Source organism: Bison bison, unplaced genomic scaffold (genome assembly GCF_000754665.1).
Source record: "Bison bison bison isolate TAMUID 2011002044 unplaced genomic scaffold, Bison_UMD1.0 scf7180017864166, whole genome shotgun sequence".
Taxonomy (NCBI): domain Eukaryota; kingdom Metazoa; phylum Chordata; class Mammalia; order Artiodactyla; family Bovidae; genus Bison; species Bison bison.
Window position 1 is genome coordinate 3,437,958 of NW_011494738.1, and position 72,089 is coordinate 3,510,046.

The window sequence follows — 72,089 nt, forward strand, 5'->3', positions numbered from 1 at the left end:
GCTGAGCACCGAAGAATTGATGCTTTTGAACTGTGGTGTTGGAGAAGACTCTTGAGAGTCCCTTGGACTGCAAGGAGATCCAACCAGTCCATTACGAAGGAGATCAGCCCTAGGATTTCTTTGGAAGGAATGATGCTAAAGCTGAAACTTCAGTACTTTGGCCACCTCATGCGAAGAGTTGACTCATTGGAAAAGACTCTGATGCTGGGAGGGATTGGGGGCAGGAGGAGAAGGGGACGACAGAGGATGAGATGGCTGGATGGCATCACTGACTCAATGGACATGAGTCTGGGTGAACTCCGGGAGTTGGTGATGGATAGGGAGGCCTGGCGTGCTGTGATTCATGGGGTTGCAAAGAGTTGGACATGACTGAGCGACTGAACTGAACTGAACTGATACATAAGAAACAATCTATTAAAATATAATAGTAACAACAGCAGCAGCAACAACAACAAATATATTTGATGAAAGTAGAAAAAACATTGGAAAACCTGGCTAAGGATCTACAAATAAAGAATGTGAAGAGCTAATCCTAACTGTAAGTATAAAAGACTTGAAGGAAAAAGTCATAACTAAAAAGATACATCTTGAAATTTGAGGCTTAATATGTCCATTCTCTCCAAATCAATCTATGATTACAACTAATGCATAATAAAAATTCAAGTGGATGAATTTGTTTGTAAATTTTTATCTTGAATGAATAAGAACATGATATAAAGAAACATCGTCTTAAATGCCAATGAGGAGCCATGTTTTATCAATAGTAACATATTATAAAGTCATAACATTGCTAATATAGGAATAAGTACCTGGAAAATCCCATGGATAGAGGATCCTGGTGGGCTACAGTCTATGGGGTCATAAAGAGTCAGACACAACTGAAGTGACTCAGCACAGCATAGCACAGACATTGATTATGATCTTTGTAGCCAAAGATGGAGAAGCTCTATACAGTCAGTAAAAACAAGACCTGGAGCTGACTGGATCAGGTTCAGAACCACTGTGGACAGTGAATGCAGTCATGAAATTAAAAGACCCTTGCTCCCTGGAAGAAAAGCTATGACAAACCTAGTGTTCTGTGTGTGCTTAGTCGCTGAGTCATGTCCAACTCTTTGCGACTCCATGGACTGTAGCCTGTCAGTCTCCTCTGTCCATGGGGATTCTCCAAGCAAAAATACTGGAGTGGGTTGTTATGCCCTCCTCCAGGGGATCTTCCCAACCTAGGGATAGAACCCAGGTCTCCCACATTAACAGGCAGATTCTTTCTTTACCATCTGAGCCATCAGGGAAGTCCATGACAAACCTAGACAGTGTATTAAAAAGCAAAGACGTCACTTTGCCAAATAAGGTCCATTTAGTCAAAGCTATGGTTTTTCTACTAGTTCAGTATAGATATGAGAGTTGGACTACAAAGAAGGCTGAGCAGTGAAGAACTGATACTTTTCAACTGTGGTGTTGGACTCTTGAGAGTTCATTGGATAGCAAGGAGATCAAATCAGTCAATTCTAGAGGAAATCAACCCTGAATATCCACTGGAAGAACTGATGCTGAAGCTCTAATACTTTGGCCACCTGTTGCAAAGAGCCAACTCATTGGAAAAGACCCTGATGCTGGGAAAGATTGAGAGCATGTTTAGAAGGAGTTGGCAAGAGGATGAGATGGTTGAATGAGTCACTGACTCAATGGACACACACTTGAGCACACTCTAGGAGATAGTGAAGGACAGGGAACCTCGTGTGCTGCAGTCCATGGGTTCACAAAGAGTTGGCTATGGATTAGTGACTGAACAACAACGAGTCTGAGCTCCTTATTGCAAAACTCAGGCTTAAATTGGAGAAAGTAGGGAAAACCATGAGGCCATTCAGGTTTGACCTAAATCAAATCCCCTATGATTATACAGTGGAGGTGATGAATTCAAGGGATTAGCTCTGGTAGACAGAGTGCTTGAAAAACTGTGGACAGAGGTTTTTAACACTGTACAGGAGACAGTGACCAAAACCATACCAAAGAAAAAGAATGCAAGAAAACAAAGTGGTTGTCTGAGGAGGCTTTACAATTAGCTGAGGAAAGAAGAGAAGTGAAAGACAAGAGAGATAGGGAAAGGTATACTGAACTGAATGCAGATTTCTAGAGAATAGCAAGGAGAGGTAAGAAGGCCTTACATGAACAATACAAAGAAATATAGGGAAACAATAGAATGGGAAAGACTAGTGATCTCTTTAAGAACACTGGAGATATTAAGGGGACATTTAATGCAAGGATGGCATGATAAAGGATAGAAACAATAAGGACCTAAGCCAAAGAGATTAAGAAGAGTTGGCAAGAATATACAGAAAAACAATACAAAAAAGGTCTTAATGACTTAGATAACCATGATGGTGTGGTCTCTCACCTAAGCCAGACATCCCGGAGTGTGAAGTCAAATGGGCCTTAGGAAGCAAGCAAAGCTAGTGGAGATGATGGAATTCCAGCTGAGGTATTTAAAATACTAAAGGATGATGATATTAAAGTGCTGCACTCAATATGTCAGCACATTTGGAAGACCCAGCAGTGGCTGTAGAACTGGAAAAGGCAGTTTTCATTCCAATCCCAAAGAAGGGCAATGCCAAAAAGTATTCAGACTACTGTACTGCTAAGTAGCTGCTAAGTAGCTTCAGTCATGTCCGACTCCGTGCAACCCTAGAGACGGCAGCCCAGCAGGCTCCCCCGTCCCTGGGATTCTCCAGGCAAGAACACTGGAGTGGGTTGCCATTTCCTTCTCCAGATGCACTCATTTCACATGCTAACAAGGTTATGCTCAAAATCTTCCAATCTAGGTTTCAGTAGTACATGAACTGAGAACTTCTAGATGTATAAGCTGGGTTCAGAGAGGCAGAGGATTCAGAGATCAAATTGCCAAATTCATTGGTTCATGGAGAAAACAAAGGAGTTCCAGAAAACCATTTACTACTGCTTCATTGACTATGCTAAAGCCTTTGATTGTGTGGAACACAACAGACTGGAAAATTCTTCAAGAGATGGGACTACCAGACCACCTTACCTGTCTCCTGAGAAACTTGTATGCAGTTCAAGAAGCAGCAGTTAGAACTGAACATGAAACAACTGGTTCAGATTTGAGAAAGGAATACGACAAGGTGTATACTGTCACCTTGCTTTTTCAACTTATATTCAGAGTACATCATGTGAAATGCCAGGCTAATAGATTAGATAGTAGATTAGAAGGACATGAGCTCACGGCTTCGTACAAAAAACATCAAAATCTCAACTTACTGCTGAACAACCATCAGCAACAACAACAAAATTCTGGAACCTACCATAAAAGATACCCTACATCCAATGAAAAAGAAGCCACAATGAGACAGTAGGAGAGGCACAATCACAATAAAATCTTTTCCAACCACAGTGCATGAGATTAGAAATCGATGATTAAAAAAAACACAAACAACGGGGAAGATAAACAGTATGCTACTAAATAATGCATGGATCACTGAAGAAATCAAAGTTAAAAAGTACCTGGAGACAAATGAAATTAAAATATAATGATACAAAACCTATAGGATGCAATAAAAGTACCTAGAGACAGATGAAAATTAAAGTATAATGATACAAAACCTATAGGATGCAATAAAAGTACCCAGAGACAAATGAAAATTAAAGTATAATGATACAAAACCTTTAGGATGCAATAAACTTCCCACCATAAAAGGGAAGTTTATAGTGATACAATCTTATTTCAAGAAACAAGAAAAATCTCAAACAACCTTATCCTTATACCTAAAGCTACTAAAGAAAGAAGAAGAAGAACAACAAAAAAAAAAACCCTAAAGTTAGTAGAAGGGGAAAAGGCAGAAATAAATGAAATAGAAATAAAATAATGACAAACAATGAAAATAAAAACTAGCTCTTTGAAAGATAAACAAAATAGATAAACCTTTACTCAGATTCATCGAGAAAGAGGAGGAGGAGTCAGATCAACAAAATTAGAGATGAAAAAGGACATGTTACAACTGACACCACAGAAATGCAGAGGATTTCAGCATATAAGAGACTACTGCAAGTAAGCACAAGCCAAAAAAATGGACAACCTAGAAGAAATAGACAAATTCTTAGAAAGATACAATCTCCCATGACTGAACTAGGAAAAAATAAATAGGGATAGACCAATCACAAGCACTGAAATTGCAAGTGTGATTAAAAAGCTTTCTACATACAGGAGTCTAGGACAAGATGGCTACACAGATGAATTGTATCAGAACAACATCACCCTGGTACCAAAACCAGACAAAAATACCAGAAAAGAAGATTAAAATATCGATGAACACAGATGCAAAAACACTCAATAAAGTATCAGCAAACTGAAGCCAATAACATATTAAAAAGATTGCACACCATGATCAAGTGCGACTTATTCCAGGGATGAAGAATTTTTCAGTATCTGTAAATCAATCATTGTGAAACACTATATCCAGTTGAAGAATAAAAACTATGATCACCACAATAGATGCAGAAAATGCTTTTGAGAAAATTCTACACCCATTATGATAAAAACCTTTTACATAGTGGGGAAAGAGGGAACTTACCTCAACATAATAAAGGACTTGTATGATAAACCTTATACATAACATCATACTCAGTGGTGAAAAACTAAAAGCATTTTCTCTAAGATCAGGAACAAGACAAGGACATCCACTCACATCACTTTTATTCAAAATAGTTTTGGAAGTCCTAGCCATGACAATCAGAGAAGAAAAAGATGTAAAAGGAATCCAAATTGTAAAAGAAGAAATACATTTGTTGCTATTTAAAGATGCTACCAGAAAACTACTAGAGCTCATCAAAGAATTCAGTAAAGTTGCAGGAGACAATATTAATACACAGAAATCTGTTGTTTTTCTATATACTAACAATAAAAGATCCAAAAGAGACGTCAAATAAACAATCCCATTTACCATCACATCAAAATGAATAAAATACCTAGGGATAGTCCTACCTAAGCAGGCAAAAGATCTGTACTCTTAAAACTATAAGATGTATCAGCAAAGAAATCAAAGATGACACAAAGAGTTGAAAAGATATACCAAGTTCTTGGATTGGAAAAATCCATATTGTCAAAATTACTATATTACCCAAGGCAATCTACAGATTCAGTGCAATTCCTATCAAATTACCATTGGTCAATTAATCTATGACAAGGGAGGCAAAACTATACAATGGAGAAAAGATAGTCTCTTCAATAAATGGTGCTTGGTAAACTGGACAGCTACATATAAAAAATGAAATTAAAATATTCTTTAACACCATACACATAAATAAATGCAAAATGGATTCATGACCTAATTTAAGACTGGATACCATAAAGCTCTTATGGCTGAGCCCCTTTGCTGACCACCTAAAACTATTACAACATTGTTATTTGGTGATATTCCAATACAAAACAAAGTTTAAAAAGGTTAAATAGAACTACAATGAGACATCACCTCATGTTATTCTGACTCTGTGGGAGAGGGAGAGGGTGGGGAGATTTGGGAGAATGGCATTGAAACATGTATAATACCATGTATGAAAGGAGTCGCCAGTCCAGGTTCGATGCACGATACTGGATGCTTGGGGCTGGTGCACTGGGACGACCCAGAGGGAGGGTATGGGGAGGGAGGAGGGAGGAGGGTTCAGGATGGGGAACACAGGTATACCTGTGGCGGATTCATTTCGAAATTTGGCAAAACTAATACAATATTGTAAAGTTAAAAAAAAAAAAAAAAGGTCTACAAACAGAAATGCTGGCGATAGTGTGGCAAAAAAGGAACCCTCCTGTAGTGCCGGTAGGAATGTAAATTGCTACAGCCATTATGGAGATCATATGGAGGTTCCTTAAACTGAAACTAGAGCTACCATATGATACAACAACCCCACTCCTGGGCTTATATCCAGAAAAAATATGGTCAGAAAGGATATTTCCCGCAATGTTCTTTTCAACCCTGTTTACAATAGCCAAGATGTGGAAGCAAACTAAATGCCCATCAAAAAATGAATGGATAAAGAAGATATGATACATATATACAATAGAATATTCCTCAGCCATAAAAAAGAATGAAGTAATGCCTTCTGCAGCAACATGGATGGACTTGAAGATTATACTAAGTGAAGTAAGTCAAAGAGAAACATATGATATTGTTTATATGCAGAAAAATCTTAAAAACATATAATACAAATGAACTAATTTACAAAACAGAAGCAAACTCAGAGAACACACTTATGGATATCAGAGAAGGGTGTGGGGGAGGGATAGATGGGAAGTTTGGGATTGACACATACACACTGCTATATTTAAAACAGATAACCAACAAAGACCTACTATATAGCACAGGGAACTGTGCTGAAAAATTTTTAAAAAGAATAGATATGTGTATGTACAACTGAACCACTTTGCTGTACACCTGAAACTAACACAACATTGCTAATCAACTATACTCCAAAATAAAATAAAAATTACAAAAAATATTTAATGAACTAAAATATTTGAAATAAAATACAGTAAAATGATATTTATGAATTTAAAATAAAATCAATAATTCATAAAAACTTGATGGCCAATGGCTAAATATAGCTACTATATAATCTCAATTTATAAATTCATTATGGAGCATGCCTGTACACTTATACATGGCAGAAAGATTCTTTTCCATCTGAGCCACCAGGGAAGGCCATCAGAAAAGCATATGACCTGCTAATTTGTAAAATACCAAATTCAATTCACAAAGAGATATAGGACAAGATTTTTTCCTCAGTGGTAAGAGGGGAAATACAAGAGACAAGGATTAGGCCACTTGAAAGAGCGAGTAGGATAATTTAGACAAAACCCAAAAAGAAGAGCAAGGAAAATGAGCAAGATAAGATGTGTGCCTATTTGAATTTCTTTTTATTATCAACTTTTCACTCCGTTGGTGAAATGCACTTTCCTGCCACAATAAAGTTAAGTTGGGCTTTATAATTTTCTTTGGCTAGAGATGTCTCTTTCAGGCAAGAGTTTTTAAGAACCACTTTGTTTTTTATAAGATTTTATTTTATTGTCTAACATAATGGAGAATATACATATAGACACTGCTCACCTGGATCTAGAGGGAAAAGCGCTCACAGCAGCCCCCCCCCCCCCCCAACTCATGCCCCAAACCACAATGGAAATGTTGTCTGGGGAAAAATAGACCTTTGCTGTTGTAAGCCACTGAAATGATAGGATTATTTATTATTTCAGCATAACCTAGTTGTCTGGTACATCTGGTCAACTTTATTTTTTGCCCTCCTGTGGGAAAGTTGTTTGAAAGAAATGCCAAACAAAAGAGATTATCTGCCCAAGAATGTATATAAAGAAGAGAAGGTTTAGTGGGAGAGGAATGTTAACAGATTTACTTGTCATGAGTGAAGAGATTTAGGTAGAAAGTGATGGGATATAAATGTAGTGTAAAGGGAAAAGATAATAGAAGGTAGATGGTCAAATGTCTGGACAAGAAGTTTATATTTAGTTGAGGACTTGAGTGACACAGAGCTTCAGTTTGAAGACATTATGTTTTTCTTCCTTTTCTTATGATTTTTATTAACTATTACTTTGCCTAAAGTATTTCTATGGGAAAAGAAAAAGGATGGAGGAGCAGCATGCCAAATTATCAGTGAATAAATGTCCCATTCTATCTCTGCTTCAACTATATTATCATAAAACTCCTAAGACCCTTAAACTAGAGTTTTTACCAGGAGAATCCTAATAATCCATCTTGTCATCTGTCCATTTTATAGGGTGTCTAAAGAATGGAAAGAAATCCACAGAGACTGCAGGTAGCATAGAAGTTATGGGTTAATATAAAGCTTTTTGTATCATAAACAAGACTGCAATGCAGGTGCACACAATTCTAGTCTACTGCAGGACCTAATAAAGTACCCTGGCTCAGCAGTTGAAAAGCTAGGAGTTGCTATTTTTGTGCAAAGATTTCAGACCCATGGCAGGATACTGAGCCATGTTTGCCTCTTTGGATGGTAAATGACCTGCTATTCTGCAGTGTGTTCACTGTGGGAACATTCTGAGGACATGAGCAGGTCACAATTATCCTTTGTGGCTTATCAACTTTGAGATATCCTCAATGTGAGTTCAACTGCTTCCGTGGTTTCCTTTCACACTATTTAAACTTCCTTTCTTCTCTTAAATCCCATATCTAACCTTGGCTGAATCCCCTTTCTCTTCTGATTTCTATAATATCTATGGACTCCATATTTCAGTCTTAGTTCTCATTTCATTCTCTGCATAATCTTTTTGGTTGTTCCTTCCAGAGTTCAGTGTTAGATACTTGATACTACCTACCTCTGTGTCTCTGAATCAAAACTTTACCACTGAGATCTAGAATTATATCTTGTTTCCTTGATACCTCAATTTTAAATTGTCCTAAATGAGTTTCTAATTGTACTTCTAATGTACAACTAATGGTACCATCATTTACTGAAACACAAACTCAATAGCCTAGGTGAAGCCCATAATTTCCTTTTCTTTTATTCTCTGAATCTTTTTAGTCTTAAGTCCTATCAGTCAAATTTCTTGACTCTTCCTTAATTTGTCTCCTCTTCATCTCCAACTTAATTGAATGTTGTCACCTCTTACACAAACTATTGTAATAACACTTCAGAAAATCTCCTTGGCTCCTGCCTTCTCTTCATCCAGTTTACCCACCATGATGTCTTACCATCTACACTGAGAATTATGATTCTAAAACACAAATTAGGTCCTATTACTCCACTTCTTAAACGTTCCAGTGTTTCTCCATTGCCTAATCTGTATCATTCATCTTTGTGTACACACAAGACTCTTTGTACCTAGAATCTTGTCCACTTTTCTATTTCCACTCATATCACCTGGTGTCCCTAGAAGTGACCTCATTGTGTTCCTTCATGCCTCTTAGCTGTACACATACTCCTCAATCTGAAATAGCCCTCTACTGCTTGTCTACTGGTCAAATGTTGGGCAAACTCCTACTATGCATTCAGGAATTAGTCTAAGCACTCCCTGCGCAAAACACTGGGTGAAAAGTGCTTGTATATCAGGCTGTACCTTCCTTTTCAAAGCCTCATATCAGTATTATCAAACATAGCCCTTTGTTTACTGGTCCAGTTTTATAATAGACTGAATGCTCCTTTAGGAAAAAAAACTCTATCTTCATATACTCACAGCTCAGTTCAATGGCTGGCACATAGTAAGTGATCAATAACAAGTGTTAAATATACCAGTGAACAAATAAATGCACATATCTTTTCTTGGCTTTAAAAGAATACAGTATATTCCCTCTTCCTGCTGCACTGGGAACAATAGTTTGACCTTGACCGCTTATTAGTTTTATTTGCTCATGAGATTAACAAAGTTATAACACTTTAAGCCTGTAGGACAGCAGTAGTACTGGGTGAGGGCTGAGGGCTAACAATGCTGGATTTCTTGTGCCCTTGTGTACTTTTGGGGATAATTAAAACTTATTTTTCTATTCTGGTTAGTGTCTTGCATGCCCAGATAGAAGCAAAGGTAATGATGTTAAGAAATCTTTCTCTGGTTACATTTTTAAAAGAACCTTTTCTTCTTAGAAGAAAAAAATTTAGTTGTCATTTTTTTCAATTTAAATGTCAAAGTGAAACGTTTTTTCAGTAATCTGTACAAAATGTGTACTTTTGATACAGTAACCTATATCCAGGTTGGTCTGAAATTGCTGCTGATTTTGAACAATTTAGACTTTATAGGTCATACAGTGATGTATTTCTTTGGTTTCTGGGATCTGGCACTATAACAGACTCTGGGAGGTGAAGCTGGGTGGGGCGGGGGGGTAGTTGTTTCTATTTAATAAAAACCATTATGTTATACAAAGAACAAAGCAATTGTTTCAGACAAGGCATGTAAGAATTTGGTTAGATCTGAAGACTCAGATGAAAATGAGATAAGCTAATTTTGATTCAGAAGCTGCAGACTCTGCCTAGTAGTGAAATGAAGGGTTCTCTGAGGTTGTTGTCATGGCAACCAGCACTGGAGGGAGCTGAGCTTAGAGTGCCCTTGTCCTCCAGCACTGTCAGGTTAGAGATCCCCTATCTAGAGGAATGGTGCTGGTGAACTGGTAGTGAGAAATCACCAGCTGAACCATTTACCCTGTTTAACCATTTGTTACATCTGTCTTTTTGTGCACATGTGTACAGCTAACTATAATTAACTCATAGTTATGATTCTATCCTACGTCCCATCAGGTTACAAATTGGAAGTCCTTCCAACAGAAAACCAGAAGCTTTCAGGGTCTTCATCTGCCTTTAAAAAATATTTTGCTGAGAATTTTCTCAATTCATTGCATTTCCACATGGGCCTCTGTTTGCTTTGGGGAACAATTAGTTCTGGACTTACTATAAGAAATGCTTGTTATCTACCTCTCTCTATCCCTGCCTTGGTTACTCCCTTAACAGCCCCATATAGTAAGCTGTCAACATGTTAAGAGAGAATTGATGGCACAATGATTTTCTCGATGTAGGGAAGAGACTGAGGGGACACACAATCTCTATCAGAAGGTTTACCAGAAGCACCTTTAAGTAAAGATTCGATCTACAGCTCTTGAAAAGCTCTTTTAAGGAGCTGGCAGTGGTTTCTGAAACAGAATTTTTGTTAAAACTTTTCTAAATCCTCCGTCCTCCTCCTTATCCTCTATTATTCACCCATATCACCATTATCCCAACAATAAGTTTACAGTGAACTCTTGTGGATTGCTTCTAATATTGCTTAGTGACAGTTTACATAGGTAAGAATTTTGGAAACATTTTAAAAGTGGAATAATAACAATATAATAATAATTTCCAAGTCCCTAATGTGAGACTGTGCTAAACACTTTATATACTACTACTTCTTTTAAATCTTGGCAATCCAATGAAATGATATTTTCATCTCCATACTATAAATGAGGAAATGAATCTTAGAAAGGTTAACAACTTGTAACAAGGTCAAAAACTAGCCTGTGTCAGAACTAAAACCTGAAAACAGACTTTTCTGGCTCCAAAGTCTGGTGTTCTTAACTGCTCTATTGCCTCCCAAAATCAATATAAAGCTTTAATATTGATGTTAACATGATAATTTTCTTCTGAATAATCACTTTTGGCTTTCTATTCTTATTAGGCAAAATTCATATCATATGCCTACTGTGTGTTGACTTGAAATAGACTTTAGATATTTTTCAAATATTTCTCAGCAAAGATGGGTTTATTCCAGCTAAGCAGAGAACTGCAAGTCAGAATCTGCAACTGTGTTGATCTATGGGCAAGTTCCCCTGTGGCAAAGAAAAGAGAATGCTTTTATGGTGAGGAAAAGGAAATTGGGAGGGCTGTAGGAAACAATGAATACATGACCTTTCATTTACCAAGTCCTCACCAGGAAAGCAGAGGAGTCTTTTTTCTTTGTGTTGGACTCTACTACCATCAGTGTGAGAACTCCCCAGTCTTGTCTCTCAACTCTACTTAATTTAAGTTTCTATTTATTAATTTTTAGCATTTCATTCTTGATCAAGATCTTCCTGTGAAAGCATCACTGATCGAGAATCAGGTCTTCTAGTTTCAGAGGGTTTTTTTGTCACTCATGTTAAGGAAGTATCTTTCCTCATATAGTATCTCATGTAGTGGGGAAAGTGCCCAGTTTGGAACCCTATTAAGGCCGCATTTGAGTAACAAAGAAGGGTAGGAGGGACATTGCTCAGATACTTTTTTAAAGTTTAAAGTTCATATGTTATCAAATCATAGATATTGGAGATTATCTGAAGCATTAAATCATTATCAATGGTTGGCAACAAACTTCCAATAGGCCTGATCTGGATATCTTGGGAAAACATCAGATGTTGTCTGCTTCAATTTTTGAACATCTGCTAATTGGGATGTCAAGGACAGAAGAGTTCATATCAAACTTTCCTTTAAGACTTTAAAAGGCTATATTTTCCTGTTCTTCCCATAAAACTGGGTCAAGTTTGCTGCTGTTGAGTAAAACATATTGAGGTTGGCAGTAAGAGACATCCATTTTATGCAATAACCAACCTGCCTGAGAAAACATTATATCTGTCACTTTGTCTGGGAAACTGAGGATACAATAAAGTCTTTCTGGATCTAAGTGTAGCCCTGGTTCTGATATAAGATGCCCTAAATGTCAAGCCTTGGTTTGGGCAAACTGAAGTTTTTCTTCAGTACCCTTATATTCCTTTAAGGCTAAAGCTTCAGCAAGTGGATGCTTTTTTCCTGGGAGGGGGCTTGAGAAGGAGGGAAAAGAAGCAAATCATCCATGTATTGAAACAAAGTGCAACCTCTAGGGAGCTTTAGGTCATCCAGATCAGCCTTCAGGATTTGAGAGAAATAATAAGCGCTCTCTGTATAATCTTCAGTCATTACTGTCCAGGTAAATTTTTTTTCCCCAAGTGAAGTCAAAATGATTTTGGCTAGCTTCATCAACTGGCATACTAGGGAATACCCTGTGTGAATCAATTACACTAAAGAATTTACTTTCAGTGGTAGTAGATGCTAGTATGGTATAATGATTAGGAACAATAAGGTATCTATGGCTAACAGCATTAATTTATTGCTCAAAGTTCCTGGAAAATTTCTACCCTCATCATGTAGATTTTCTCACTGGTAAAATGAAAGTGTTACAGAGACTAGCACAAGGGATAATGAGGCCTTAAGCCTTGTAATCTTCTATCATAAGCTTTATGCCTTGAAGGGTTTCTTTATTTATAGGGTATTGGATAATTATGGGAAAAGGTTTTGAGAGGTCTGTTTAAATGTTGATGAGAGGTTCACTGAGAATTTTGCCAACATCAGTTGGAGAGTTTGCCCATCAGGAAGTGGTAGCTGATTCATTAGGGACAAATGATCAGTGTTTCCAGAATCAGCTCTAGTGCTGTCAGGGATAGAACAAATGAAAAATCTCAAAGGGTCATTTAATTCATCTGGTTGGGTATTTCATTATTTATTGTCACTTCCTAAAATTATTTCCCCCTTTTGAGAGAAAGAAATTCTGACGAGTTACTACTCTGAGAATTCTTGGCCTAATTCATGGATAAGAGTTAAGAACTAAGAAGAAAAGGATCTCTATCTTTCAAAGGGCCTTATGCAAAAGGAAATAGGTTCAGAGACAGGAACCTCCTGAGATTCATGAAGATTCCCACTACTTGAGAATGGCTTTAGTATTCCAATGCAGGGGTTGTTTTATAGTCACGAGGTTGAGCAGTGAGAGTGTGGCTCCACTGTCAGTTTGGACTAAAAGAGATTTGTCCCCAATCTGGAGAAGTGTTTCTTTCAAGTCATTTAAAAAGAAAGAAAGTGAAAAGTCACTGTGATTGCCAGGAAAGAAGAGGAGTCTTCTCTTGAGCTCTGCTCTCATGACAGGTGTGAGTTCCCACTCTTTCTCCTGATTCTATTTAATTGAAAAAGTGAAAGTGAAAGTCACTCAGTTGTGTCTGAGTCTTTGCGACCCCACGGACTGTAGCCTGCTAAGCTCCTCTGTCCATGAAATTCATTCTCCAGGCAAGAATACTGGAGTGGGTTGCCATTCCCTTCTCCAGGGGATCTTCCCAATGCAGGGATTGAACCCAGGTCTCCCGCATTGCATTGGATTCTTTATTGTCTGAGCCACCAAAGAAGATCATTTAATTGAGGTTCCTGTTTAATCATTTGTTACATGTGTGCCAGATGATATTTTAAGCACTTGGATTAGTTATAAACATGACAGGTTAGCACTCTGACTTTTGGATTCTACAATTTAAGGGTGGGGGTGTAAAAGTCAAACCAGAAGATAAGCAAACAAGATTATTAGAGGTAGTGATTCATGCTCTGAGTGGGGGGAGCAGTAATGGAATGTGTCTTGAAGTTTCTGTGTATAATGGTAGAGTAATTTAAGAACATGAAATCATTAGGGAATAACTATTTATGAAGGGAAAATTTCCTCCAAGACTCGAATAGTGGGAAAGGGACATTCTGTCATGGATTAGGCTACAAAGTTGTCTAGGCAGAAGTTCTGAGGGAGGAATATACTTAGCATGTTTCAGAAATTCAAAGAAGGTCAGTGTGAATCAGGGAAAGTGAGAAATGAAAAAAAAGGATGATAAAGTGTAAAATTAGTAGAGTGGACAGGGATCAAATCATGCAGAATAGTACAAATTGTGATAAAATGATTAGATTTTATTCTAAATGCAAAGGAGAAATGTTAGAAAACACTAAGCAGGGTGATAACATGATCTGCTTTGTGTCTTTAAAACAATCCCCATGACTGTTGGGTAGAAAATGGATTATAGAAGAAAGGACAAGAATATGGGCAAGGAGATCTGTAAAGAAATTATTAGTGTAATCTGGGTTAAAAGGAGGGTGGTTTGGATTAGTTGGTGACAGTGGAACTGGAGAGAACTGGGCAGAATCAGGATACATTTTGAGAGTACTATCAATCAGTTCAGTTCAGTTCAGTCCCTCAGCCATGTCTAACTCTTTCTGACCCCATGGACAGCAGTATACCAGGCTTGCCTGTCCATCACCAACTCCTGGAGCTTACTCAAACTCATGTCCATTGAGTCAATTATGCCATTCAAACATCTCATCCTCTGTCATCCCCTTCTCCTCCCGCCTTCAATCATTCATTCCCAGCATCAGGGTCTTTTCCAATAAGTCAGTTCTTAACATCAGGTGGCCAAAGGATTAGAATTTCAGCTTCAACATCAGTCCTTCCAATGAATATTCAGGACTGATTTCCTTTAGGATGGACTGTTGGGATCTCCTTGCTGTCTAAGGGACTCTCAAGAGTCTTCTCCAACACCACAGTTCAAAAGCATCAATTCTTCAGTGCTCAGCTTTCTTTATAGTCCAACTCTCACATTCATATTATCACATCCAGTACTATCAATAGATCGTGCTACTAGATTGGCTATAGAAGTGTCAGGCATAGGGAGGAATTAAGGACAATCCCGGATTAATGTCAGCTCTGTAGTTTTGAACTTGAGTGACCAGGTAGATAAATATGACATTTATTGAGATGTAGACAACCAAGTAAGAAGCAAGTGATAGAGTTGGGGTAATCAAGAGCTTCATTTTAAGATTAAATAAAAAGTCTTTAGCCTGGTTTCCATCTATATGTACCTATGTCTAATTAGGTGCTATTTATACAGTAGTATTTCATATCTGTTCATTGGGTTAACATGTGGAAAAATCAATTCACTTACCTAGTTTCTCTTAAATTCAGGCAAAATCCTCTACTGTGAAAAAGCTTACTGATTCTGGAATCCCGTTGTCCAATTTTTGAACAGGTCAATTTTGCTCCATTTAAATCACTAAATAGGCATAATCATTTGTACTCTAAATTGTAAAATTTGCCTCCTCCAAATTCACCAGACTTCTGCAAAACCTTTATAAAACCTTTATTAACCCACTGCAAGAAATATTCACTTCCTAAGTGAATACTTTATTCATATAACATCCAAAGCTAGAGAGCCCCAATACCACTTTATCAAAATTAGCTTTCTTTTCCTTGAGGTAAATTGCAGATTCTTGCAAATAATATAGAATGTGACCTATGTTCCATATGATAAGTGAAATACCTCCAATCATCCAGATTGCTCAACAAGACAGACTTATTCTTTCACTCATATTTTAATTGCTGTAATGTCAGCCTCAAAGCTCATTATGTTTTGAAGGCACTGTATCTTTGGTGTAAAATATTTTTATTGAGAAAATGATTTTTTTCCTGCCTTGAGAATAGCTCCCTAATTAGAAAGCTCATACCATTAGTGCAAGTATATCACATTAAACATACACTCTGATGAATTGATAATTCATTTCAATCCCAAATTATAATCATTTTATTACCTTTCTGCAAGAAAGAAACCTCCAGTGAAAAGAGAAAAGCACTATGATATTTTGAAAAATTGGACTGTTCTTGGCTCACTTAGGATTTCTTGACAGTCATGGTTGCCTAGATGGTTTATAATAATTTTATTTATTTATTTTTGTTTTATTCTTTCAGCAGTCAATTGGCATTTGAACCTACTGCCTCCAACCTGTCACCCTACTGAGACTGTGACATAACTATTTATATATAATTTTGCAATAATCTCAAAATTTTTTATCTTTGAAGGAGCTGCAAGAAAATTACTGTCATCATTAAAATATCTTCCATTTATTCTAATCATTATAGTGATTATATGAAGAGCATGGTCCATATCTTCCTGCAGACACTGAGTTGTGCCAGCAGAGAATGATTGTCTGCTATTGTCACAGAATCAGCAGTTTTAGGCAGCATATAATACATTAGCTTTCAAATTTTCTTCATTAGAAACTCTCCAAGTTTAATTTACTCAACTGTATGGAGGTAAAAGATCTGCTGGTAAAGCACTCATCATTAACAGTGATTATTCATCGTCACATTTGAGTAGGCAAATTCTACTTTTGGAGATTTTCTTGCTAAGGAGAATTAATGAGAGCTGTGAAATCACAGTCAAGCTCCAGGCCACAACTCTAAAAGTTGAGACTTAAAAATCGAGAAGAACCTAAGAATCTCAGTCAAGTGGCAGAGTTGGGTCCTTGTCAGGGTAGACAGGCAGAGAACAGAGACAAGAAGGGAGGCTGGAGTGACCTAGAGAGCCAGCCTTACTAATTTTTCCAGCTTGACTAAACTTTTGATGGGTGTCTTCCTGACTAGAGACTCCTGACTTTTCTTTCTTAGAGAAACCTGCAACTGTAAATTCTTTCTCCATTCCTTTTGAGATGTAAATCATGTATAACCCAGGAATGTCTTTCTCAAGAACCTGGGAGTCTTCCCTTTGAACTACAATCATCAAGAAAGATGAGCTAATCAGTTGAGAAAAATCAGTGAGGACTTCAGTCTTTCAAAGTGGATCCTATTGACCACTTACATGAGAATTACTCAAATAATTAATGAAATGCACATATCTAGAGTATTGCAGAAAGTCTTAAATTATCTGGGCATGAGCCTCAGAATCTCTTAAATAAGTTCCTGAGTTCTTTCTTTTACATATGAAAATCTGAGTATAACTGCTATAGAGCAAGTGATTACAGTAAGCTTCATAAAAAAAAAAAAAAGTAAAAAGTCATGAAAAAGAATTCCAAACAATGGAAAGGAGAATTTTAATTCTGTTTTTATAATGATAAAAGCAAAGAGATAGAGGTTTTCAATCTATATTGTACTGTGATAGAAAACTTAAATCACTTGATTTTTCTCCCTTTGTTATTTTCCCCCATAAAAGACATCATCAATTGAGACTGTATTGTCCTCCTAACATTTTCTATTGGAGAAAATTCCAGGATTTTTTTCATTTGTTCATCAGAATGTACATGATTATGTTTGGCATTGCTTCTGTGTGCATCATGCTGAATTTCTCACTGCAACTGAAATTTCTTCTTATTGAAGCCATTAGGATTATGGAAAACTAGGGATAGTTACAGGAGAAAAGCTCTTTCCTTTTACTTTCCTTTTTCTAAGCAAAAAATTACATGTAAAAAAATCTATTATCTTATTTGTAGAATAAGGAAAATGATGTCCTAAACCAGGTCCTAGGAAATTGCCACGAGTCAATGACTTACAGCACAATGATTTAATTTTTAGAGGCCCCTTTTTTCTGGAAAATGTGTCTCTTGATCCCTTTATCCCTGTAATTAACAACTTCCATATCTTTAAAATCAATTCTGAAGAAAGGTTCTCTGTTAGCAATTATTTAAAATAGAAAGTATAAATTCATTATATCAGTTTTTCTTTCTGATATTTCCACTTTAGGAAGCTTTCCACCATGGGTCAAACATTTTACACCATTAAGGAGGAGGAGAGAGTAATTCTAGAAGCAGGAAGGCCTTTCTAGTGTCTCTAAAATTAACCCATTTCCTCCTAATAACACCATCTTCTCTAAAACAAATCTTTTCCTGAGAAAGAATACACACACAAAAGAAAGTAGTTCCCCCACAACATGAAAACCATGAAGGAAAAGAGGCAGAAGATCAAGTGAGGGAAATGTAACCAAACAACCTACTAGCTTGGGACTTTGCAATCTGTGTTTTCCTATTCTGTTGCCCATTTCTTATCCACTACTACAGATAGAAGCATTTGGATTTGAACGTGGATTTTCCCTGCCACAGCCTCCTACCTGCATGGACAAGAGAACCCTGGCATGGAATGGGGGCCTTAACGATGATCTCAGACCTAAGTCAACAGAAATGATACACTAGACCTTGATTTCTAGATGGAGAACCAGGAGGAAGTGAGGCTGCTAGAGTTCACTTCTATGTACACACACACACACACACACACACACCCCTTTCATAATTAGTAATCAGTGGGGGAAGTGCAGGAAATCATAAGTAGGTTAAATTGCTTTTCTGTTTTCATGCTCTCCTTTGTTGGCATTTGTCCTGGTTTGGAAAACCCCTCTCTGTGTGGGAAGCCTCACTGCAGCACTTGGTACAATTAAAGGCGCGCTGAGAGACTACAGTTTAAAGAGCTCTCTCAGACAGAGCCTTTTATTTTTAGGAGTGGATAGCAGGGGCTCTGTAACACACTTAGATTGGGAGAAACACTGTGCCCTAAGACAATAAGGGAGCATGTGAGATTTCCAGCCATCCAGAAGAGGATCTCATGCATACTCAGAGAAATGATCTTTGGAGGTTTTTTTTTGTTGTTTTTTTTTTTTAACCTGTGTAACTTTTTTTTTTTCCTAATAAAGCTGAAGATAATCAGGTTTTGCTTTTCAACATAGTAAAATAGCATAGCTAGAGGCATGAGGGAAAGCTAAGTGGCTATAAATAGAGAGATGTGGAAGGCCAAGTACTGATGGAGTGCAGACCAAAGGTTTGGGGAGGTGATCAGAGCAAAAAACTTAAAAGGTGACATGGGCTAGGAAGACATACAGGAATAAGAATTTTGCATCTGGGCAGGACCTGAGAAGTGTGTATGCAAAGGTGGATTGGTTGTAGCATTGCTGCTTGGCAGAGTCATCCATTTTTTTCTCTTCAAAAAGCACTCTGTATCGTCTTGTGCTAGATCCAGAGGCTACTTAACAGAATACATGAGGGCTACTTTCTGGAAGAATATAAAGATATAAATGTAGAAACTGATAATTATGTTTAAATAGGATCCAAATAAATAGAAAATACAGAATACAATGAAGCTGCCAAATGAAAACTAGTATTTGCAATCTACTACTTACTAGCCACTGCAGCGGCCGACCTTCATCCCACCCTGAAAGGAGTTCAGGGTGCAGATCAGGAATGAGACACTATGCTCAGAAAAACATACAGAACAGGCCTTCAAGACAGAGATTTTCAGAAGGTTCTGTGACCCCAAATGCTTGTATTTTCTCATATTTAGAAAAGCACTAAAATCATTACTTGCCTGCTCCTTGTGACTAGCAGCAAGGCCCTGCCAAAACGCATGCTTGACTGCACATATCCCCTTCCACTAAAATCATATATCAATGTAATGTTGACCTTCCCCTCTACCCCTTCAGAGCAATTCCCGAGGGCTTTCTGAGATGCTGTCTCCCAGCCTATAGTTCTCATTTTGCCCCACATTAAACTTAACTGACAACTCTCATGTTGTGCATTTTTTTCAGTTGACATTACCAAACTTTAAAATATTTTTATTTTGAAGTTTTCATAAATTATATATCAAAGTATTTGCAAAATTTTAAGAATAAAAATGAAACATTAAAGATATGTCCATGTACCCTGTTCTTTAACATACATGAGCATAAATATGGACTTGTACTTTATATCCACATGTAGACATCTCCATCTGCAGATGTATTCTTGATGCATTAAGACAGTATGGTTCTGGCACAAAAATAGAAATAGAGATCAATGGAATAGGATAGAAAGCCCAGAGATAAACCCACACAACTATGGTCTCCTAATCTTTGACATAGGAGGCAAGAATATACAATAAGTGGTGTTGGGGAAACTAGACAGCTAAATGCAAAAGAATGAAATTAGAACACTTTCTAACACCACACACAAAAATAAACTCAAAATGGAATAAAGACCTAAATGTAAGGTCAGATAGTATAAAACTCTTTGAGGCAGAACTCTCTTTGAAATAAATCACAGCTAGATATTTTTTGACCCACCTCCTAAAGAAAATAAAAATAAAAAATGAGACCTGATTAAACTTAAAAGCTTTTACACAGCAAAGGAAACCATAAATAAGATGAAAAGACAACCCTCAGAAGGGGAGAAAATATTTGCAAATGAAGCAACCGACAAAGGATTAATCTCCAAAATACACAAGCATTTCATGCAGCTGTATATCAAAAAAACAAACAACCTGATCAAAAAGTGGACAGAACACCTAAATAGACATTTCTCCAAAGAAGACATACATGTGGCCAAAAAACACCTGAAAAGATGCTCAACATCACTAATTATTAGAGAAATGCAAAATCAAAACTACAGCAGCAGTGGTCAGAATTTCCATCATCAAAAAAATCTATAAACAAATGCTGGAGAGGGTGTGGTAAAAAAGGAAACCCTTTTACACTGTTGGTGGGGATGTAAACTGATACAGCCACTATGGAGAATTAGTATGAAGGTTCCTTAAAAAACTAAAAATAGAACTACCATCAGTTCAGTCCAGTCGCTCAGTCATGTCTGACTCTTTGCAACCCCATGGACTGCAGCACACCAGGCTTGCCTGTCCATTACCAACTCCTGAAGCTGGATCAAACTCATGTCCATCGAGTCAGTGATGCAAATCAAACATCTCATCCTCTGTCGTCCCCTTCTCTCCCTGCCTTCAATTTTCCCCAGCATCAGGGTCTTTTCCAGTGAGTCAGTTCTTCCCATCAGGTGGTCAAAGTATTGGAGTTTCAGCTTCAACATCAGTCCTTCCAATGAATATTCAGGACTGATTTCCTTTATGATTGACTGATTTGATCTCCTTGTGGTCTAAGTGACTCTCAAGAGTCTTCTCTAACACCACAGTTCAAAAGCATCAATTCTTCAGTGCTCAGCTTTCTTTATAGTCCAACTCTCATATCCATACATGACTACTGGAAAAACCATAGCTTTGACTAGACCTTTGGCAGCAAAGTAATGTCTCTGCCTTTTAATATGCAGTCTAGGCTCGTCATAGCTTTTCTTCCAAGGAGCAAGGGTCTTTTAATTTCATGACTGTAGTCACCATCTGCAGTGATTTTGGAGCCCCCAAAAATAAAGTCTCTCACTGTCTCCATTGGTTCCCCATCTATTTGCCATGAAGTGATGGGACCTGTCATGATATTAGTTTTTTGAACACTGAACTTTAAGCTAGTTTTTTAACTCTCCTCTTTCACTTTCATCAAGAGGCTCTTTAGCTCCTCTTCACTTTCTGCTATACAGGTGGTATCATCTGTGTTTCTGAGGTTATTGATATTTCTCCCAGCAATCTTGATTCCAGCTTGTGCTTAATCCAGCCCTGCATTTCACATGATGTACTCTGCATATAAGTTAAACAAGCAGGATGACAATAAAGAGCCTTAATGTACTCTTTTCCCAATTTGGAACCAGTCTGTTGTTCCATGTCCAGTTCTAACTGTTGTTCTTGACCTGCATACAGATTTCTCAGGAGGCAGCTAAGGTGGTCTGGTATTCCTGTCTCTTGAAGAACTTTCCACAGTTTGTTGTGATTTACACAGTCAAAGGCTACCATAAGACTCAGCAAATCCCAGTCCTGGGCATGTACCCAGAGAAAAACATAATTCAAAAAGAAACATGCACCCCAGTGTTCACTCCAGCACTCACAATTCACAATAGCCAGGACATGGAAGCAATCTAAATGTCTGTCAAGAGAGGAATGGATAAAGAAGATATGGTACACATACAATATGGAGTATTATTAAACCATAAAATGGAACAAAATTGGGTCATTTGTAGTGATGTGGATGGACCTAGAGCCTGTCATACAGAGTGAAGACAATCAATGAGAAAAACAAATATCATATGATATATGGTATATACCATATATATATATATATATAAAATACTGATGAACCAATTTGCAGGGCAGGAATAGAGATGCAGAAGTAAAGAATGGACATGTAGACACAGGGAAGGAAAGGGAACTGGGAAGGGAGCATTGACATATGTACACTGCCATGTGTAAAATAGTTAGCGGGAAGCTGCTGTATAGCACAGGAAGCTCAGCTCGGTGCTCTGTGATGACCTAGAGAGGTGGAATAGGGGATGGGTGGGAGACAGTTCCAAGAGGGAGGGGAAATGTGTATATATATAGCTGATTGACTTTGATAGAAACAACACTGTAAAGCAATTATACTCCAATAATTTTTTATAGATCTCCAAAACTCCAGTTGAAAGATTTTAAGGAAATAAATGAGATGATAAAAGTAGACAAGATTTACTACAATACCCATTCATTTGCAACACACACATGAAAAGTAATCTCTTGAGGAATATTTTCATAATTCAGATGAATTGGAACCATAAGTAATTATGATGACTCTATGTACAGATTAATTGTCAATATGCTACTTCAGCTTATTTAAAATTAAAAATTTCATGTTATATTATATTCTACAATTATAAAATAGATCTAATGTAAATGCAATTATTTTAATTATCAGATTTTTTTCAATGATCTATTTAATTGAAATATTATTTCCTATATAGAATACCTGCTAACCCCTTGAAGAGATTTGAAATAGCTGCAACAATGACCTCATTAGTATAGAATAATAATTTGTTGAAAATGAAAAATAAGCAAATAGGTAATATGACAGATTACAAAAAATGAGCACAGTCTTTCTGCCCTCCATTTGCACTATACCTATGATGTTCTTCTCAACATGAGGGGGAGTCTATTTTCCACTCCTTAAATCTGGTGTGATGTTGAAACTTACTTTGGCTCTGAGAAAGCAGTAGGATAGAGATGTGCTAGTTGTGAGTCTAAGATTCTGTTAATTTTGCATACCACCTACCCAACCCTCCACAGCTGCCATAAACATGTGAACAATCTCTGACTGGCTTGTAGAGGATAAGAGACCATATGGAACTAAGACCAATATGGATCAGACATTCCTCATCCATGTTAGCTGCTGGTTGCTGGCATTTCAGTGAACCCAGTTGAGAACAAAAAAATCCAGAGCTGAATCCATCTCAAATTGCCAACCTACAAAATTGTATATTAAGTAAATGGATGTTTTAGCCACTCAAATTTTGGAATAGTTTGTTACACAGTGATAGCTAACCACTACAGGAAATGAATGAGATGAGCCACAGAATAGAATTTTTAAAATAACATGGCTTTAACTTCCAAATCTATAAATCAGTAGCAAATAGAGCAACGTTATAACAATATGCATCAGATCTTACTGAAACCAAGAAAACTAGAAGAATCTTGGTAAGTAAAACACAGTTACTGAATTGTATTTTTCTGATTTCTTATTTACACAGTGCAATTTCCAGTAAAAACATTTTTCATCTCATAGTAACAATCATTATTGCTCCTATTTTAGTAACCTATAAAGAACATACTTACAAATTGTATAAAAATGCAGGTCTAATTTTTTTATTTCAATGATGTTAAGTTTTTATTTATAGCAAATGACAAAAGTCTTTAAGATAAATCCTAATAAGCAAATAGTAGATCATTGAGAAAATGTTGGAATAAATAGCAACTTCTAGTCCTAACAAACTATGAAATATTAGTCAATTCATTTTCCCTCTGTAGTTCTATAAATGAATAAAAAAGTCCTCTGACCACCTAGTCTTAGAGGGTGTCTATCAAGATGAAGTGAAACGGTTCATCTTAAAATACTTCACAAAACATAAACCACTCAGTTCAGTTCAGTCACTCAGTCAAATCTGACTTTTTGTGACCCCATGGACTGAAGCACGCCAGGCCTCCCTATCTGGGGTTTACGCGAACTCATGCCACTGAGTCGGTGATGCCATCCAACCATCTCATCCTCTGTCATCCCCTTCTCCTCTTGCATTCAACGTTTCCCAGCATCAGGGTCTTTTCAAATGAGTCAAGTGTTTGGATCAGGTGGCCAAAGTATTGAAGTTTCAACATCAGTGTCAGTCCTTCAATGAATATTCAGGACTGATTTCCTTTAGGATTGACTGGTTGGATCTTCTTGCAGTCCAAGGGACTCTCAAGAGTCTTCTCTAACACCACAGTTCAAAAGCATCAATTCTTTGGTGCTCAGCTTTCTTTATAGTCCTACTCTCAAATCCATACATGACTACTGGAAAAACCACAGCTTTGAATAGACAGACATTTGTTGGCAAAGTAATGTCTCTGCTTTATAATATGCTGTCTAGGTTTTTCATAGCTTTTCTTCCAAGGATCAAGTGTCTTTTAATTTCATGGCTTCAGTCTCCATCTACAGTGATTTTGGAGCCCCCCAAAATAAAGTCTGTCACTGATTCCATTGTTTCCCCACCTATTTGCCATGAAATGATGGGACCAGATGCCATGATCTTAGTTTTCTGAATATTGAGTTTTAAGCCAACTTTTTTACTCTCCTCTTTCACTTTCATCAAGAAGCTCTTTAGTTTTTCTTCACTTTCTGCCATGAGGGTGGTGTCATCTGCATATCTGAGGTTATTGATATTTCTCCCAGCAATCTTGATTCCAGCTTGTGCTTCATCCAGCCCAGCGTTTCTCATGATGTACTCTGCATATAAGTGAAATAAGCAGTGTGACAATACACAGCCTTGACGTACTCCTTTCCCAATTTTGAACCAGTCTGTTGTTCCATGTCCAGTTCTAACTTTTGCTTCCTGACCTGCATACAGATTTCTCAGGAGGCAGGTCAGGTAGTCTGGTATCCCCATCTCTTGAAGAATTTTCCGCAGTTTGTTATGATCCACACAGTCAAAGGCTTTGGCAGAGTCAGTAAAGCAGAAGTAGATGTTTTTCTGGAACTCTCTTGCTTCTTCAGTGATCCATAGGATGTTGGCAATTTGATTCCTGGTTCCTCTACCTTTTTTAAATCCAGCTTGAACATCTGGAAGTTCATGGTTCACATGCTGTTGAAGCCTGGCCTGGAGAATTTTGAGCATTACTTGGCTAGTTTTTGAGATCATTGCAATTGTGCGGTAGTTTGAGCATTCTTTGGCATTGCCTTTCTTTGGGATTGGAAAGAAAACTTGCCTTTTCCAGTCCTGTGGTCACTGCTGAGTTTTCCAAATCTGTTGGCATATTGAGTACAGCACTTTCACAGCATCATCTTTTAGGATTTGAAATAGCTCAACTGGAATTTCATCACCTCCACTAGCTTTCTTTGCAGTGATGCTTCCTAAGGCCCACTTGACTTCACATTCCAGGATGTCTGGCTCTAGGTCAGTGATCACACCATCGTGATTATCTGGGTCATGAAGATCTTTTTTGTATAGTTCTTCTGTGTATTCTTGCCACTTCTTCTTAATATCTTCTGCTTCTTTTAGGTACATACCATTTCTACCCTTTATTGTGCCCATTTTGCATGAAATGTTCCCTTGGTATCTCTAATTTTCTTGAAGAGATCTCTAGTTTTTCTCATTCTATTGTTTTCCTCTATTTCTTTGCATTGATCACTGAGGAAGGCTTTCTTATCTCTCCTTGCTATTCTTCAGAACTCTGCATTCAAATGGATATATCTTTCCTTTTCTCCTTTGCCCTCATTTCTCTTCTTTTCACAGCTATTTGTAAGACCTCCCCAGACAACCATTTTGTCTTTTTGCATTTCTTTTTCTTGGGGCTTGTCTTGATACCTGCCTCTTGTACAATGTCCCAAACCTCCATCCATAGTTCTTCATAAAGCATTATGTAAATGTAAAGTTATATGATGCTTTTACATCAGAGGAATAGCCTTTCTTCTAGGTTGAATAAATAGAAAAAGGAGAAAGAATTAGTCTCTAGTAAAGACTAATCACTTTATTTTGTGAGATAAAGAAAGCACTTTGTTGCCCTTCCCCGAGAAGTTGAACAGAGACCATCTGGTGGGTCCTCCAAGCATTTCATAATCGATCTCACATTTCATTAATCAACTATGGGCATTTAAAAAGGCTACCTATCCTCTTCTAGTTATTGCTTAAAAGGAAAAATTTTGCCCTGGGTGACTATGTTCTGATTAGTAATATTCACTGTGCTCTTTCTCATATGACATCAGTTCAGTTCAGTCACTCAGGCATGTCCGACTCTTTGCGACTCCATGAACCACAGCATGCCAGACCTCCCTGTCCATCACCAACTCCCAGAGTCCATCCAAACCCATGTCCATTGAGTCGGTGATACCATCCAACCATCTCATCCTTTGTCGACCCTTTCTCCTCCTGCCCTCAATCTTTCCCAGCATCAGGGTCTTTTCAAATGAGTCAGCTCTTTGCATTAGGTGGCCAAAGTATTGGCGTTTCAGCTTCAACATCAGTCCTTCCAAAGAACACTCACAACTGATCTCCTTTAGGATGGACTGGTTGGATCTCTTTGCAGTCCATGGGACTCTCAAGAGTCTTCTCCAACACCACAGTTCAAAGCATCAATTCTTCAGTGCTCAGCTTTCTTTATAGTCGAACTCTCACATCCATACATGACCACTGGAAAAACCATAGCCTTGACTAGATGTACCTTTGTTGACAAAGTAATGTCTCTGCTTTTTAATATGCTGTCTAGGCTGGTCATAACTTTCTTTCCAAGTGGTAAGAGTCTTTTAATTTCATGGCTGCAATCACCATCTTCAGTGATTTTGGAGCCCAGAAAAATAAAGTCAGCCACTGTTTCCACTGTTTCTCCATCTATTTCCCATGAAGTGATGGGACCAGATGCCATGATCTTAGTTTTCTGAATGTTGAGCTTTAAGCCAACTTTTTCACTCTCCTCTTTCACTTTCATCAAGAGGCCCTTTAGTTGTTCTTCGCTTTCTGCCATAAGGGTGGTGTCATCTGCATATCTGAGGTACTGATATTTCTCCTGAAAATCTTGATTCCAGCTTGTGGTTCATCCAGCCCAGCATTACTCATGATGTACTCTGCATATTGTCCTCAGTTCAGTTCAGTTCAGTTGCTCAGTCATGTCCGACTCTTCGCGACCCTACAAATCGCAGCACGCCAGGCCTCGCTGTCCATCACCAACTCCCAGAGTTCACTCAGACTCACGTCCATCGAGTCAGTGATGCCATCCAGCCATCTCATCCTCTGTCGTCCCCTTCTCCTCCTGCCCCCAATCCCTCCCAGCATCAGAGTCTTTTCCAATGAGTCAACTCTTCGCATGAGGTGGCCAAAGTATTGGAGTTTCAGCTTCAGCATCATTCCCTCCAAAGAAATCTCAGGGCTGATCTCCTTCAGAATGGACTGGTTGGATCTCCTTGCGGTCCAAGGGACTCTCAAGAGTCTTCTCCAACACCTCAGTTCAAAAGCATCAATTCTTAGGTGCTCAGCCTTCTTCACAGTCCAACTCTCACATCTATACATGACCACAGGAACAACCATAGCCTTGACTAGACAGACCTTTGTTGGCAAAGTAATGTCTCTGCTTTTGAATATGCTATCTAGGTTGGTCATAACTTTCCTTCCAAGGAGTAAGTGTCTTTTAATTTCATGGCTGCAGTCACCATCTGCAGTGATTTTGGAGCCTCAAAAAATAAAGTCTGACACTGTTTCCACTGTTTCCCCATCTATTTCCCATGAAGTGATGGGACCGGATGCCATGATCTTTGTTTTCTGAATGTTGAGCTTTAAGCCAACTTTTTCACTCTCCACTTTCACTTTCATCAAGAGGCTTTTCAGTTCCTCTTCACTTTCTGCCATAAGGGTGGTGTCATCTGCATATCTGAGGTTATTGATATTTCTCCCGGCAATCTTGATTCCAGCTTGTGCTTCTTCCAGCCCAGAGTTTCTCATGATACTCTGCATAGAAGTTAAATAAGCAGGGTGATAATATACAGCCTTGACGTACTCCTTTTCCTATTTGGAACCAGTCTGTTGTTCCATGTCCAGTTCTAACTGTTGCTTTCTGAGCTGCATGTAGATTTCTCAAGAGGCAGGTCAGGTGGTCTGGTATTCCCATCTCTTTCAGAATTTTCCACAGTTTGTTACAATCCACACAGTCAAATCCCCCACAAATATATAAAGTCAAAGGAAGCTTATAAAAATATTATGTTCACTAAGGACAGCTAGGGGAATGAAGGGGGAACAGAGTGGGGGTAAGAGGGATACAGAGAGACAGAGTAAGCGGGGGCAGATAAGTGTTCTTAAGCAGTAAACTTCAAATGCATTTCTCTTGGTAAATCATGGTTCTTAATTTTGGGGGACAACCTGTTGTTAACACTATGGAGTTCATAATGACTTGCTTTTCTTTTTAATCTTTTAATCTACTTACCTGAGAATGAAGCACTGATAAAATTAGGGTTTTAGTGTCTATGTCTACATGGACCATTTTTCTCTGCCCTATAGAATTATCCTGTGTTGAGCTGAGCCCCTATCCCCAACCAAGTCTACTAAGAGTATGTGTTATGGGTCCTTACGGGTCTATAGTGGAATAAGCAATCATAGAAACAACTAAACAGCCTGTCAGTTCGGGGGAGGGTTATGTTCTCATATTCTCCTTCTCTCTTGCCCCTTCCTCTGTCCCTTCCTGCCTCCCTCCCAGCCTACTAAGTTCAAAGATTCCTTGATTTCTTTAATAGTGACAAATCTTTCAGGAAACAGTTAAAAATATTTCAACTCCAAGTTGAAATATTCCTGAGAAAGTTCAAAATTCATTTTAACAATTGCTTAAGTTATCACTAATAAATCCTCTCTGAAGGCAGCATATCATAGACTGGAGGCAGTCATGGAATTGTGAGATTACCCTAATGGAAAATTGAGAAAAAACAATAACAGTTAGAGAACAGCATTGGTTTTGATTTTGAAGATGAACTTAGTAGATGTCACAGCCTGGGCAAGGAATTACCCTACATAGGAAGTAATGTGGATGGATCAGATTAAAACAGTATAAGAACAACAATTCAAAGGCAGTGTGCTCATAAGGGTGAATCATTCAAGCCATTTCGGTTGAGAGCACAATCTAGTGGTTAGCAGCATCTGGTATCTACTTTGCAGTCTGGTCATTGCATGGCATAGACATAGTTCTCAATCTTCAGCTCCAATGGATTAAAAGTTTGTCTTCAGTTACATCAAATATTTTCAGTTTATTTTATTAAGGAATCAGAGCAAGGGAAAAGTCAAATAATATATTGGTCCAAAAGGTTAAATCACCAGCAGAGGATTAAAAGGCAATGGAAGAGAAGGCTCCTCTGAGGATATTTTGTGTGAGATGACCTGGAACAGATCCTCTTACTCACAATAACCAATTACTCTCTACACCTTGCTCTTTTCTAGCAGGTATTATTGGCAATCGCAGTTACTGCAGGATTTAGTCATTTCAGCAGAGACACCCAGATGTGAAATGGGTGCTGATTATGGTTGGCAGGCAAATAAGATATTCTTCTTGCATAAGACTGAAGAACAATTCCAAATTCAAAGTGTGGAGGCTCTTGAAAATAAGTCGAAACCAAACAAAAAAATTCCCATCTTAAAATTTTGATAACTGGATCACATCTATCCTTTCTTCTGGCCGCTCTAATAGCTGCCATTTAGAAGAAAACTCCAGCCTCTGTATTGTATCTAAGCATTAATCTACAGGGTAATTACATAAGCCCTATAGTGAAAGTTTAGCTAACAAGCTTTTTTTCTGCAGGGTGAAAAATTTATTATTTTGCTTGTGGCAAGGTCTCAATATGATATCAGAAATGAATATCAGGTATTCTATGGTTGAATTAATATATCCATTTGAAACTATAATTCTGTCTGTGAAAGAAATAAGCCTTTTTCATTCACATCTTGTGATTTTTGCCAATTTGTTATTCAACTCCATGTTACAACTTTATGTAAAACAGAAGCTTTAGAGTAATATATAGACTGCCACTGCACTTCAGAAAGGGAATGATTAAAATAGGCCCCAAAGAATTAATCATCTCTGCCTATAATAAAATCTTACACACAATTTTTGGTGTATACTGACATACTTTGAACTATATCAGAAAGTCAACTTGACAGAAAATAAGTAATATTTCTTACTAAATCATTTTTTTAAAAAGATTTTGGGGATAAAAACACGTTTTCTTTACCTTTAGTCATTTTTATTCTATTACCTGTTCTTCCTTATAATTCACATAGAAAAATTGACTAGCCTTAGAACATGGTTCCATTTGACACATGGATAACTTTGTTATCTAAAAGATACTTTGGCCTGATTGAAAGGTATGAAGTTAGAAATTAAACCTGCATTCTCAAATTGGGTGGTGTCAAAACAAAACCATAGAATGTCCTTATGCCTCAAATGCATCATTTGTATAATTAGGAAAATAACACCAAAGTTATTGTGGGAAGTAAATGGTATAAATTTCAAAACATATTTTAAAATTACAAATACAAGTATTAGTTAAAATGGTACTATAGCAATCATTTAATATACACAGTATTCTTTTGATGAAAACAAAAAGGACAAAATAAGTAATCTTATTCCCCATTTTATAGCTGAAACATACTTCATGCTAGAGTTCACTGGATGACTATAATCAATAATGAAAAATGTACAGCCTCTGTGTTTATATATTATACAAGAAAGGATTCTGTGAATAACATAGATGCCTCAGCTACATTCTGAACACAAACTTCACCCTACTGTTCAAGTCATAATTAATTAGATAAAGGATGGACACCTTAGTAATGGAAGTAATCACTAAGTTGCCAAAGCATATGAGACAACTCAACACTGGAAATCTTTCCAATTGAAGTTTCTCTATATTAGGTAGACACTGACAGAATCATCAATCCAATCTTGCAAAGAGTTTGAAATTAGTCATGAAGAACAGATCACAGAGTAACGACATAGGAGCATAGGAGCTGGTAAGTGGTGTCCATAAACAGAGATCATAGGCAGCTGAAAGCACCAGGCACAAGAAAATTGAAGCCTTGAATAAGCAAAGCCAAAGACTGAGAAAGGAGTGGAGAGTTCGTTAGTTGAGAGAAAGTATGAACAATGAGGTGAGTATAATTGACATTAGAAAAAAAAATGGAAGCAGAGATAGAAAGTTCTTATTACTGTGTATCAGACTAGAGTTATAGATTCTTGGTGCTGAAGGGCCAGAAAGATAACTTAACTCAAAGAACTGCAGCATTTTATAAACCATAGCCAGTTAAATCTGACTAATTGACTTTTGAGCCAACTCCTTGTTCTTCATTGCTGCTTTTCCTTCATGAGGATTAGTCGATAATCTCCACAAATTGAGGCAGTATCTGCATTCTTTCCCACTGAAAAAAAGCTTATCTTGGCACAATGGAAACGTGGCAATGAGATCCATATTCTTTACCTCTGAAGTTAGATAATATATTCATAAGAGATCTAGATAACAATTTGTAGCTTTTCCAAGACTCTTACTGCCTTTTTTTCAGTTAAATTTAAAAACAAAATAATCAAAACCTCAAAATATCTAATAATATCGAACCTCAAATTATCTTACCTACAAATTAAGAGTTGATCCTTCAGGTTATGAAAGTTGCTCTTGTCTTCTTTATTTCCCTCTAATCTGAAGCCAGATGACTATACTTTAGAAACTGGTAGAACTATATCAAAAGAGCTAAGATTTAAACCCGAATCCCTACACCATCAAATTGACAGTTGTTTAGAAGCAATCTTTTCACAGGGTTAAAATGTGAACGGATGTGTCTTATGTTTATAACCCATTGTATTATGTAAATACCCATACACATATTCTCATCACATACCATACACACACACACACACACGCACACAAATTTCTACCTTATTTGCTGCTTACAATCATATAAGAAGGCAAATTATATTACCCTTATTATCCACTTGTCAAATGAAGCAGCATGGGATGTTTAAATGCTTTGTCCAAGGTCCAACAACAACTCAGAAGAAGTGGAATTAAAAGTCAGGAGTCCTGGCTAAAAGTCCATTCACCTGTATGTGGTGCCACACTCCTTAATCACACCCATCACAGACGTGTCAACTTAAGAAAGATTTCAAAGACTGTTAGTAGACGTATAGTATATTTGAAAATGCCTGAATTTGGGGGAAAAAATGTGCAATGTGTGGGAGGTATTGGGGAGAAAGGGCTCTGTGGGGAGGGAGATAAAATGTTGTGCTCTCAGAAATTCCCATCACTCTACTGCCTATATAATACCCATTGCACTGTGGGCTGCACTTTCTAGAACGAGTTAACCATCTAAGTCTCCTGGGTGGTGGCCTTCAGCCCAAGGCAGTCAGTTTTAAGTCTGGGAACATATTCCCAACTTTCAACCAATGGTTGCTTCCCAAAGGCAGGGAGAGAATAGGATTTGTTATTGAAAAGAGAATAAAGTCTTCTCTTCACAGAGATGTGACTGTATTGATATAGAACACTGCCCAGGAATCACAAATAACTACTGTGAACTGATGATGAGAAACCTTAGAAATCAAAACAAAATGCTAAGCTACAGGTCTAGCTAGGAAAGAAAAAAAAAAAAAAAAACAGCAGCAGAGTTTTAAAAAATAGACATCAAGTATGAATTTTCATTACTTTTGAAAGCAGAAATATAGACTTTTGGCAGATGAATTATTTTATGATAATCTCACTGTCTTTTAAATACATGAATGGATAGAAGAAAAGTGAATTTAGTTTGGGGAGAATGATCAAGTTATGTGAGGTTGCTCTATGAACATGAATTCTACAGATACCAGAAATTCTGAAATATTCCATCAAATCAATCTGTGGCACGATGAAACTTCCTTGAACCATACTAAGCAAGCACTCTGCCAAGTATGGGTTAGTTTTTCTCTAGTTCTGCTGTAAAACTGTTAACTTAGACCTTCCTTCATCATCAATTTGAAGATTGCCTTGGGCTTCCCTGGTGGCTCAGATGGTAAAAGCGTCTGCCTACAATGCGAGAGACCTGGGTTTTATCCCTGGGTGGGGAAGATCCCCTGGAGAAGGAAATGGCAATCCACTCCAGCACTCTTGCCTGGAAAATCCCATGGATGAAGGAGCCTGATAGGCTACAGTCCATGGGGTCGCAAAGAGTCTGACATGACTGAGCGACTTCACTTCACTTCCCTGGTATTGGATCCTAGGTATTTTTTTCTCGGTTACTCTACTTTATTCCAATAACTCCCTCAGAAAATATTCATAGAAGGCAATCATTTTAGACATTTCATATAAAAATACCTTCATCCTAATTTATACTAATTATTGGTGTCAGTTATGATAGGCTTGGTAGGTTAGTGTGTTTAAAAAAGTGAATGTGTTAGTCACTTCATCATGTCTGACTCTTTGTGACCCCAAGGACTGTAGCCCACCAGTGTCCTCTGACCATGGAATCCTCCAGGCAAGAATACTGGAGTGGGTAGCCATTGCCTTCTCCAAGGGGTCTTCCCGACCCAGGGATAAAACCCTGGTCTCCTGCATTGCAGGTGGATTCTTTACCATCTGAGCTGCCAGGAAGCCCATGTCTATGTTCAAGTGTTCCATGACATCAAAATCTCCTTAGACATCAGTCTTTATGGCTTGACTAATTTTCTTTCTTCTGTTTCTTTGTATTTAACCAGTACTTTCTGGGACATCCCAAATTTATTTTTCATACTTTATTGAATTTATCATATGTTGTATTTTTAATACCTACAGCTCTTGGTTTTCCTCTTATTAATCCTTAATAGCAGCATGACAACCTGTTCTTGATTCATGGGTATATTTTCTTATCTCTCTGAGGAGATTAATATTTTTTCCTAAGTTTCTTATAAATTAATTATCTGCTTTTCCTATAAATTGTATATTTTTCTGCTTGTTTGCTCTGGTGTCTGACTTTGGTACTAGAGATTTTCCTCAACGACTGCTGGTTCTTGACTGAATTCTAATACTAAACAATGGGAACTGAAAAGTTGACTGGGAACCAAGAGAACCCTATGAAATTTGTCAACCATGGGTCTTCTGAGAGGTGACTGACATTTCATTGTGGAAAAACACCACCATATATATCTTAGGTCTTTTCTCCTGAGCTTTTCTGATTTCCTAAGGTATAATAATAGCAAGGGCTCCTCTCATGTCTCAACAGGTTAAGAGTCTGCTTGCAATGCAAGAGATGCAGGAGATGTGGGTTCAACCCCTGGGTCAGGAAGATGTCTTAGAGAAGAGAAAGGCTACCCACTCTAGTATTCTTGCCTGGAGAATTTCATGGACACAGGAATAATAATAAACAAACACTATCGGAGAAGGCAATGGCACCCCACTCCAGTACTCTTGCCTGGAAAATCCCATGGACAGAGGAGCCTGGTGGGCTGCAGTCCATGGGGTCATGAAGAGTTGGACACAACTGAGTGATTTCACTTTCACTTTTCACTTTCATGCATTGGAGAAGGAAAGGGTGACCCACTCCAGTATTCTTGCCTGGAGAATCCCAGGGATGACGGAGCCTGGTGGCTGCCGTCTATGGGGTCGCACAGAGTTGGACACGACTGAGGCGACTTAGCAGCAGCAGCAGCAGCAGTGCTTATTATATGCCAGACAGAGTTCTAAGTACTTGTAAAATTCTTTTTAATCTCTACAACTCTATATAAGAAAGGTATTAGTGCTATTTTTATTCCAGTGTTGTATATGAGGACACTGAGATAAAAAGAATTAAAGCTACTTGCCCTAGGTCACATAGCTAACTAGTAGTATAGAAACAGGCAGCCTGATTCCAGTGTCCTCTACATGATATTACCTATTAAGTTCACATTGGGAGAGTGTAACTTCAGTTACTTGGGTTAAAAGGGCCAGGATATCATCATTCTGTGTGTAGATAGATATTCAATTAAATTCTGGTTTTCTGTAAAGTATCCCTGACTTCAACACTGCCAGATGCCTCCTCTTATACTCATCTGGTTCAGAGACTTTGTTTTACCCTTTCTAGAGAATAAACCTCAAGGCTTCCACAGGATCATAGAAGGAAAACTGTCCTACTTTTTGGCAAGAAAGGAAAAATGCAGTTTAAAGACTTCCCTGGTGGCTCAGACAGTAGAGAATCTGCCTGCAATGCAGGAGACCTGGGTTTGATCCCTAAGTTGGGAAGATCCCCTGGAGAAGGGAATGGCAACCCACTCCAGTATTCTTGCCTGGAGAATTCCATGAACAGAGGAGCCTGGCGAGCTACAGTTTATGGAGTCCCAAACAGCTAGACATGACTGAGCGACCAATACTTTCACTTTCAAAGCCTTTTTAAACAGACTTTTGGCCAAGTCTTTTTTTATTACTTGTATGCTATTCTCACTTCCAGTGGAAACTGGTGCCATAGATTCATGAGCTTTGAGGTACATTTGTGTGTGAGTAGGTGTGTAAATCATGTTGCTTCACAGTTGTCATCGTTGCCAACTTAGAATTAATTTTAGATGGCTAAAATAATTACCACATATTCTTTTGATTTTCAGTCCCTGAAATTTTGTTATCATCTCTTTTCCCATTTGGAGGAATTTATGCTTTTTTAAAAACCCCTTTACAATTTCAATAAGGTATTAGTAGAGAGCAGAGACAAATTTTATTTTCAAGAGTTTGTGTGAACTGGGGATTTGTTATGTATTTTTCATTCACAAACATCTATTTTAGATGAACTACTCTCCTAAGGGAAGAATGGCAACTAATCTTGGCAAATTTAGTTATAAGATATCACACCTGGGATTTGGGAGAATTATTATTTTGCTAAGAATTCCACTATATACTAGGCAATGGGATAAACACTTTAATCACCTTTACTTGCTAATTTGCTCATTTGACAAATATTTATGTGCCAGGTTTTATGGATTTTGTGCATAGATTCCAATAAGCAATTGTTTCAGTATAAGGAGATGTGACCCTCGGGAGGCATTTGGCAATGTTTGGAGACATTTTGGTTGTCAAAACTGCTGGAGGCAGGGGGGATGGTGCTATGGGCAAACATCCAGTAGGCATAGATGTTATAGAAATGCTGCAAAACATTATATAATTCATAGGACAGTCCCCTACAACAGAGTTATCTAGTCCCAAATGTTGGTAGCACTAAGGTTGAGATACTCTGAAATAAAGTCTTGTGAAAATAACAACTGATTTAAATGATAAAAACTTGGTTTCTTGTACCAGGGCTGATTTAGCTACTCTGATTCTTGGTTCTCTTTGGTTTTATCAAAAAGGGAGCTTCCATTGCATTGCGATAAGCCTGCTACTCTACAGGATATTTTGACCCGAAGAAGGGAGAATTTTCCTGTTTACTTTTCATTGTCTGCTTTTGTTAGAATGGAGAAGACTGCTCTCCTTAACTACAGTTCAGCTATAACAGTAGCAATAAAGGTTTATGAGGACAACCCAAGATAACCTGCCCCTAGCCTTAAGAAAACTGGTCAGAAAGTGTGGTGGAGGCATTGTTCACACTTCAGCTCACAAACACAGGAGGAAGCAACCTCTTCCCTCAGAGAAACTGGCTTGTCATGGGAATGTGAACAGCCACATCACCTTGGAGAATTAAAGAATTGTCCTCATTGTGCCAGAAATGTAAACTAGATCCCACAACTGAAGGTTTCTAAAGTTGTTAGACTTTTTGAAGAACATCTCATGGGGAAAAGTTTATTTAGGAAAAAACATACAGTTTCCTTGAGTCATAAAAGATTTATTGTGTGAGGGATTTGTTATACCAGAGAACAAAGATACTGTAAGAGAAATCATCTTCCATAAAATTATACCACTACTTTCAAATATAATGAAAAATTCATAGCTCAATTTTTTTTCTCCAGCAGAGTTGATCATTTTAGAGTGAGAAGTCATATGTTCTGTATTATCTTTGATTTTAATGTGGAAAAAGGAAAGGTTGTTTTTTTTTTTTTCTGTGAAATCAGATGATACTATCATTTCTACATAAGTGTCTCTTCATTGCTGTGTTCTGACCAACCCTCCCCTTATTTCACCTGCATCTTTAAGGATGTCTAAGTCTTTCCTACTATGACCTTTGGGCAGTGGGTCTTTATCACATGTGTGTTGGCAGGGGAGGATTATTATTTCCATAAAAAAGAACCAGGAACCAAGTATAGAAAATTCAAAGCTTTGTCTATGTTGTCCTATTGCTCTTGGGTTTCAAAATACAGGCTCATAATATTGATCAGTTTGTACAATGCAACTAGCAATTTTGAAAGCAATATGGTCACTTTTTTGCAACAAGATCTCAATTAAGGTAAATACTTCTGTAATTATGTCATTCACATTTTGGCCCATTATCTAGCATGGAGAAATGAAATGAACATGTGAAAATGAACATGAAATTACCTTCTACTATCTTGTCTAAATCTTTTTCTCCTGAATACACTACTACCATTATGCATGCTCTTTTCAATTAGAATATAAGAAGTAATCAATTTTTTCCCCATGGAAGAGATGTTTAAAATTACACAATGGATACTTAGGCAAAGCCTATTATATTCTTCAAGTTAAACTAAGAGTTGCCAGATGCAGCAGAAACAAGAAAGTAGATTTGTATTTGTGTTTCTGTTCAAAAATACTTAAATAATTAATCACTTCAAAATTTTAGCTAATTCTTTGAAAGGAAATGAATTTCCTGGGACCTTTTATATTTCATGCCTTTCTTAAGAACTTTTGGTACTTAAGTGAACATGAACATTTCCCTCAAATATCGTACATATTTCAATAAGGCTCAGTTAAAACTTTCCATAAAATCAATGAAAATGTAATTCCAAGAGTTCCTCCTATATACTTAGGATGGTTTGCAGTCATCCTTGAATAGCAAGTTATCTTCAGTTTAGGTGCTTAGTTGTGTCCAACTCTTTGCAATCGCATGGACTGCAGCACGCCAGGCTTTCCTGTCTATCACCAACTCCCAGAGCTTGCTCAGACTCTTGTCCATTGAGTCGGTGATGCCATCCAAACAGTTCATCCTCTGTCATCCCCTTCTCCCCCTGCCTTCAATTGTTACTAGTGTCAGGGTCTTTTCCGATGAGTCAGTTCTTCCCATCAGGAGGCCAAAGTATTGGAGTTTCAGCTTCATCAGTGCTTCCAATGAATATTCAGGACTGATATCCTTTAGGATTGACTGGCTGGATCTCCTTGCAGTCCAACGGACTCTCAAGAGTCTTCTCCAACACCACAGTTCAAGAGTATCAATTTTTTGGCACTCAGCGTTCTTTATAGTCCAACTCTCACATCCATACATGACTACTGGAAAACCCATAGCTTTGACTAGATGGACCTTTGTCAGCAAAGTAATGTCTCTGCTTTTTAAAATGGTGCCTAGGTTTGTTATAGCTTTACTTCCGAGGAGCAAGCATCTTTTAATTTCTTGGCTGCAGTCAGCATCTGCAGGGATTTTGGAGCCCAAGAAAATAAAGCCTGTCATTGTTTGCATTGTTTCCCCATCTTTTTTCCATGAAGTGATGGGACCAGATGCCATGATCTTAGTTTTTTGAATACTGAGTTTTAACCCTGCTTTTTCACTCTCCTCTTTCACTTTCATCAAGAGACTCTTTGGTTCCTCTTTATTTTCTGTTATAAGGGTAGTGTCATCTACATATCTGAGGTTATTGATATTTCTCCCAGCAATCTTGATTCCAGTCTGTCCTTCATCGAGCCTGGCATTGCGCTTAATGTACTCTGCATATAAGTTAAATAAGCAGGGTGACAATATACAGCCTTGACATAGTCCTATCCCAATTTGGAACCAATCTGTTGTTCCATGTCCGGTTATAACTGCTGCTTTGTGACCTGTATACAGATTTCTTAGGAGGCAGGTCAGGTGGTCTGGTATTCCCATCTCTTTCAGAATTTCCCACAGTTTGTTGTGATCCACATAGTCAAAGGCTTTGGTGTAGTCAATGAAGCAGATGTAGATGTTTTTCTGCAACTCTCTTGCTTTCCAGTGATCCAACAGATGTTGGGAATTTGATCTTTGGTTCCTCTGCCTTTTCTAAATCCAGCTTGAACATCTGGAAATTCAACATGGTTCATCTACTGTTGAAGCCTAGCCTGGCGAATTTTGAGCATTATTTTGCTTAGTGTGTGAGATGAGTTCAATTATGTTGTAGTTTGAACATTCTTTGGCATTGCCCTTCTTTGGGATTTGAATGAAAAAACTGACTTATTCCAGTCAAGTTATCTTATTTTACCATTTTTGTTTCACATAACCTTGAAAATCTTCCTTATTAGTTTCCATGCCCATTGAAATGCCAATCATCCTAAAAACTTGTGAGCCTTGCAAGTGTACAATAAAACCAAACACAGTCCTTTTGACTTGATTAATTGTGTAAACTTCATGTCTGTTTCTTCTCTAAGGTTTGTGATGTTAAGCTCAGCCTTTATGATTGAGTCACTTAAGAAGGATATTGGGATAAGTGCTTGGTAAATTCTAAGTCAAGTAATCAAAAAACTGAGGAAACGTACAGCCACTATGGAGAACAGTATGGAGGTTCTTTAAAAAACCTAAAGTAGAGCTACCATATGACCCTCCAATCCCACTCCTGGGCATATATCCAGAGAAAAACCAGATATGAAAGGATACATGCACCAAAATGTACATTGCCACACTGATTATAATAGCCGCAACACAACCTAAATGTCCATCAACAGAGGAATAGATAAAAAAAAGAAGTGGTACATATGAACAGTGGAATATTACTCATCCATTAAAAAATGAAATAATACCATTTGCAGCAATATGGATGGACCTAGAGAGTGTCATACTGAGTGAAATACGTCAGACAGAGAAGGAGAAATACCATATGACATCCCTTGCTAAGTTGCTCCAGTCGTGTCCAACTCTGTGCGATCCCATAGACGGCAGCCCACCAGGCTTCCCCGTCCCTGGGATTCTCCAGGCAAGAACACTGGAGTGGGTTGCCATTTCCTTCTTCAATGTAGGAAAGTGAAAAGTGAAAGTGAAGTCGCTCAGTCGTATCCGACTTAGCGACCCCATGGACTGCAGCCTACCAGGCTCCTCCATCCATGGGATTTTCCAGGCAAGAGTACTGGAGTGGGTTGCCACTGCCTTCTCCGATTACATCCCTTATATGTGGTATTTAGAAAGGAATGATACAAATGAACTTATTTACAAAAAAAGAAAGAGATTCACAGACATAGAAAACAAACATGGTTGCTGACTGGGAGGGATAGTTAGTGAGTTTGGGAAGGTCATGTACACCCTGCTATATTCAAAAGCATAACCAACAAGTTTTGTGTAGCACAGAACTCTACTCAATGTTATGCGCCAGCCTGGATGGGAGAGGGTTTTGGGGGAGAATGGATACATATGTGTGTAGCTGAGTCCCTTCACTGTTCACCTGAAATTACAACATTGTTAATTGGCTATACTCCAACACAAAATAAAAACTTTAAAGTTTGAAAAGAACAAAATAAATAAATTAAAAGAAAAAACAGCAAAAATGAGAGAATATGGAAGAAACCCTGAATGTGCTTCTTGACAGCAGTAATGCAATGCTGAGGTGCACAGCCTATGAGCCAGACTGCCCAGGTTTAAGGCCCATCCTTACCTCTTAGCCAACTGTGTGACCTCAAGAAAGTTACTTGGTGTCTTCAAGCTCAGTTTTCTCATCTAAAACATGAGGAAAATAATAGTACCTATTTTAGAAATTCTTGTGAGTATTAAATGAGGTAAAACATGTAAAGTGCATAGAACCATGCCTAGCATACAGCACTAGTTTTATGAGTGTTTGCTCTTATTACTTCATCAGCTCAAAGAGTCTAAGTCTTAGAATAAAGGATGAAATGACCAAGTGTCTGGCAAGTGCAAGGCACACTGGATAGACCTGAAAGCTTCACCTTCCTGAGAGCTTTCTAACTATGCATGAGGGGTGAAAGAATGAAACAGGAAGACAAGACCAGGGATGCAGAGATGGAGCTGAGTCCACTTGCTGAATCCCAGCACTGAGGCAGCGCCAAGGACAGCAGCCTTCAATAATCTGACACTCCACCTCTTCTACCTTAGTTCAGTTTACTTCAGTTGCTCAGTCATGTCCGACTCTTTGCAACCCCATGGACTGCAGCATGCCAGGCCTCCCTGTCCATCACCAACTCCCAGAGTTTCCTCTACCTCAGAACTACATAAATCCAAAATAACGTATCAACTTTCTTTAAACATGTGAGGCCACAGTAACTGGATTTATCTTTTTTTAAGTGGTGGGTTTTGGGGAGGTTTCTTTGTTGCTTATTTTCCCCAGACAGCAAGTTAGGGAAAAATATCAGACTGAATTGGACCAAATTCCAGATTTGTCCTCCATAGCCATGTGACTTTGGGGAAGGTATGTATTCTTCTTGAATATCTCTAAATATTTCAAAGTTTTGTTTGTGTGGAAGATTAAATGATTTACTCTCTATAAAATGACTCACATGGGTCTTGTGGTACCTAGTACATAGGAAGTACTCAATACACATTAGACCAACTTTTCCTGCAGAACAAAGGTCAGGCAGGTTTGTTTGTAGTCTGTGATAAAAGACTGAAATTCAGTAAGCTTGAGGTTCCTTAGCTCTACACAAGCTCACTCCATGAGCAGCATCTACCTACACCACTCTACTTCACTCCCTTGGAAATCAGGCTTGAGGGGAACCAACACAAATGTGAAGATCCTGCTAGTTTTTGTTCTATAAGAAATAAAGAAAGGCAAAGCCAAAGAATGTTCAAACTACCGCGCAATTGCATTCAATTCACACACAAGCAAAGTATGCTCCAGATTCTCCACGCTGGGCTTTAAGAGTACGTGAACCAAGAACTTCCAGATGTTTGAGCTGGATTTAAAAAAGGCAGAGGAACCAGAGATCAAATTGCCAACATCCAGTAGATCATAGAAAAAGCAATAGAATTCCATAAAAACATCAACTTCTGCTTCATTGACTATGCTAAAGCCTTTGACTGTGTGGATCACAACAAACTGTGGAAAATTCTTAAAGAGATGGGAATACCAGATCACTTTACCTGCCTCCTGAGAAACCTGTATGCAGGTCAAGAAGCAACAGTTAGAACCAGACATGGAACAGCAGACTGGTTCCAAATTGGGAAAGGAGTATATCAAAGTTGTATATTGTCACCCTGCTTATTTAACTTATATGCAGAGTACATCATGCAAAATGCCAGGCTGGATGAAGCACAAGCTGTTATCAAGATTAAAAAGTGAAGTCGCTAGTCATGCCCTACTCTGTGATTCCATGGATAGTAGCCTGCACCAAGCTCCTCTGTCCATGGGATTTTCAAGGCAAGAGTACTGGAGTGGGTTGCCATTTCCTTCTCCAGGGAATCTTCCCAACCCAGGGATCAAACCCAGGTCTCTCACATTGTAGATAGACGCTTTACCGTCTGAACCATCAGGGAAGTCTTAGGCACACACTTTACTGTTTGAGCTACCAGGGAAATCGGTATTAAGATTGCTGGGAGAAATATCAATAATCTCAGATATGCAGATGACACCACACTTATGGCAGAAAGTGGAGAGGAGCTAAAGAGCCTCTTGATGAAGGTGAAAGACAAGAGTGAAAAAGCTGGCTTAAAATTCAACATTCCAAAAACTAAGATGATGGCATCTGGTCCATCACTACATGGCAAATGGAGAAATAATGGAAACAGTGACAGAATTTATTTACATGGGCTCCAAAATCACTGCAGATGGTAACTGTAGCCATGAAACTAAAAGATGCTTCCTCCTTGGAAGAAAAGCTATGATCACCCTAGACAGCATATTAAAAAGCAGAGACTTTGCCAACAAAGTTTCATATAGTCATATAGTCATATAGTCAAAGCTATGCCTTTTCCAGTAGTCACATATGGGTGTGAGTTGGACCATAAAGAAGGCTGAGCACCAAAGAACTGACGCTTTTGAACTGTGGTCTTGGAGAAGACTCTTTATAGTCCCTAGGACTGCAAAGAGATGAATCCAGTCAATCCTTAAGGAAATCAATCCTGAATATTCCCTGGAAGAATGGATGCTGAAGGTGAAGCTCTAAAACTTTGGCCAACTTATGTGAAGAGCTGACTCATTAGAAAAGACCCTGATGCTAGGAAAGATTGAAGGCAGGAGGAGAAGAGGATGACAGAGAATGAGATGTATAGATAGCATCACCAACTCAATGGACCTCAGTTTGAGCAAGCTCCAGGAGATGGTGAAGGACAGGTAAGCCTGACATGCTGCAGTCCATTGGGTCACAAAGAGTCAGATTTGACTGAGCCAGTGAACAACAACAACAGCAAGCAATCTCTAATCTCTGGAAAAAAAAATCCTCTTAAAGGAAGATTTAGTATGTCATGTTTGAAATCTATGGCAGGGCGGTAATGGAGTAGGTTCATGCTTTCCTTCCATCAGGTTGAGTCAGTTTGTTCCAGATACTAATAACAATTATGAGTATAAAATATGTACAAATAGTTAACATTTGTTAAATGGCTAATATGCACATGCACACGCATGTATGGATGCGAGTGCATGCACACATACACACATAGAGGCACTGTTGTAAGAGTTTTGCACATATTGATTCATTTAATTCTCATAACAACCAAATGAGCTAGGTATGAATGAGGCAAAGAACCTTTAAAATATGTGATCGTGATCACACAGCTAAAAGAAACACACACAAAATTTATCCTATAAATGTGGATTTATAATGTCATTTTCCTTTTAATGGATGCCAACTTTTTTTGTCATTGGTAACATTTTTTATACTTAAAAAGTAATCTTGCAACATCTTTTTGAGTTTAGTTGACTTTCATCTTGATTCATGCTTCCTCCACCCTCTAAGATCTTAAAGAAGCATCTGACTAGGCTCATCAACAGAGTCCTCATTACATTAATATCAGTATTATATCATAGTATCCCAGATTATACACTAAAATGCTCAATAAATTGTGAATGAGTGACTCAAACAAGGTTTCAGTTATCTATTATCACCTAATGAACCACTCTGAAATTGGCTGGCTTAAAACAGTCCTTTTTTATTGTCTTATGCACTATTTTGGTTGACTGGGCTAAGCTGGGCAGATCTCTCTGGATGTCCCTCATGCAAGTGCAATCAGTGAATAGCTAGGTTGAAATCATCTGAAGGTTCTACTAGGGTGGAAAACCTGCTGCTGCTAAGTCACTTCAGTTGTGTCCGACTCTGTGCGACCCCACAGACAGCAGCCCACCAGGCTCCCCCGTCCCTGGGATTCTCCAGGCAAGAACAACAGAGTGGGTTGCCATTTCCTTCTCCAATGCATGAAAGTGAAAAGTGAAAGTGAAGTCGCTCAGTCGCATCCGACTTAGCGACCCCATGGACTGCAGCCTACCAGGCTCCTCCATCCATGGGATTTTCAGGCAAGAGTACTGGAGTGGGGTGCCATTGCCTTCTCCGCTGGAAAACCTAGTTGACCATTAATACTGACTGACATCTGAGAGCTCAGCTATAGTTGTTAGATAATCCTTTCATTTAGTTTGAATTTATCAGTGCCTTGTGGCTGGCTTTGAGCAGGAATGTCCCAGGGACAAATATCCCAAAATGGAAGAAGAAGAAGCTGCCTCGTCTATTAAGCATTAGCATTGTATCACTTACTCTAGGGCTAAAATATTAAAATATGACATTTGTGAGCCCTAGGCACTCTTGCTTTCATGGACACCTTCTATTAGACAAATAAATTTAAATATTTATAATTATACTTTATGACACTGTTGACAAGAAGATAAATATATCTTATAATATTTTCTTAAGCCTACATGTTCATTTTTTAAATTCTGAATTTAAAAGAAATGAAAACATTATCATGGGTCTCTAAAAGTGTCATGTGGAGAAGGGAATGGCAATCCACTCCAGTATTCTTGCCTGGAGAATCCCTTGGACAGAGGAGCCTGGTAGGCTCCAGTCCATGGGGTCACAAAGAGTCAGATATGACTGGGTGACTGACACAAAAGTGTCATGGCCCTAGACATATCTGAAGGGTACGTTAGCTCTGACTTCCTTTTCTATTGATCAAAGCAACTACAGGGCCCACTGGATTCCATGGGATAGAGAAATCAACTCCATTTTTTGATGGTGGAGGGACAAGGTAATATTGCAGATGAGCAGGCAGATGGGAGATATTATTATAAGCATATTTAGAGAATAAAATCTTTCAAAATGATCATGCTTCTGAGAAACAAGAGTTTTTGCTGTCTTTGTTTAAATGCATGCATAATAACACTAAGATCTACTAATATAATAGTCATCGAGAAGGCTTAAATAATATTTCCTAGTATTCAGGAAAATATAAAATAGCTATACTATCTTCAAAATTCTAGCATACAAATATAAAGATATATTATAGGCCCAGGAAATTGTTGCTGAATCAATCATAACTTTATAGAGATTTTCAATAAATTTAAATGAGTTCATGAAGGAATATCTCTCTCTATGCACAAGTCAAAAACATAGTACTAAGGAAATTGATGTTATGCTAGAGTGTTTCAATTTCAATGCGAGGTAGAAACTAATGGAGTAAACATGTCCATAGCATAACATAAAATAAATTCAAGAGTTGTGAGTATCCATGTTGGTTTAATGGACCTGGTTATTTTCTACCTCAAAGATTGATATACTTTGTTGCCGAAGACAATTCTTTCTGTTCTGAGAAAGTTAAGTTTTTCTCTCCCTCCTCCTCCTCTCTTTCTCCCTCTCTGGCCACTTTCACCTTCTGAAACATTTTCCAAATAATAGAAATGCCACATGTAGATGACAAAGTGAAAATTTGGTACATTAAAGATTAGCCAGGATATTTTACCTCTTCCTTTCGTAGAAATACAAAACTACTTTTATAACTGATTAATATACTAGACTGCAATGTTATAAGTCCACTTGCTCAGAGCCATTTCAAAACACCAATTATAGTAGCACAGGGCTAGCTTGGAAGGCTAGAATGAACAGATTGTCTGGTCTGTGGAAGATTGATTTTACATGTATAAGACAAAAACGATTTGAGTCAAAAGAAAGAGCCAGTTGTCTGAGTCAATGTCCATACAAAATACTCATCTCAAAAACAGGACGTGTATTAAGAATGGACTAGATGACCAGACAATTTTAAAATATAAAACAGAAGGTGATGCTTAAAATAGAAGCAAGAAGTTAGAAAGCAATTTTGGCATTCCAAATATAGGAGAAATTAGTCTTCTAGCTTCCTAACATACATTCTTTTGGGAATTTCATCCCCACTGTTGTTGGGGAAATTGACCTTCTCACTAACCCTTTTTGGCCCCAGGATGGATGTGGTTCATATTCAAGTTTCCATCTTATCGACTTATGGAACTCTGATCCAGTTGATTTTACTTAAGGATTTTCTGAAATAATTCTTAAGAAATAATCATTGTAATGGATATTTGTTGACTATTATGTACCAAGGACTATTCTAAGCATATTGTATATATTGGATCATTTAATTTTCTCAGTAATTCTAAGAGAAATAACACTATTAGCCACATTTTACAAATAAGGAAACTGAAGCAGAGAACTCACACAACTTGCTTATTAAGTGGAATATTCAAATTAAAATTAAAACCCTGGCATTCTAACACTAGGGCCTGCAATCTATATCTCACCTTTGGGGCCTTCACATTGGAAAGAACACACATGGTTACAGGCAAGTTCCACAGAGAATATTAACATGGTCAGTTTTAATTGGTCTACAGAGTTGCATACATTGCCAAAGATATAAAAATAATGCTCATTATGATAAAATCCTTATAATTACAGATATACTTGTGAAGTTTTCAAATATTTAAAATGTTGCACTCCCTTCTTAAAATCATTTCATGTATATATATATATATATATATATATCATATGATCTTTTTACTAGAAATGTATCCAAAAAAAGACCATTTCATTTTACTGGAATTCTAATAGAAATTAGTTTCTCTCAGCTGATTAGAAAACATGTATCTCAATGCTAGGAAAGCAGCATGGGCGTCTGCACTGTTTAATGGCAGATCCATCCCTGACACCAGCCTTTCCTGGATCTAGGATTTGAGGAATGAGCATCCTCACTTATATTCAAGGTTCTCCAAGATAGAGATAAAAATCTAATTTCTAAAGCACTACTTTGAGAATAGCCAGAGGACTATCCTTGTTCTGTCAGTAAATTAAAAGCCTCTGTCCATGGGCCATCAGTCCTATCCCTCCCCTAGCTCCTACATTCACCCTGAGGATAAATCAAGAGGCCAATCCTAAAATGTTTCAGCAGCTGTAGAGAGTGGTGTATTTGCTGGTACCAGACTCTGTGCTCCTCGTACACTCTCTGGACACAAATAATAGAGCTCTCACTTTGATGTGTGGGGTTAAGAGAGAACACTCTATAAGTATATATGACCCATCAGAGTCTATAAAATAAAGTTGCTTCTATTCTTGGAATTGGTTCTGAAACTCAGATTGTATAGTCATAGTGCAAAGTAGTCTGTCCATCCTGAATAGCCCAAATTTGTTGCTTCCTTTGATCCTTTTATTCCATAAGGCTTCTTATTCTCTGTGTCTCACCTACCCCTTTCATTGAGGCCAAACTTTCTGGCCCTTGGGTAAGCCCCAAAGTACAGAGTAAGTCAAATAATGATAGGGTTGTTTTTTTTTTTTTTCCTTCCCATGATTACTCTCTCCAGGGAAGAAACCAGGGACTGCTATCCATTATTATACTTGAAAGGAAATAAAAATGTAAAATAGTGCCAAGAGACTTTTTGGTCTTATTCTTCTATCTAAATGTTCAATTTTCATTGTAGCCATCATATGCAGAGTTATTAACTGAAACCACCTCGTACAAAGTACCACATGATTCTAGAAATGTAGCATCAAAGCATCAGCATCTTTTGCCAGCATCTTAGCTTTCATTTTACTGACAAAAATACAGTTCTATGCTAGCATTTATTTTTCCCAAGCTGTCTTTATATTCTTCTCCTAAACTTCATTGTAAAAATTCTACATTCTGTTGACCCTCCTTTACTACTAGTGCCAACTTTCAATTTCATTTTTCTAATTATTTGCATAGGATAATTCATTTAGGTATTGTTTAGATTTTTGTAGATTATGATAATTTGACTTTTCTGCTTGAGAAGAAACTGCCCCTCCTCCGAGTAGCTGGTTCTTAGTGTAAAGGACTCAGTCTAGAACATGCCTTACTTGAGCAAACTAACCACTAAAGAGCCCTGCCTCTTTTAACTGGCTGATACACCCAGGAGGTAATATTCCTCTCTCTGCCTAATCATCACAGAATCAGCTGGTGGGGTGGTGGTTTGGTCACTCAGTCGTATCAGACTCTTTTGCAACCACATGGACTGTAGCCCACCAGGATCTTTTGTCCATGGCATTTCCCAGGCAAGAATACTGGAGTGGGTTGCCATCTCTTTCTCCAAGAGATCTTTCTTACCCAGGGATCAAACTGTGTCTCCTGCATTGGCAGGTGGCTTATTTACCACTGTGCCACCAGGGAAGCCCTGGCAAACACAGACTACCCCTGAAAGCCTAGAACTTACTGAAACTATTCATGCTAGCTAATCCTAAACTGTTTACTCCAGCTTGTCTCATCTTTTCTGCATAAACCCAAATAAAGGCTGTGGCCTTAGTTTCCCCTCAATCCTGCCCCTTCTGCCTCTTGACCACCTTTGTGTCTTTCTTATGTGCCTCCAGTCTCTAGGATGATCTGTGAGTATCATACTTCATTTTCTTACTGAACTTCTCCTCTATCTTCTCTTGGGGCCATGTCTGACTGATCATCACATAAAAGAATCAGAACAATTTCTACTGGACCCAAGGATCTCTTAATTGACAAAAATGTTACTTAAAATTCTCTGCTTTACGTGAACTTGTCTGCAGAGGGATTATTGGTTACAGCATATGATGATAAATACCTCAGTAGAACATGGTGTTCAAAGCATGAAAGTGAAAGTATTAGTCACTCAGTCATGTCCAGCTCTTTGTGACCCCATGGACTATAGCCCTCCAGGCTCCTCTGTCCACGGAATTCTTTAGGCAAGAATACTGGAGTGGGTCGCCATTCCCTTCTCCAGGGGATTTTCCCAACCCAGGGATCAAACCCAGGTTTCCTGCATTGTAGGCAGATTCTTTACTGTCTCAGCCACCGGGAAAGCATGGAAACATGAAAGAATGCCTGTTTTGGTGGAAAGATGAGTAGTTCCAGATGTTAAGAGACTGGAGAAGGGGTATAAGTAGGGTTACAGAGTAAGGAAAAGTAAACATATACAGAGTAAAGGGGTCATTCAAAGTTTTTTTGTTGTTGCTGTTATAGTAAGAAAATGAAAAAAAAAGAAAATGAACTTTTATATAATGGTCTTCAACCCTCTTCTCTCTTCTCTGATACACAAGGGAGAAATTTACCGGAAAGGGGGAAAAAAAAAAAACCTGGGAATATCTAAAACAGTTACCACCATGCTTGCTAAATATACCTTTCTCTAGCTCTCAAAAAAGTTAGAATGAATATTGCTTAAGAAAAACAATATTAAAGAATTATTCTAGCATCTTCTTTATTATATAGAGCATATAAATCATTCAAAAATTTTTCAGCTTTGTTAGTAGTAACAAAAAATATGAGACTCATTTCTCATCTGAGCATAATCCATTTGTGTCTTGACAAAAAATGTGAGAATCACTGGAAAAGAACATGGTTTGGGTGTAGGGAGAACACTGAAAGTAGAACACCAGCTGGAACATGAGTGAAATTGTACAAGTCACTTCCAAGTTTACAAGTGACAATAGGGGTAAGAGCAGAGGAAGACTAAATATATCTGAGGATCAAATTGTTGCTCAGGTTGAAGGATAGGAATAAAATCCTAGTGGCTAAAATGTTTAGGCTAGTCTTTGGATGATGAGGTTATCATTATAAGAAAAGTAGAGTAAATATGAGGCACATATTTAGTGGTGAAAGGAAATGATGAACAGAGGAAGGTAAATGTATCACATGGGAATGCATTTTTCTGCAAACTTACACTTCTCAAATAGTAACAAATAGTAACAAATAAATAGGGTTTTTTTCTTTCATAAATAAAGTTCAGATACTGATAGGTATTGGAGTTGATCTGCTACTCAGGGAGATCTTCAGAGATGCAGGCTTTTTCATTAAGGTTGAAAACATACTGAGACATGAGTCAGGAGCCTTGAATAAAGACAAGTGTGCATAAAAATTTTCAAAAGTTTGGTAATCAAGGGAAAAGAGGAGAAATCCAAAATTAACATAAAAAAATGAAAATAAGTAAAAAACAAAAACACATGGCTGGTATTGGGGAGATTTAAGAACAACCATGAACTATGGGGAAAGGAGAGTAAAGAAAACAACAGGCAATAATAAAGAGAATAATTAATGTCCCAGAATAATGGTGAGCATTTGTGTTGAGAGCACAGGTAGGTTCTGGGTTTCAGAGAAAACTGTTTTGTTTTGCTTTTTAAATTTAATTTCTGTGTTCCTTAAATTCTCTCCAATGATCATGTATCACAATTATGATAGAAAGAAAAAATATTGTTGGGTTCATTTCATGTCGAACTTAGAATCAAGTAGAGATTATATATGTACATAGTCCATGCATTCACATTGTTCCTTTTCCCTTTTTCACTGAGATAAAAGGGAACAATACAGGGAAGGAAACTGACTCAGATACATTTAGAAATAGACAGAAGGAAACAAAGAAATTCACTAACTGTGATCTTTCTCTCCCTCAGAATACTGCTTAGACTTAAAAAAAATTAGGAAATTAATACATTCTTTATTCACCTTGAAAAAGGGAATCCTCTATACCTGTGAAGTAGCTATTACAGAAATACCGATGATTTGGGTCTTGTGAATGTACAACTCGGTTCATAAATTAAGGGGTTAGAAGACCTGGATTCATGGGTGAAACCCTGTCTTTTCCATCAGAGCTGTCCAGTCTCAGGTTTAAAAGCCCAAATCCTAACATTTGAGAAAAAATACCAACAGCAAAGATTGTTAGTTTTTGTTTTTGTTTTTAAACCCTGAAACTGAAAATAATCAAAATGACACTAACAAAGTTCCTGTTTATCAATATCAATTTCCCTGGGAGTCACAGAAATACCACCTTTGGATATCTGAATAAATAACGTCCATATTTTCTAACTCTAGCATGTTAAATTCTAAAAGCAAACTACACAAAAGATTTGAGGCTATAGAGAACGTTATCATACTTGTAATACAAAATCCAGCCCAACCTCTTCAACATGCCTCAATAACATTTCATTGTATTTGACACTTTGGACTCCAATTACCTCTTCACATCTTCATAGGATAAGTTTCCATTTACTTGAAAGGTATAGTCCTTTACATTGTCCACATAATGCTATTCTTTCAGCATGCTATAGGATGGCTTGCTGAAAATAGCTTTAAGGGAAAAAAAGAGATTTTCTTTCATTTTCCCACCTTGCAGTTAGCTATTAGACTAAGGAGGAAGATGCCAGCTTCATCTTAACCATTTACTGTTATCAAAACTGTAGAGTTACAGCCCTCTGTTGCTGGAGTGGGAATAATCACTGTAACAAAATATCCAAATGTGATCCCCTTGCTCCTCCAGAAAAGATATCCTTCACTTCCTGGACTGAACTATCCCATGGTACTCATTTATCTTATGCCTTTCTATATTTCACAATAAAAGAACCTCCATGTATTTAAGTAGAGATAAATTAAGCATCTTCCTAAGGCATTTGAGACTTTCAACACAACCTATATACATGTGACAAAATGAGCATGAAGACCTCATTAGTAGCATCTAAGTGCTATTCAAGACCAATTAGGACATCCAACAGCAGTAATGTGCTCTACTTGAAAAGATTTCTTGAAAGACAAAAAACTTAAGAAACACCTGTAATAGAGACCTTCATGCAACTTCTCTAATTCTAAATATAACCAACAAATATTGGCCTGTATTATATATATATATATATATATATTATATATATATAATAAGTGATAAGACCAACATACTTCTCTCTTCATGTCATTACCCTGAGAACAGCTGAAACAGCTACCTTTTAAAATAACACAGTTAAGCTCTTTCACAGACACAAATTGGGCTTTTTGAGAAGTAAGGGCTAACAGAAACAAAATCACTGCAGAGAAAAATGTGAACGTGGTTCTCAGGACACATCTGTCATTTATGGCAGCCCCAAATCTTTTAAATATCCTTGCCCCATTCTGGTGGTTTTCCAATATCATGACGCTAGCCTTTCCTTGGTAGAAGCACTAAATGAACAATCCAAGGCTTCCTTAACATGAGGTGTAGACATTTGATCAGCTTTCATCAAACAGACTCATTTTCAGGGAAATAAAGGCAAAAGTAAACAGTTTGTGACTGAGGAGTTCTGGCAAACATGACCTCATGAAGTTGTTGGGTTCGCTGAACCAGCTATAGGAAGAAGTTAGTTTCTGATTCCTGTGTTTATAGATTCAACTAACTAGTGGAAAAAGCAAGGATATTTCTAATGAAACAGTTTTGTGGTAGGGTAAGCATTTCTCCTGCTTTAAGCTATATAGCATCTAAGCTTGGTACCTGGCTTTCATAGATATTCTGTAAAATATCAAATTCCTTATAATAAATCTATTTTATAGTTTATCTAGAATAAATTATCTTGTCTGAAACAAAACGCTGACTGATAGATTGTTTGGTTTAGAAAAGGTTAATGTGTATCTAGGATTCCTGGATGAAAAGCCCAGGCTAACCTTTAGATGTACGTGGCTAATGGAAGCAGCTCTAGAGATCATTTACTATTTCAGAACCTATGGGTTTGACAGGCAGTTTTGCTGTTGTCAATCTTATTTTGATGTCTGTTTGAACTCCCAATTGTGAGGAGGCATTTCCTTATCATAAAATAGTATATTAACATAAATATGTTTAAAAATTATATGTGATTTTGCATAGGCTAACTCAGTTTCCCTAGAGGTGTACTACCTCTAGATAATTTGACTACTATTATTTTATGTTCAAAGATTTTCAAAGAATTCATAGTAATTTTACTATACCTCTAAAGTTCCTATATCCTAAGTCTATGAGAGTAGTTCCTGAGGATTTAATTTCTAACACCACACTACCACGAAAGGAGATTAGGAGTATCCCAAGTGACAGTCCTATCAGTAGCCCTAAATGCTTAAAAGGAAAAAAAAAATCTTTGGGGAAACACCAGACATGCCCAGATTACCTGCTATACTGTCATACTGCTTCTAATACTCTATGAATTGCTATTTATTATGTTGAATGTTTATTGTCTGCTATGCAAGTACTGAAGAGGGTATGGCAACCCATTCCAGTATTCTTGCCTTAAGAATCCCATGGACAGAGAAGGTTGGCAGGTACAGTCCACAGGGTTACAAAGAGGTGGACATGACTGAAGTGGCTTAGCATGCACACTTGTAAGTGCTATGAGGGCAAGAGTCTTCATTCCATTTAGGGATGTAACCTAAGGCCCTAGAACAGTGTTGGTATAACTTTGAATTAATATTTATTCAATGAAACAAGTTGGCTACATTTAGCCTCCAAATAAGGGGAGAGATACTCTCTCTGTGACTTACTTTCAGTTCATAATTCTCCATATGATGAGTCTTATTCATCACTGATCTCTGGTATATATTTCAGGGATAATGCTGAGTTTTCTCCTTTTCTTACCAAATAAACTTTGACTTCCTGAAGGGTCAAAATGGTAGTTAATATGAACCATCTTTTTAAATATGTATTTTCATTTTTTTCTTGTATCCCCCAAAATATAATTCAATTTAACACGGGAAAAACATAATAAAAAAAGAAATAAATATCCTTAATTGACAAGAAGTTTTGGATATTTTATCCTTTTAATGGAAGTTTAAATAGGAAACTTTTTCCTGCCTAGTGTTGCTATGTTTTTCTATCTAGTTTGATATACTATAAATATAGATTGGTTTATTTTGCAGCCTGTCAAGGCAAAGTGTGGCAGAGACAAGAGAACTAGATTTGATTTTAAGCACAGAAATTCTTCCAACTTCTGGTAAAATATTACTTTAAAAAATCTGAGCGCCATAAACTTAAAAAAAAAATTAGTGTCCCATATCATGCACCTGTATATGCATTAGCTTATTAAGTGCTTACAACAACCCACAGGAATGGGTATGATAAGTCAGACCTTTACAGATACAAATGGTACTCTACCCTTTACTTTTACATTGCTTTTTAACATATGCTCTGCAAAATAAGATGCTAATAGCAATATGATATTTTATTCACTCCAAATTTGAAGCAACTTTATCGTATAAGACAGGTCGGACTTGTGATCATAAAGCAAGTCCATAGGTAAGTTCACAAAATGGCAGCTGGCTTAATCAGGGCAAGCAAAGTAAAAGGGCCAGAGAGAATCCTAGTGAGACAAATGTCAGATTTTTGCAACCTCATTTTGTGACATTCTGTCACTTTTACAATATTTTACTCATTAGATGCAATCATGAAGCCCAGCCCACAATCAAGAGAAGATTACACAGTATGAATACCAAGAGGTGGGAGTTATTGGGTCTTAGAGAGACTTGTCAAGTAGTATTTCAGATGTGGGTTTCTATTTTCACAGACCTGCCTCAACTCTCTTCCTCTCAAGGGATAATTTAAGAGGTGATCACAAACCTGAGACTTCCCATCACAGGTCCTATTAGATCTTCATGATATGGCACCAATATGACCTGTTGTTCATATTTACTCTGGTTCTGGTTGCTACACATCTTCCTGATTTTATAGTTATTGTGAATAGATGGACTTTTTTGTACTCCACTCTCTATCTGCCTCAGGTCACTTCTTCTCATCTTCCAGTCACAACAAAGGTACATGCTCTACCATCCACTGAGTGTGTTTTGTATGCCATCTGCTTAGGAGGTATTATTCAATTAAATACCTACAGCCTCATGAACAGTATGCAAAAACAAAAAGATATGACATTGAAAGATGACTCCCCAGGTTGGTAGATGCCCAATATGCTACTGCAGAAGAGCAGAGAAATAGCTCCAGAAGGAATGAAGAGGCTGAGGCAAAGTGGAAACAATAACCAGGTATGGATGTGTCTGGCAGTAAAGTAACATCTGAGGTTGTAAAGAACAATATTGCATAGGAACCTGGAATGTTAGACTCATGAATCAAGGTAAATTGGAAGTGATCAAACAGGAGATGGCAAGAGTGAACATCGACATCTTGGGATCTGTGAACTAAAATGGAGCAGAATGGGCAAATTTAATTCAGATGACCATTATATTAACTACTATGGGCAACATTCCCTTAGAATGAATGGAGTAGCCCTCATGTCAACAAAAGAGTCCAAAATGCAGTACTTGGGTGCACTCTCAAAAACAACAGAATAATCTCTGTTCATTTCCAAGGCAAAATATTTAATATCACAGCATAGAGATACCAAGGGAACATTTCATGCAAAGATGGGCTCGATAAAGGACAGAAATGGTATGGACCTAACAGAAGCAGAAGATATTAATAAAAGGTGGCATGAATACACAGGAGAACTATACAAAAGAGATCTTAATGACCCAGATAACCACGATTGTGTGAACACTCACTTAAAGCCAGATATCCTGGAGTGCGAAGTCAGGTGAGCCTTAAAAGCATCAGTACAAACAAAGCTAGTGGAGGTGATCGGATTCCAGATGAGCTATTTCAAATCCTAAAAGATGATGCAATTTTAAAGTGCTGTACTCAATAGGCCAGCAAATTTGAAAAACTCAGTAGCGGCCACAGGACTGGAAAAGGTCAGGTTTCAACCCAATCCCAAAGAAAGGCAATGCCAAAGAATGTTCAAGCTACTGCACAATTGCACTCATCTCACACACTAGCAAAATTCTCCAATCTAGGCTTCAACAGTACATGAACCAAAAACTTCCAAGATGTTCAAGTTGGATTTAGAAAAGGCAGAAGAACCAGAGATCAAATTGCCAACAACTATTGGATCATAGAAAAAGCAAGAGAGTTCCAGAAAAACCTACTTCTTCTTCATTGACTATGCTAAGCCTTTGACTGTGTGGATCATAACAAATGGTGTAAAATTCTTCAAAAGATGGGAATACCAGACCACATTACCTGCCTCTTGAGAAACCTGTATGTAGGTCAAAAAGCAAGAGTTAGAACAAGACATGGAACAACATATTGGTTCCAATTAGGAAATGAGTATTTACAGGCAGTATATTGTCACCCTGCTTATTTAACTTATGTGCAGAGTACATCATGAGAAATGCCAGGCTGGATGAAACACAAGCCGGAATCAAGACTGCCGAGAAAAATATCCATAACGTCAGATATACAGATGACACCACTCTTATGGCGGTAGGTGAAGAGGAACTAAAGAGCCTCTTGATGAAACTGAAAGAGGAGAGTGGAAAAGCTGGCTTAAAATTCAACATTCAATAAACCAAGATCATGGCATCAGGTCCAATCACTTCATCGCAAATAGATGGGGAAATGATATAACAGTGACAGACTTTATTTTCTTGAGCTTCAAAATCACTGCAGATGGTGACTGCAGTCATGAAATTAAGACACTTGCTCCTTGGAAGAAAAGCTATGATAAACCTAGACAGCATATTAAAAAACAGAGACATTACTTTGCCAACAAACGTCCATATACTCAAAGCTATGGTTTTTCCAGTAGTCATGTTTGAGTCATATTTGGATGTAAGAGTTGGACCGTAAAGAAGGCTGAGAGCCAAAGAACATGCTTTTGAACTGTGGCGTTGGAGAAAACTCTTGAGAACCCCTTGAACTATGAGGAAATCAAGCCAGTCAATCCTAAAGGACATCAATCTTGAATCCTCATTGGAAAGACTGATGCTGAAGCTGAAGCTCCAATACTTTGGCTACCTGATGCAAAGAACTGACTCATTAGAAAAGACTCTGATGCTGGGAAAGATTGAAGGCAGGAGGAGAAGGGGATGACAGTGGATGAGAAGTTTGGATGCATCCTTTACTCAATGGACATGAGTTTGAGCAAGCTCTGGGTGATGGTGAAAGACAGGGAGGCCTGGCTTGCTACAGTCCATAGGGTGTCAAAGCATCGGACACACTGAGTGACTGAACAACAATACCTACAACCACTGATGGGATAGGGATCATTTCAATTTTACAGGTAAGAAAACTAAGGCTTATAAGAGGTATATATCAACATCATGAAGCTAATGAGGGATAGTTAGGGAATTTGAGAATGTTATGTACACACTGCTGTATTCAAAATGGACAACCAAAGAGGACCTATTGTATAGCACATGGAACTCTACTCAATGTTATATATCAGCCTGGGTGGGAGTGGGGTTTGGAGAAGAATGGATACATGTATATATATGACTGAGTTCCTTTGCTCTTCATCTGAAACTACCGCAACATTGTTTATCGGGTATACCCCAATACAAAATAAAAAGTTAATAGTTCAAACAAAATAAGGTTAGGTATATGTCAACATCATGTAGCTAATGAGTGAAAAACTTGAATTCAATCACAGATCTACTGAAATGAAGAACTCAGGTCTATAACCTCTGCTTTCTTCCCCTAAATCTCATCCTTGAAATAATTTTATATGCTGTTATTACATCTTACATACTAGCAAATAGGACTTACTTTTCTGTATTAAAAACAATTTCACTTTAATTATAATGTCTTGTGCTTATAATTAACTTTAATGGTAGTGATAACTGCACTGAGCTTAGAGTAAGCCTCTATTTCTGACCTTTTGTGTTATATTAGGTGTTATAAAAGTCATCACTTACAAATGAGGGGAAAATGACACAGAGGGGATAAATAATTTGCCCATTTTCACACAGTTGTTATGAAGTAAACAGCTGTGCATCACTTCAATTCACTTGCTCTTTGCACTGTTATATGCTGTGTTTTAATCATGTTTTCTTCTTGCCTGTGAAATGTCAGTGTAATTAAATGACATATGATAACACTGGCAACTTCAACTTGCCACCTTCCAATCCACCCTTCATTCATTACCTCTTTAATTTGCTAAGCATTCACATATTTGTACTTAGAGTGTGGCAACATAATCCATGCCAACTTCTCTCCTTGGGGCTGATGTGACCTCAGTGCCTAATACAGCCTTCATCTATTCCATTTCACCCAATCTTCTTGAGTCAAAAACCTCCTTCTTCAGCTATTACTGGCTGACTTTGTCCCCTTGCACAACCCACTCAGCATAAGCAAGTATTTTCAGTTGCCCACAAAGTCGGGGTTTGAAATACATTTCCATTACTGTCCCTCCCCACTACACTCCACCACAGCATCACCAACTCTCTGCTTGTCAGACACCTTCTTATCTGTAAGATGTAAGTATCCTGGGGAGAGGGCAAAACCTCTTCATTCTACTTAGCCCTCTGGAGGCCCAGTTCCCAGTCATTAAAAACCTCAGCTTCATCTATTGAATCTATTAGGCATAAGGCACTGTGGGAGTCTTGAGAGAACACCTCACATTGACTCATTTGCTCCCCAGGCAGCCAGAGAACCAGGACGAAGTTATATATTGTCATGGCATTTATTAAGCCCAATTCTGTCCTTGGTTTGCATTTATGGTTAAGAATACCCCAAAGTTGCCATTTATCTTACCCTTTCTCTAAAAACTGTCATTGCTTCTGCTTGAGTTTTGTGGAAAGGTTACCCTCTAAAAATTATTCTTTATCTCATCTTTTTATTCCTTTGTCCACTTTCTACCTACTGTTCACTGATTGAAACCATACCCAGCACAATCAGGGCATCTAAAGCACCCAGTCAATACCAAATGCTTTTTCCTTCAGTTACCGGTACAAGCTTGAAAGTCAGATTTATTGTCCTCTTATTTCTCTGGTCTCCAAACATGTAGCTTCTTATTTTAATACCATTGACTGTATCTGTTCAGGTTAAAGCTTGTGTGGGTACAGGTTTTTTTTTTTAAGAACAGTTTTGTGTTTTTTTTAAATCTGCAGCCCAGCATTGCTATTCCCCAGGACCAGAAGCAGAGGATATATACTTTTCTTATGTTAAAGGGTTCAATTTACCTCTGTAAAGGAGACTACAATGTAGTCATAATTGTTATTTGGCAAATCAAACTGCAATGTCTTTCTTAGGGGCAGCATTGTATAATTTGGGAGGAGGAGAAGTTTGGCTCTCTTGCAAGGGATAATCTGCTCATCACTACCACTTTTAATTTTACCAAGTTTACCAACTGGATTTGCTTCATTTGCTCTTGATTTATTGTCTTCTCATTGAGAAATGACACTAATGAGTACAGATCAATGCAGTCTCCTAGACAGAAGGGCACATAAGCTAAAATTGCCTGGGCTTCCACTTCTGGAAGGGAATCTCCTGCTCTCTGCTGGGGGCCATGTGCAAGTTGAATAGCTTGTCTGAGCCTCAACTGGCTCACATAAAAGGGAATAACAGTACTTTCTTCACATTGTTGTCGTGAGGATTAAATGAACTAAATTAAATAAAGTGCTAAGTACAATCCCTACCACAAGTAAGTGCCCCAAATATGTGACAGCTCTTGCTAAGGAGAAAGAGAGGACCAGTGGGCATCTCCTTATTCCCTTAAAATCTCTAGCTGGGGTGGATTATGTCCTCTGGGGAAATACTGACAGCCTCCAGCCTGTACTGGCCTATGTATCCCTTATTAGCAAAGGCTAACAAGGCCTGTGTCCTTCCAGGCCTGCACTGTGAATCAAGGAGTTGATCATGGGAGCTGCAAGCAGGTACCCTCTCCTAGTTTTCATCAGGAAAAGGAACACCTCCCCAGTATGTTCTAATCTTATCTAATCTTATCAAATCATTCTAACAGTTTATATCATTGCCTTTCTTCCAGCAGAATAGCAGGAAAATGCAGCATTTTAAATAACACTGGGTGTTGGCATGCCTAACCTCTTGATCAAACTCAGACACATAGGATTCTATGTCTAGCAAAGTGTGCTGGCTGGGCTTCATGAACTCATTTGCACTGAGGCCTGTATATTCCCTTGACATCCAGAGGCTATCATTACCTGCTAAGATCCCATCTGAAAACAGCTCAAGAAACAGGAGCTATAGGTCACCAGGGGCTCCTTGAACTGAAATGAGAGACAGCAGGACAGAGTGAAAAGCACTGGGCCAGGGCTCAGCTTTACCATTAATCACCTGCCTGACCTTGACTAGTCATAAGGCCTCCAACCTTCCAATCACTTTAGCTGTAACATGAGAGAACTGGACGAGATCAGCATTTTTCATAGTGTTTCATGGAATATCAGCCCCAAGGGATGGGCCATAAAAAAGAGAGCTCTGTGATTAAGTTAGTTTTGGAAATGCTACCTATCAACCAAGTTTGGAAAAGCTGTTTTGGGAAATCTACCGGGTTTATTAGGGCACAGTTTTTTAAGATGTTTAAGCTTGTTTCAGCCAGCTGTTTCTAACCTGCTTGACCACTCTTTCCGTTTGTTTTTCCTCCTATGTGCTATTGTTAAGTTCCTCATTCCGGGTACCCATAGACAATTCTGTGAGAGACATAGTCATCTATAGAGTATCATCAAATCATGACTCCAAGTTAGTCTCTGCTTTATGAGATTTCTGATTTAAACTAATCTCCAGGCAAAAAGACAGGCCACAGAGGCAGGTACAGTCGGTGCTCTGGCATTCCTTTATACCTGCTCAAAAGCTCTTTGTTTGGAACCATTTCTGAAGGTTCAGGCTGAAGGAATTTTTCAACAATGAGCAGACCCACGGGCACAGAGCAAGCCAGAAGTGGCAGAGTTAATGCTCCTGGAATCAGCTCAGGACAAATGACAGAAAAGGATTTAGTGGATAAATGCTCCAGCTTCATCATCATCAGGTGAGATAACTATGTTCCACACTGACTCCCAGAATACCCCAGTAGGATTAAACTTGAGTTGTCCTCAGCAGGAACTTTGTGGATAAAGAAAGATGTCATCTTAGGTTGTTTCACTTATCCCCCACCCACCACCGGGACCCTGTGATCACCTTCCAAGTGAACTATCGTATTAGAATCCTTGTCACAATATGTGCTACTGGGAAAACCCAAGGTAAGTCAACCACCCTCCGTACCGAATGATGACCCTAGATTGTAGCACTCCACTGATGAAAGTATGCAAAACAAGTCTTCAGGAGACTGAAATTGTAAACTAAGTTCAAAAATCAAGTTCTGGAAGCAACTAATACAATGAGCATTACACCAAATAGAAGTTAGTAATTAGAAAAGATCCCAGGTGGATTTTTAAGCATCCTATTAGTTTGATGGTCCCCAAGAGAGAATGCAACAGGGTCCATGGGACTGCAGTGCACTTACTTATTTGACATTTCTCCTTCTCATAAGTATATATAGATATTGGAGGGAGGGTTGTTGGAATGAATTACAAGGGAAGCTTTAGTTATATAGCGCATTCTAACAAGAGCTGAATTAAAAAGATTAGGAAGTAATAAAACAAAAATGAGAATGACAACTGTTCCATTATTTTCAAACATATTTAACCTCATTGAAGAAAAGCTTTAAAATCAATCCTATCCCACTGATGTTAAAATAATGTAATATCATGAAGAATTGTTCTTATATATAAATGATTATCATAAGTAATTACTCATCGGCAATTCTCTATAAGATAGAAGGGACATAATAGTTTTCTGGGTCATTAAAGATTACTTGGCCATGAAGGTAACAATATTGAAACACAGTATCAGAGTGGAAAAGATCTAACCAAACCTTCCACAGGAGGACCTAACCTTTCCAAAGTTCCCTCAGAGAACATCTGTAGTGATGACTGTTTTACCATTTCCCTAAAACAACCCATTTCCTTGCTGAGTGGCTGCTTCTTATATTGAGCTAAAGTCTGACTCCTTCTACCTGTTGGTTCTTATTTTACCCTCTATTTAGAAATACAATTTGCCTTCTCTTATTTGACAGTTCTCCTTTATATAGGAAAAATCATTTTTCTATTTTAATCATCAGCTGCAAATTATAGAGTTAGGAAGTTTAGCTCTATTTTTATAATGAAAATACTATTTCTCCTTTCTCCTCAATGGTACTATTTCATGGATGTTGTCTATTGTAACCATGACTGATGATATTATCATTCTAAAATTATATAGTGACTTGCATCTAACTTTAAAAGATTCTGAGTAATGGCAAAGATATTCCACAACTTCACTTAGTGACAAAGTCTTGAGCCCAACTGTGCTATGGTGGTCTAATTATCCCTAATTACCTAATTTGATGCTTTAAAACTTGGGATTTTGAATACCACTAAGATCTTCATAGAAATTGAATCTGCACAGAATTAACCAGGCATTTTAAACAGATGAGCTGACACTCCACAAGTTGGATACTTAATTATGAATTTGATCCTTTAAGCTCTATCATATTAGGATATTTTGGAATCAAATGCCTGTTTGATAGTGTGGTGCCTCCATGATAGATGATAGCCTGGATTACTGCCAATAGGGTAATGGAAAGATTACAAAACTGGCAGGGAAGTTACAGGATGAGTCAATGTTTCTGAATGACGAATTTGAGTCAATGTTATATGATGGGAACAAGTAGAATTTAAAGATAGACATTGAGTTATAATATATACTCTTCAAAATGTATGTGATCTTGGCGGAGGGTGGAGGGGGAGGAATGTGTGAATCTCAGTTTCCAGGACTATAAAATAAAAATAATTAAATTTTTTATCCTTATTATTTGCAAAGTGATTGTTAATGTTTAAATCAAATGCTTCTATTAGAAACTTCCATTATGAAGTACCATGCAAATATATATTATTTTTTAATTTAAGTCTTTACTATCATATGCCTCCATATGATTTGTCTTTCCTTAAAAAAAAAGAGAGAGAAAACTAACCTGATCCTAGACAAGACCTGTTTATATATCTGAAAATCATTAGTTTTATATTATCAAAATTTGAATCCCTTCTATCATCTGTCCTGACCAATGTCACTTACCAATCTGTGTTCACAGTAGCACCCTAGTGTGGTGTGGCTGGACTTGGAGATCAGGATGCATTATGGTACCTTAAGGGCAAAACTGCAAGTGAATTAAAGAGACAGGGTTTCCTCTTGGGTTCATACTAAGAGTGCTTTAAGGAGAAACTAAAAAAAAATGAAGACCTCTAGACTCCTTGCTGAACAATTACATTTAGTAACTTCTAAAATAATACTGACTTCTCTATCTGCTCACATTTTATTTGGCAGTAAAACACCACATAAGTCACCTTGCTCTAACATCTTCAAGTAACTCTATCTGTACTGAGTCCAACAAACAAAATCATGTGTGTAGGGAGCCAACAGATTACAGTCACCAAAACTTGTTTTGAAAATATATTGTATTTGATATTTTTTTTTAAGAAAATGAGATTACTTTATTCCAGAATTTTCAACTCTTCTGCTTCTTAGAATGCCATCTCCTCTCAAAGTCTTCAGAAAAAAATCTGTGATGTCTTTCTTTCAATTCCCACTTATAGTCTTATTTCTTCTAGGTGTCCCTAATAACGGAAATGGGAGTGGGTGTTTACTTGTACCAACCACATGACGATCCTATTCCTAAAAGGACCTGTGGATGGGTGGAAAAGAGATGATGCATCCTGTTTGATGATTTGCCTTTTGAGAAGGAGTTTGCTGTGATCAATTCTTTTTTAAAATTTGTATTTATTTATTTATTTGTTGCTGGGCCTGGTCTTCATTGCTCTGAGCAGACTTTCTCTAGTTGTAGCAAGTGGGGGCTACTCTTCATTGGAGTGTATGGCTTCTCATTGCCGTGGCTTGTTGCAGAGTGTGGGCTCTAGGCACGCAGGTTTAGTATTTGTGGAGCAGGAGCTTAGCTGCCCAATGGCATGTGGAATCTTCACTAACCAGGGATCGAACCTGTGTTCCCTGTATTGGTAGATGGGTTCATAATAACTGGAGCACTAGAGCATCCCTGTGATGCTCTAGCCTTATATAAGTTGTTGATAAAAATTTAAATTTGTACTTCCTTTCAAGAAAGAAATACTCCAGTACATACCTAGAGCTTTAAAAATACTCTGTTCTTTGATCCAGTAGATCCTTTGTTAGTAATGTACACTGGTTTAGTCCAGGTTGGTCCATGTTACTTGCTTCACCAAGGCTAGGAGTCTCTGTAGAGTCAAAGCTCCATGTTTGGTAGATTCAGAGGTGGTCCTTCATCTGTGACTGGATGATGCTGAAGGCCCCCACAGGAAAGCTGGCATCCTTTATAATGAAGCTGTATATGCACATAGGCCAGGACCATCAGAGCATTTGAATGGGTGCTTCTTCTAGTTCACCTTCTAAATCTTGCACTTATTTTTCCTGTGAGCATGTCCAATCTTCAATCATTCCCAGCCTCAGGCTCTTTTCAAATGAGTCAGTTCTTTGCATCAGGTGGCCAAGGTATTGGGGTTTCAGCTTCAGCATCAGTCCTTCCAATGAATATTCAGGACTGACTTCCTCTAGGATGGACTGGTTGGATCTCCTTGCAGTCCAAGGGACTCTCAAGAGTCTTCTCCAACACCATGGTTCAAAAGCATCAATTTTCTGCACTCAGTTTTCTTTATAGTCCAACTCTTACATCCGTACATGACTACTAGAAAAACCAAAGCTTTGATTAGATGGACCTTTGTTGACAAAGTAATGTCTCTGCTTTTTAATATGCTGTCTAGGTTGTTCATAACTTTCCTTCCAAGGAGCAAGTATCTTTTAATTTTCTGGCTGAAGTCACAAGGTGGACAAAGTAAAGGCTAGGATCTTGAACGTTTTTCCTTGGTAGGTCTGGAATTTTGTCTGGGCGGCTGTTTTTTTTTTTTGTTTGTTTGTTTGTTTTTTAAGTCCTCTATATGATCCTAATGAACATAAAAGTTTAAGAATCCTTGCTTTGGGTTAGCTACCACTGTTTATTTTGTTTCATTTTTATAGCCAAGTCTACTTCTCCCTGTGATTCAGATGCTTTACAACAAACTCTTCACTGCTTCTCTTTATAAACTAAAAGAGCAAGTTTTTGCAGAGTTGAGATAGGCCACATTTCTTCTGCCCTTTTAAACTCTATTAAATGAGAACAGACAATAGCAAAGGGGCATACGTGTTATAACAATGGTGTAGAGAATGAGAAAAGAGCTATTGATGATAGAGATTTCAACATATTTGATACTAAAAATCAAAAGGGAGAAAGCTAACTACTAAAGGAGGTAGAGGAAAATGGAACCTAGACAGTATCAAGAGCAAGATTCACTCAATGAGAGAGACAGCCAGGCTGCTAAGACCACAGAGACATTCATAAGTGTAAGGTACTAAGGTAGGCTGGGGTGAGAATTGAAAGTGGATAGGACTGCTATTAATTTAAACATAGTTAAATTGCTCAATCCTCCAGATATGATTTCTCACAGCTGTTTTCTCCCAAGGCAAAAACAATAGCCACAACAAAAAATGAAACACGAAAAAACCCTATAAGAAATGTAAATCAGTCCTAAAGAGATAAGACAGACCATAACCTAGCATTATAAGATTCCACCCAATTGTGAATAAATAGCCTTTTGCCTATAGGTATGTGTGTGTGTGCATGCTAAGTCACATCATTGTGTCCTACTCTATGTAAACCTGTAGCCTGCAGCCTACCAGGCTACTCTCCATGGGATTCTCCAGGCAAGAATACTGAAGTGGGTTGCCATGGCCTCTCCAGAGGGTCTTCCCTACCCAGGGATCAAGCCCGCATCTCTCATGTCTCCTGCGTCAGCAGGTGGCTTCTTTATCACTAGTGCCATCTGGAAAGCCTTTTGCCTATAAACTGTGAGGCAAACCCATCAATGTATAAGCCCTGCAAATGCATACAGATCCTCCAGTCAGCTTCTTTTTTGTCTCCTTCCTAAATGCAAACAGATAACAAGTATCCCACAATATATGATCAAAGCCTACACATTATAAAAGATTTAAGATGAATAAACAAGAAAAAATCATGCATAAAATGGAGATAGATCAAGGAATATAGAGGACTTAAGCATTAAAATATTCAGTGCAAAGCAGAGTAAGCCAAGGATATATTTTATGCATATATTAAGATCATGGTGCCATGTGAAATAAACAACAAACTGTTTTTGAGAAACTGTTTGTGAGGAAAACACAAACTGCTTCTGAGAAAGTAAAGAAGAGTACCAGTAGAGAAATCCATCAGAACTGAAAATAAAGTCAAGATAATTAGCTAAAGAGTATGGGGAAGGCAATTTCAATAAAGGCATAGAGAAGCATTCTAAGAGTTACAACTTTTAGTGAGCATTCCAGAAAAGGAGTTCAGAGAAATAGGGAGAATTACCTCATAGAAATAATGAAGGAGAACATTTTTCTCCAGGTTAGATTACATCAAGTACCAAAATAATTAATAAATATACTTACATGTTCTACTATTATAAAATTTCAGGATATCCAAGAGTTGATTCTCTTATTCTTGGAGGTAGAGAAGTATAAATGTTGGGAGGTAATTCCTCAAAAATAGAAAATTACAATGGAGGCAGTAATACTGCCTGCTAGAAAACAATGGGACTATTTCTTCAAAGCATCAAGGGAAAGTTTTTTTCAAGCTAGAATTTTAAAGTCAGTGAAATCCTTACTCAGCCGTAGTGTTATGAGATTCCAGAGTCAATGGACTCACTGCAGAAGATGAGGGAGGGAAGGCCCAGGAACAAAGTTGTCCAGCAGGGCAAGAGAGGAACAAAGCCAGACTGAAGCAGGAAGCTTGATGGTCCTGGGACAGAGGCTCCAGAATAAAGAGAGAGGGAAGACTCAACAAAATACCAGATATAATAGAGAGCATGAGCGAAACAACTGAGGATGAAAGAAAAATACAGAAAATACAGAAAAAGAAAACAAAAAGTTGTATAAAAAAGAAAAGAAATTCATGGCATAAGACTTACCTCTAAAGTGAACCACAGTTACATAGTAATTGTAATGTAGAATAAATAGTATTCTAATTATTGTCTATCAGTTTAAAGTGAAGTCCCTCAGTCGTGTCCGACCCTCAGCGACCCCATGGACTGTAGCCTACCAGGCTTCTCCGTCCATGGGATTTTCCAGGCAAGAGTACTGGAGTGGGGTGCCATTGCCTTCTCCAGGATATAATTTTACCAGAACACAAAGGAGAATATATAAGAGCTTGTGTAAAAAGCTGAAACTAATGTATCATGGTAAGAAGCCAAGAGCTCTTGTCTAAAATCATTAAGAAATACTGTAAAAAGTCACATACTATTGAGGGGTAAGAAGCGACTCCCTATAGTAAATGCTGAAGAATTTTAAATAATTGCATCTGGAGAGGAAATCTGGAAAAGCTTAGAAAAGGGAACTTACTTTTCATAAAAACTTCAATAATTATTCATTTATTTTAACCATGGGAATTTTAATCACAGTTTGAAAAAAACACTTTGAAAATATTAAGTGCTTATGACAACTCTGAAAGAGTGGAGGTGGTAAAGGCTTCCAAAAGCTACTGCAGGCATTGGAGGGAGGAATAGCTTCTTGGTATTAACACATGACAGATTTTAAGCATTATTCAGATATTATTTCAAAAAAAAATTAGATATGTTTGCTTCAGTTATGTGATACAAAAACCTGTGTTTTTCCATGAAGTTTTATCTTACTCTTTCCCTTTTAACTTACATTTAGAAAGAATTTCAGATTTACAGAGAAGTCACAAAAGTAGTGCAGAGTTCCAAAATTCACTTCGCTCAGCTTCTCTTATTGTTAACATATTATGTAACCATCAACACAAGGACACTAACTAAGACTGATTCACTAAATCTAACTTATAAATCTTATTTGAATCTCACCAGTTCTTCCACTAGTACCTCTTTTTCTGTTTCAGGATCCACCCAATTTCCCACATTCTGTTTAGTTGTCATAGCTCTGCGGTCTTCGCTACTCTCTGGCAGTTCCTCAATCTTCCTTTGTGTTTTATGATCCTAATGCTATTGAAGAGCCAGCTACTCTGCAGAATGCCCTTCAAATTGGATTTGTCTGATGTATTCTCACAACTAGATTAAGGTGATGCATTTTTGGCAAGAATATTACAAAAGTTATATGTACCCTTGTCACTTTATCATATTGGAAGGAATATGATGTCCAAGGATTTCCTTACTTGGTTAGAATGATGTCTGCTAGACTTTTCACAGTAAAATGGAATGATTATTCTTTATGTAATTCTTCCTATTCTTTATGCAATTACATCCTTTATGTAATTCATTCTTTATGTAATTCACAGCGATGGGTCCTTAGCCTTTCTAACTAACATTTTATCTAAGTCATTAAATGTTCAATACATACAAAATGCTATTTAACTGTTATTATTTGAAGCTTTAAAATTTTTCCTTAAAACGTATTCATTTCTTCATTCAATAAGCATCTTTTTAATTATTTAGGACATACTCCATAAAATCCTATGTTCAGGTTGGTGGTTATTTATGTTGTTGACTATGATCTTATTCAGACTAATACAAATTTGACTCTACCGTGTATAATATCTATAAACAGGAATTGTTATCCTAAACAGGTCTTTTGGCACTGCCTATGATATGGGGCTATAGTGGAGTTTCTCCCTTCTTAGCAGTGACTGTTGTGGGGTGGGGTTGTTGGCAGTGGGCAGTGAGGGGGTGGGGGTTGCTGCCTTCTGAATGAGTTCCACATTATGAAATCTATGCACAATGGAGCAGATCAGAGATACGCAAAGTCTCTTTAGACAGAACATTCTCAGATCAGCCTTCCTTGACTATAAATTGATTGAATGCATTAACAAACTTAAAGAAAGTGTTCCATCCAAATGGGATGAGTCAGGCAATGAAACACAGAAGAGTCAATTTGTAAACATGGGCAGCATCTCCCCATGCAGGGTCCAGAGGAGAGTTTCCATCCCCTTCAGAACAACTGCATCCAGGCCTACTGTAATCAAATCTCCAAGTGCTGCAACCAGAGCCTCGTGTTTTGAGCCCAGCAGACAAATCATGAGTTTCAGATACCAACACAGCAAAGTCATTAAAAAAAATTATGTTTTTTTAAAATTAGGTTCAAAAGAATATAATATTTGATATTTCAATGAAACTATAGAAGTATTCATCATGGGGAAAGTCAAAACTTTGTTAGACTTTCCACATTTTTGTGTGGCTTTATAGTGTTTACTTTTTGAATAACATAAGGGAAGTGGGGAGGCACACTAAAATGTTTATGGCCTCAAAAGATCTTAGTCTTGCCCTATTCTGATCCTGTGCCCACCGAGCAATCTCAGTGTTATAATTTAGCTTCCGTGTAGGAGTTGTTACATGGTTTCCTGGAAGAGAAAGTTGACATTAGCATTCCAGTCATGTAACAGCTATTTTTCTCCTTGTAAATCAATAAATAGGCATTCTGGTTTTATGCATTGGTCTGTGAGTTTGTTTAATTTGAGTCTGCCCCTGAGATATGAGGTACTCTCAGTGAATGACAATATCAGGTCTCCAGGTCTGTCAATCTAAAACCCAGAGTTGGGTCAATGTAACCAAATGCAAACAAAAGGAAACCTTTTGCAAAAGTGTCATCTAGTTCCTCCTGGAGACAACTTTTTAATTAAATTTTTATTTTTTAAACATCCATCCATGTTTGAGGATTAACTCTTTAGAATAAAAGCTCTTTATCAAGAAGGAACCATATGTTCATGTTCAATGAAATAAAAAAAAAAAAATTTCAGTGGCCAGCAAGAAAAACAAAGTTCATTCCAAGTCTATACCTATGGGGATGGAAAAGTCTTAACTAACCTCTTAGGAGCAAGCTTAATTAGGAAAATAGACTTAGTAATAAACAGCATAATGACAGAAGTTAAGATGCAAAGAGAATCATTCCCTGAATACCAGTATGTGGTGGTTTAACTGGACTTGATAACTGCTTGTTCTTCTTCTAAAGAGTAAAATCTAGAGAAATAAGACAACACATGCAAAACTCTTAGGGCAGAGATACTTCCAAATCTATGATGAAATATAGGCTGGGGGAACTACTTTCAATAAAAGACATCTCTTGAGAAGAACATAGATGTAGAGCCAAGGTTTTTAAAGAAAGTTCAATCAAGAAAGCTGGTCTGGGAGATTCAGAAAATGATACTGGGCCAATTTGCAACAGTGAGATGTGATTTAATCTCTCTAGGCTTTATTTTCTTGATCTATAAACTTAGAGGTTTATTTAAAAGTCCTAAAATTCTAGTATCAAAGGAGTTCTCAGATAAGTAGGGGTTCAGAGAAGAAAGGAAAGTGTGGGCTGGGATAGTTAGACACAGCTTTAAGGGTTAGAGTCCTTAAGAATAGGTAGAGTAAAATTGGGGAAAATCAGGAAGACAGAAAAGCTTTCATGAGAATGCAGGAAAATAATTTTTCTTCTTCTAAAGGAAAATTGCAATAGCTTATTAGATATCCTATATCTACCTTGATGCAAATTTTTTCTTCAATACCCTTTTAAAAACAAACATATATTTACCATGAGAACACACCCTAATGCTGGGGAAGACTAAAGGCAAAAGGGGAAAAGGGCAGTAGAGGATGAGGTGGTTATATAGCATCACTGACTCAATGGACATGAGTTTGAGCAAACTCCAGGAGATAGGGGAGGACAGAGAAGCCTGGTGTGCTGCAGTCCATGGCATTGCAAACCGTGAGACACCACTGAATGACTGAACAACAGCAAATATCTAGTATCTATTTTTCAAAACCAGATAGGTCATCAGCATCCCTCTGTGAAGTTTCTCTAGCCTCCTGCCCACTATTTCCCTGATTTGCCGTGCTCCTGCAGTTCTACAGTGCTCACTCTGCCTTGATCCCAAGATGTTCTCTTTTGGATTCATGAGCTCTTCCTCTGTGCTCCACATGACTCTCTACTCCACCCCACTTCTCTGGCAAAGACCTTTCAAATCATCCTCAAGGGCCCAGCAGAGCACACCTCTTCTTCTATGAAGTCTCCTCCTTCCTGCCCCACCTCCTTTGAAAACCTGATGACTGCTTTCTTTGGCCATCACTTTTGGCGCACACACTGAATCCTGGGTTATGCCGCACCTTTGGTTGCTTGCTTATGCAACAGCGTCCCTGTGAGTTCTCTTAGGTATGATACATCTCATTTGGCATTGTCACCTCAGTAGCTAGCGAAATAGATAGTATATAATAGATGCTCACCGAGGTAAACATACACTCACCAGTGAAAATGTTGGGTAAGTTAAGCGAACTCGAGGTGACTGTTACTCATCTCCCTCTTTCTTGCCTTAAAAAATGAGATCCCAGGACTCACATAGAGAATTTTTATTTTTTAAACATCTATCCATGTTTGAGGATTCATTCTTTAGAATAAAAGCTCTTTATCAAGAAAGCACCATATGTTCATGTTCAATGAAATTAAAAAAAAAATTAATGGCCAGCAAGAAAAACAAAGTTCATTCCAAGTCTATACTTACTTGGATGGAAAAGTCTTAACTAACCTCTTAGAGACAAGGTATCACTCTTCTCTTCTTGCCATACTTAACTGTTTTGGTACTATGAGTGTTCGCCTTCAAAAAAAAAGGTTTCAGTAATAGATTGCTAACTAGGCATAAATGAAAGCAAAATGAGGGCTCCACAAGAAAGACATTTTATGAATCATTGCCATCTTAAATTTCTACCCTAGTATTTTCTCCTAAGGGCTCTCACTGACTAATGACTTGGGGCGGGGGGGACCTGCAAAAATAAAGTTATCAGATCTATCAGTTGTGCTTACCACTAAAGCTATTGTCACTTCCCCCCTGAAAATGTTAAATAAAGGCCAAGTCAGATTATAATTTAGCTAACATTTTTTTTCTTTTCAGAATAAGCAAAATAAATGCCAAGTGGAGTAGAAAGTATTGCTTTTCTCTTTGTCTAATGGATTGATGACTGCCTGGGAGGGACTAACGAGCTTTTTGGAATCCACAACTTTCTCAGTGCCCAGGACACATCAGGCTTGATGCTATTCCTGCCATTTGAAGATAATGAACAATCATCTTTGTCACAAATAAGAACTTACTTCAGTTCAGTTCAGTTCAGTCGCT